Below are 60,948 nucleotides of genomic sequence, written 5' to 3'. Positions count from 1 at the left end.
GCTAAAACATCACTTTTGCTTGATTTCACTGAGGAACATGCCTATCGGTGCTAAAACATTGGTACTGGTACATCATCATAATGCCACTAATCTGTAGATAAGACAGCCTCTGGAGGATGAAGCCATTCGAGCCATTCCGCATCTGGGACACTATACACCTCCCCTGTCGATGACTTTAAAGCTCATAATTGAGTGAATTAAGATACCCCAGAAACACATAGTGCAAATGATACAGACAAATATCGAGACAGAAAAGGCAATCCTGGGCCTTGGGAATCATGAATGGTGTGAAGTAGGATCTAATGTTGAACTACATCCTTGGGCTAGACTGTTCCAGATGGGATTGGTGAGTAGTGGTGCGACCGAGGCAGCCTTAGTGATGGACTTTGGACTAATAAAGTTACGCAACAAACTTATGTATCTTTGTGAGTTTGTTGAATCGATTGACGTGCCACCTGGTGAGCGCGATAACGTCAAATCAATCAGCGTTAAGAAAGAAAGAGCACGTTTCATGGCCACAGGATGTCCCAAAGTGCTTTACAGCCAATTAAGTTTAGAAATGTAGGAAATATGACATACAATTTGTGCTCACAGCAAGCTCCCACAAACAGCAATGTGATAATATCCAGATTACCTGTGGTATTGGTTGTCATTTCGCTGTCATTCTGCCTTTGAAACTGACGGTAATTCAGGATTTAGCGCATCTGCAACATAATGCGTAAATACTAAAGTTGTGGTCTGTCATTCACTGCTCCCCCACAGGATGTGATGTTCCCCCCAGCGCAGAGTTGGCAATCATGGAATTCTCTCGACTCTGGGAAACTGATGAAAACTACTGCTCTTCCGCAGAAATACCGCTGTTAAATTCTCCATTAAAAGTTAGGTATAACTGGGATTTTAACAGCGTGCTGACTGCTTAAGAAAGAAAAAGGTTGGGCAGTGTCAAATTTATCCATTTTAATAAAAAAATAAAATTGTTAAGTAACTTTAAAAAAAAGTTAGTTCACCTTTATTTCAGATTTGTAATTTCCCCATGTACAAGCCACAATCTTTGTTTTGCTCTAACATTTTTTAAGTTAGAATTTGAAGAGCTTAGCCACCTCCTTGTTCACGGCCTGTGAAAATTCTGCATTTAGATTGGATGTTTAAACAGCTTGTTGATATTGCAGCAGCTCGCGCTAGGAGATTCCCACTGTATTCTCTTGATTTGAATTACATGTCAGAAAACCCAAACTTCTTGACACAGAGATCGCCACATTTTTGTGCGAAGCTTACTTCGGGGCTGGGGGTGAAAGTCTTCGCTTCGCCACTGGCCGCAAATTCCGAGCCATTATGGAACAGTTTTTGCAGAGTGACCGAGGCTGCCTCTGAAACTGCATACAATTAGTATTTAAATAAGCTCGTATGATGAAGCTGCTATCCCTTTGGCCCTTCGAAAAGCTGCTCATTGTGGCCCCTCTCCCAGATTCCAGCCCCAGCTCTGTGCTCACTGTGACCTCTCTTCCAGATTCCAGCCCCAGCTCTGGGCTCAGTGGCCTCTCTCCCAGATTCCAGCCCCAGCTCTGTGCTCACTGTGGTCCCTCTCCCAGATTCCAGCCCCAGCTCTGTGCTCACTGTGGCTTCTCTCCCAGATTCCAGCCCAAGCTCTGTGCTCACTGTGACCTCTCTCCCAGATTCCAGCCCCAGCTCTGGGCTCACTGTGGCCCCTCTCCCAGATTCCAGTCCCAGCTCTGGGCTCAGTGGCCTCTCTCCCAGATTCCAGCCCCAGCTCTGTGCTCACTGTGGCCCCTCTCCCAGATTCCAGCCCCAGCTCTGTGCTCACTGTGGCCCCTCTCCCAGATTCCAGCCCCAGCTCTGGGCTCACTGTGGCCCCTCTCCCAGATTCCAGCCCCAGCTCTGGGCTCACTGTGGCCCCTCACCCAGATTCCAGCCCCAGCTCTGTGCTCACTGTGACCTCTCTCCCAGATTCCAGCCCCAGCTCTGGGCTCACTGTGGCCCCTCTCCCAGATTCCAGCCCCAGCTCTGTGCTCACTGTGGCCCCTCACCCAGATTCCAGCCCCAGCTCTGTGCTCACTGTGACCTCTCTCCCAGATTCCAGCCCCAGCTCTGGGCTCACTGTGGCCCCTCTCCCAGATTCCAGCCCCAGCTCTGTGCTCACTGTGACCTCTCTCCCAGATTCCAGTCCCAGCTCTGGGCTCACTCAGCTGCTCTCACCTGGGGACCGCGTCACCATCGGCCCCCGCACACCTGAGCTGGACATCAGGCCCCGCCCCGCCCCCTTGCTGCGCCGCCATTGGTTGGAGGACCCGCCGCCAGCTCGCTCCGCCCATCTCCGCCGGGGCTCTTCCTATTGGTCCGAGCTCCCGTCAGTCAGGCCGAGCCCACGTGGTGCTGGGCGGGCAGTTTGAGGCGGTTTGTTCTGGAACTTTCCTTCAGCAGGATGATGTGATTGACGGATGGGACAAGGATCCCGCAGCCTCTGCTGTTCAGGCCTGAATCATTGGGCCGGTTAGCAGCTTATTGAGGGCCCGCGGCCGGGGAGTGAGAAGCTGCTGCGATCCCGGGGGAACATCTTGTGGCGCCGCCCAGGTCCGTCAGTCTGGTCATTAGCCGCAACACCCGGGCTCGGCCCCGCCCACAACCAGGCTCAGCCCCGCCTCTCGCACACTCCGATTGGTTGGAGGACTAACTGCCCGCTCGATCCCGCCCCCTCTCTTTCTATTGGTCCGGAGCTGCTGTCAATCACCCGGGCAATGTGAGCTGAGCATGCGCGGTGGGGCGGCTGTGTCTGAGGCAGCAGGTGAGAGATGGGCGGGTTAATAAACCCCGGGGGGCCGCGGGCTTCACACACACAGAGTGCGGGCCCAGGCCCAGGCCCCGCCCGTCCAAGAGACAACATTCCGCATTATCCGCTTCACACACACCCGCTGTGGGCCTCAGGCCCCGAACAACAACCTGCGGCTCCGGCTCCGGCTCCGGCTCCGGGAGGTTGGTTGCTAGGCACTGCAGTGATGTCATAAAGCAGGGCCATTCAGCCCAGCGGGTCCTCTCCTTGTCCCTTTAAAGGTGGAGAGCTGGGACATCCTGTCTCAACACACATCCCCCTGTTCATACTGAGAATCCCCGGGGAAGGCCCAAGGCCCAGAGTGTGGAACACAACCAAGGGGGAAAGAGGAGGCGAGACGGTGCAGTGTGGGAGATGAGAGAGGAATCTGCTCATTCCCAGGGGCAGATCGAACAAAGTGCTTTGAGTGGTGGGTCCAGCAATGAAAGTGAAACCAAACAAGAGGGAACAAATAAAAATGCAATCCAAGGGAACGGGAAGCGGGAAGAAACCACAACCAGCCCAAAAGTGGGACTAATCACCCAAAAAGGTCACTCTAGACCGTTAGAAACTGCTCCTAGTGACTGTGTGCCTGCAGGACTCGGCTTCACACCAGTGTTTAACGGCACAGAGTGCTGGCCTCACACCCAGGGGTCAATGTGTTAGAATTCCAGGGGCAGTGAGAACATGCTTGGAAATATCCTGGAGAATATAAGAAATAGGAGTAGGCCATTTGGCCCCTCGAGCCTGCTCCGCCATTCAGTAAGATCATGGCTGATTTGATCTTGGTCTCAACTCCACTTCCCTGCCCGTTCCCCAAGCCCTTGACTCCATTCTCCTTCAAAAATCTGTATCACCACCTTAAATATGTTCAAAGACCCATCCTCCACAGCTCTCTGGGGTAGAGAATTCCAAAGATTCACGACCCTCTAAGAGAAGAAATTCCTCCTAATTTCTGTTTTAATTGGGCGACCCTTTATTCTGAAACTATGCTCCCTAGTTCTGGATTCCCCCATGAGGGGAAACATTCTTTCTCCGTCTACCCTGTCAGGAGCAGTGAAAGCTCACTGGGCCCCAGCATATGCTCATCGCAAAACACCGGGAAAGGGAAAAGTCAGCTCTGAAGCCAGTTTGCTGCTCCTTCTGCCCAGCACTGCCTGCACCCCCGGCACACGGAGGGGGAATTTTAGCCTCAGTATTACAGGTTTCATTTACAGGCTGGTGAGAGAAATAGTTCATACTGACACCGAGCTGTGTGATTGGTTCAGTCTGTATGTGACTGACGGGCTCTTTTAAATTTGAGTGGTCATGTATTCGAATTCCCCGTAACTCTAATGGTGGATATAAAAGAGAGATGTGTTCAAATCAAAGAGTCTCCTTGGAGATTCTCAGAGAAGTAACGGGTCAGCTTAAAACTCTGAAAAAGAGAAAATTTTTTAGAAGTTTCCAATCAGCAGTTTTTGACCGATATTGACTCCCACAGGGACGGAGAATTCTACAATAAGAAAGAACTGGTCACGATTTGAAAGGTATTAAAGGATTCGAGGTGCTCTTACATTTGGGCTCTTTATTTTGTTTACTCGAGGAGTTAGACAACAGACTTCCTGCTGTCAATAAGGAGTTGGATTATTGGACCATGATGTATTTACTTGTTCATATTTTGTTAAATAAATTTGCTGAGTGGATTTAAATTCAAGACGAGGTTTGCAGGCATGATGATTTATTCACACATCGAAAGTGAGAGAAATGCTGTGGGGCACATGCTAAGTCCAGTAGCTGAACGTGATTAACAAACTGTGTTTTGTGTTTAGTGATCCCGGGCATGTTACCGAGCCCGTCCCTGGATACCAAGGCAAGGAGAGGCACTCTGGAAGGTAGGGGGAGCTGGGACTTGTCTATGAGAGTAACGAACAGATTTGAGAACTGAAATAATCTAGAATTAGAAAGGAGAAAAGGCCCAAAATGGAGCAGTCAGTAACAGGACATCAATTAGTCTCCTCTTATCTTGGAACATTAAATATCGACACTGTTTTATTTGAAATATCAAAATATTAAACAGCAGCCCAGTTACAGGGGTTATTAACATCAGCAGAAACAAACCCCAACTGTCAGAATGAACATGGTTCAGCCGGGATGTGATTAACAGCAGCAATAATAGTAGACTCCCACCCCTGCAGTCACTTGTGAACTTGCTGGTGTGTCAGCAGGATGGATGAATGAGTGAATCTCTTCCCACACTCAGAGCAGGTGAATGGGCTCTCCGTGGTGTGAACTTGCTGGTGCGATAGAAGGTTAAATGAACTAATGAATCTCTTTCCACACTCAGAGCAGGTGAACGGTCTCTCCCCAGTGTGAATACGCTGGTGCGTTAGAAGGTTGGATGAACTAGTAAATCCCTTCCCACACTCCAAACAGGTGAATGGCCTCTCCCCAGTGTGAACTCGGTGGTGTTTCAACAGACTGGATGACTGAGCGAATCCCTTCCCACACTCAGAGCAGGTGAACGGCCTCTCCCCAGTGTGAACTCGCTGGTGTGTCAGCAGGTTGGATGACTGAGTGAATCCCTTCCCTCACTCAGAGCAGGTGAACGGTCTATCCCCAATGTGAACTCGCTGGTGCTTTAGCAGGTCGGATGACAAATTGATTCCCTTCCCACACTCACAGGTGAACTGTCTCTCTGTAGTGTGAGCTCCCTGGTTTGTCAGCAGGTGAGATAACTGAGTGAATCCCTTCCCACACTCAGAGCAGGTGAAAGGCCTCTTCCCAGTGTGAATACGTTGGTGCTTTAGAAGGTTGGATGACTGAGCGAATCCCTTCCCACACCCAGAGCAGGTGAATGGCCTTTCCCCAGTGTGAACTTGCTGGTGTGTCAGCAGGTTGGATGACTGAGTGAAATGCTTCCCACAGTCAGAGCAGATGAACGGCCTCTCCCCAGTGTGAACTCGCTGGTGTGTCAGCAGGGTTGATGATGAAGGGAATCCCTTTCCACACATGGAGCAAGTGAATGGGCTCGCCCCAGTGTGAACTTGTTGGTGTGTCAGCAGGTTGGATGACTGAGTGAAAAGCTTCCCACAGTCAGTGCAGATGAACGGCCTCTCCCCAGTGTGAACTCGCTGGAGTGTCAGCAGATGGGATGACCGAGTGAATCCCTTCCCACACATGGAGCAGGTGAACGGTCTCTCCCTGGTGTGACTGCGTCGATGAGTTTCCAGCTCAGACGGGTAACTGAATCCCTTTCCACAGTCCCCACATTTCCACGGTTTCTCCGTGGTGCAGGTGTCTTTGTGACTCTCCATGGTTGGATGATCAGTTGAAGCCTCATCCACACACACAACACGTGTAATGGTTTCTCCGTGCTGTGAATGGTGCGATGTTTTTTCAGGTTGTGTAACTGGTTAAAGCTCCTTCCACAGTCAGTGCACTGGAACACTCACGCGGGTGTGTGTGTCTCGGTGCTTCTCTAGTCACGCCGATTTGTGAAATCTTTTCCTAAAGACAGAACAAGCAAATAATTCTCCTGCCATATTCAAAGGCCGATGATATTCAGGTCCGGAGGAATCAAGTGACTCTGTCAGATCTTGATGTGATGTTTGGTTTATGTTTCCTGTCTGAAAATCTCCCCTTCTAATACTCTGTAAAAGGAGATTACAGAACTCATCACTAAGTACAGAACAGACAATTCTAGTTTCTATGGAACATTCTTTCCTCTCTTGTTTCCCCAAAGCTGCAAATCCCCGTTCCGCACTCTCCCTCCTCCCTGTGCTGAAAGCCAAACACATCGCACGTCTCAAGACAGTTTGTCCTCCGCTCCCAGTTTTCACCACCAACTCTGGCTGGGTGCAGTTTTACACTCACTGGTTCCCCTCCCTCTCCTCCCCTGAAAGTGCTGACTCTGGCAGGTTTCAGTTCGACACTCACTGGTTCCCCTTCCTCTCCTCCCCTGAAGGTGCTGACTCTGGCAGGTTTCAGTTCGACACTCACTGGTTCCCCTTCCTCTCCTCCCCTGAAGGTGCTGACTCTGGCAGGTTTCAGTTCGACACTCACTGGTTCCCCTCCCTCTCCTTCCCTGAAGGTGCTGACTCTGGCTGGGTTCAGTTCTACACTCACTGGTTCCCCTCCCTCTCCTTTCCTGAAGGTGCTGACTCTGGCTGGGTTCAGTTCTACACTCACTGGTTCCCCTTCCTCTCCTCCCCTGAAGGTGCTGACTCTGGCAGGTTTCAGTGCTACACTCACTAGTTCCCCTCCCTCTCCTCCCCTGAAGGTGATGACTCTGGCAGGTTTCAGTTGTACACTCACTGGTAACCTGAAATATAACAGAAAATAATGGAAATACTCAGGCAACATCTGTCGAGATAGAAATTAGAGTTAAGGTATCAGGTCACTTTCTTTTCATCAGAACTGGAAAATAGGAGCAGGGGTCGGCCCTCCGCCCCCTCGAGCCTGCTCCGCCATTCAATAAGATCATGGCTGATCATCAACCTCAACTCCACTTTCCCGCCCCATCTCCCTATCTCTTGATTCCCCGAGACTCCAAAAATCTGTCTATCTCAGTCTTGAATATAAGTTTTAAATAAGTGCAGAGGCAGGGAAAGGGGAGGAAAGACAGGAGTGATTAAATGACAAAAGGGATGATGGAGCAAGGCAAAAGGAGATGGTGATGGGACAAGAAACAAAAGATGGGTCTGGAGGAGGTGTAAATGGTAATAGGAGATCATTACCAACAGCTGCTGTACTAAACAATGGGAGCAGTGGTTATGGTGAAATTGTGGAAATCAATGTTGAGTCCGGAAGATGAAATTCTGTGCCTCGAGCTTTATTAGAACAGTGGAGGAGGCCGAGGACAGCGAGGTCAGAGTGGGAGTGGTCCGGAGAATTTCAGTAACAAGCGATCGGAAACTCAGAGTCATGCTTGCGACTGAACGAAGGTATTCCGCGATGCGATCACCCAATCTGCATTTGGTCTCTCCAATGTCGAGGACACTGCATCACGAGCAGCGAATACAGTATACTAAATTCAAAATAGTACAATAAATCGTTGTTTCACCTGGAAGGAGTGTCTGTGGCCCTGGACGGTGGGAAGGGAGGAGGTGAAAGGGCAGGTGTTGTATTTCCGATTTTAAAGTAGGAAATGAGGCAATTAATTTGTGCACAGAAAGCTCCCACAAACAGCAATGAACAGATAACGTATTTTAGTGATGTTGATTGAGGGATATATATTGGCCAGGACTTTGAGGTAACTCCCCTGCTCTTCTTCAATATAGTGCCATGGGATCTTTTAAATCCACTCTAGTTGCAGTCGGGTCCTCGGTTTAACGTCGCATCACAAGAGACGACACCTCTGACAGTGCAGTGCTGCACTGGAGTGCCAGCCTGGATTTTTGTGCTCAAGTCTCTGGAGTGGGACTTAAGCAGCTCTGAGAACAAGGGGATCTAAATCTGGGCCCATCTGTTACAATTCTATGGGCTGTAAACTGTCTCCCCAGCATTTACCAGCGCCTTCAGGAGAGATGCTGAGAAAGCCCCTGTGTGCAGAGTGAGAACAAAATCAATGAGTCAATGATTTTCTCTCCCGGTCACTGGGACCCTGAAGCCCCGCCCACTCTTTGTTGCTTTACAAATATGGACAAAGAAGTTCCTTTGAACCATCCCGTAATATAACTATATCACATAAGATGTGACATCAGTTATTTTCTGCATAATTTATCTTTTTTGATCCGATTTCATAAAAATCCTCCACACACATTGCATATGACAGGGGACAAGAGAGAGAGAGGGAAACAGTCTCCATTTCTCCTTCATTTACAGACCCTCCCTGGTCTGTCACCAATTCTCCTTCATTTACTGATGCTCCCTGACCAATCACCAATTCTCCTTCATTTACAGACACTCCCTGACCATTCACCATTTCTCCCTCAATGACAGATGCTCCCTGACCAATCACCAATTCACCTTCATTTACAGACCGGTCTGTCACCATTTCTCCTTCATTTACAGATGCTCCCTGACCACTCCATGTTTCTGCTTCATTTGCAGACGCTCCCTGACGAGTCACCGCTTTGTGGACCTTTCTGTTGTGGCTTTCAACAATAAAAACCCTGTGGGGTGGAGCAAACATTGCAACATTTGGTAGTGAAATGGATTAGTGCAGGACAGACAGCAGGGATTATTTGAGGAAATAACACAGTGCAGTGAGAAAGGAAATGCAGAGGATGTTGTGTAGATGGATTGTCAAAGGGTGTTTGATAAGGTGCCGGACAGGAGGCTTGTTGATCAAATCACGGTATTAAAGGGAGTGGGGCAGCGTGGAGAGGATGTTGGGTAAAGGGCAGAAAACAGAGAGTAGTGGTTAATGGAGGTTTTTCAGACTGGAGGGATGTAAACAGTGGTGTCCCCAGGGTCAGTATTGGGACCATTGCTCTGCTCAATATAGAGAAATGATCTGGGCTTGAATATATGGGGCACACGATCAAAATCTCCAGAGGAGACCAAAAAAGGGACGATGGCCAACTGTGAAATGACTGTAAGTAGTTTCAGTATGAATACACAGGTTTGTAAATAGGGTGGGTAGATGTCAGATGAAATGTAACCGAGATAATTGTGAGGTGATATTTCTTTGTCCCAAAATGTGTGAGGAAAAGTACATTAAATGGTAAAAATGTAAAAGCAGTAGAGAAGCAGAAAAGGAAAGGGGTGTTAGATTCTAGCTAATGCCTTGTAACATCGGTGGTATGAGACGTGAATTGGCTAGAATAGACTGGCAAATGATACTTAAAGGATTGGTGGTGGATAGGCAATGGCAAACATTTAAAGATCACATGGATGAACTTCAACAATTGTACATCCCTGTCTGGAGTAAAAATAAAACGGGGAAGGTGGCTCAACCGTGGCTAACAAGGGAAATTAGGGACAGTGTTAAGTCTAAGGAAGAGGCATATGAATTGGCCAGAAAAAGCAGCAAACCTGAGGACTGAGAGAAATTTAGAATCCAGCAGAGGAGGACAAAGTGTTTAATTCGGAGGGGGAAAATAGAGTATAAGAGGAAGCTTGCTGAGAACATAAAAACTGACTGCAAAAGCTTCTATAGATATGTGAAGAGAAAGAGATTAGTGAAGACAAATGTAGGTCCTTGCAGTCAGAATCAGGTGAATTTATAATGGGGAACAAAGAAATGGTGGACCAATTGAACAAATACTTTGGTTCTGTCTTCACGAAGGAAGACTCGAATAACCTTCCGAAAATACTAGGGGACCGAGGATCTAGCGAGAAGGAGGAACTGAAGGAAATTATTATTAGTCAGGAAATTGTGTTAGGGAAATTGATGGGATTGAAGGCTGATAAATCCCCACGGCCTGATAGTCTGCAGCCCAGAGTACTTAAAGAAGTGGCCTTAGAAATAGTGGATGCATTGGTGATCATTTTCTAACAGTCTGTCGACTCTGGATCAGTTCCTATGGACTGGAGGATAGCTAATGTAACACCACTTTTTAAAAAAGGAGGGAGAGAGAAAACGGGGAATTATAGACCGGTTAGCCTGACATCGGTAGTGGGGAAAATGCTGGAATCAATTATTAAAGATGAAATAGCAGCGCATTTGGAAAGGATTGACAGGATCAGTCCAAGTCAGCATGGATTTATGAAAGGAAATCATGCTTGACAAATCTTCTATAATTTTTTGAGGATGTAACTAGTAGAGTGGACAAGAGAGAACCAGTGGATGTGGTGTATTTGGACTTTCAAAAAGCTTTTGACAAGGTCCAACACAAGAGATTGGTGTGCAAAATTAAAGCACATGATATTGGGGGTAATGTATTGACGTGGATAGAGAACTGGTTGGCAGACAGCAAGCAGAGAGTCGGGATAATCGGGTCCTTTTCAGAATGGCAGGCTGTGATTAGTGGGGTACCATAGGGCTCAGTGCTGGAATCCCAGCTATTTACAATATACATCAATGATTTAGATGAAGGAATTGAGTGTAATATCTCCAAGTTTGCAGATGACACTAAGCTGGGTGGCTGTGTGAGCTGTGAGGAGGATGCTAAGAGGCTGCAGGGTGACTTGGACAGGTTAGGTGAGTGGGCAAATGCATGGCAGATGCAGTATAATGTGGATAAATGTGAGGTTATCCACTTCGGTGGCAAAAACATGAAGGCAGATTATTATCTGAATGGCGGGCAGATTAGGGAAAGGGGAGGTGCAACGAGACCTGGGTGTCATGGTACATCAGTCATTGAACGTTGGCATGCAGGTACAGCAGGCGGTGAAGAAGGCAAATGGCATGTTGTCCTTCATAGCTAGAGGATTTGAGTTTAGGAGCAGGGAGGTCTTACTGCAGTTGTACAGAGCCTTGGTGAGGCCACACCTCGAATATTGTGTTCAGTTTTGGTCTCCTAATCTGAGGAAGTACGTTCTTGCTATTGAGGGAGTGCAGCGAAGGTTCACCAGACTGATTCCCGGGATGGCAGGACTGACATATGAGAAGAGACTGGATCGACTGGGCCCGTATTCACTGTAGTTTAGAAGAATGAGAGGGGATCTCATAGAAACATATAAAATTCTGACCGTTAGATGCAGGAAGAAAGTTCCCAATGTTGGGGAAGTCTAGAATCATGGGTCACAGAGTAAGACTAAGGGGTAAGCCATGTAGGACCAAGATGAGGAAAAACTTCTTCACTCAGAGAATTGTGAACCTGTGGAATTCTCTACCGCATAGAGTTGTTGATGTCAGTTCGTTAGATATATTCAAGAAGGAGTTTGATATGGCCCTTATGGCTAAAGGGATCAAGGGGTATGGAGAGAAAGCAGGAAAGGGGTACTGAGGTGAATGATCAGCCATGATCTTATTGCATGGTGGTGCAGGCTCAAAGGGCCGAATGGCCTACTCCTGCACCTATTTTTTATGTTTCTATGTTTCCAGACTCCCACCACCCTTTGGGTAAATAAATTTCCCCTCATGTCTCCTCTATACTTCCATGCAATTACTTTAAATCTGGCCCTCTGGTTGTTGAACCCTCTGCCAAGGAACACAGGTCCTTTCTATCCACTCTATCCAGGCCCCTTATAATCTTATACACCTCAATCAGGTCTCCCCTCAGCCTGCTCTGTCCCAAAGAAAACAGACCTAGACTATCCAATCTTTCCTCATAGCCAAAGTTCTACAGACCAGGCAACAATCTGGTAAATCTCCTCTGCACCCTTTCCTGTAATATGGTGACCAGAACTGCACACAGTACTCCAGCTGCAGCCTAACCAGTGTTTTATGCAGTTCAAGCATACGTCCTTGCCTCTTGTATTCCATGCCTCGACTGATAAAGGTAAGTATTCCATATGCCTTCTTAATCACCTTATCTACCTGGCCTGCTACCTTCAGGGATCTGTGAACCTGCACTCCAAGGTCCATTTGTTCCTCTACACCTTTCAATGCCGTACCAGTTAATGTGTATTCCTTTGTCTTGTTAGACTTCCCCAAATGCATTACCTCGCACTTCTCCGGATTGAATTCCATTTATCACTGTTCTGCAGCTTTCTTAATTATCAACTACACAGCCTATTTTAGTGTCATCTGCAAACTTCCTAATCATATCCCCAACATTCAAGTCTAAGTCATTGATACATACCATAAAAAGCAAGGGACCCTGCACTGAGCCCTGCAGAATCTCACTGGATACAGCCTTCCAGTCATAAAAACGCCCATCAACCATTACCCTTTGCTTCCTTCCTCTGAGCCAATTTTGGATCCAACTTGCCTCTTTACCTTGGATCCCATGGGCTTTTACTTTCGTAACCAGTCTGCCATGTGGGACCTGATCAAAAGATTTGCTAAAATTCACGTGCACGACAATATATGCACTGATCTCATCGACCCTCCTGGTTACCTCCTTGAAAAATTCAATCAAGTTAGTCAGGCACGACCTTCCCTTAACAAATCCATGCTGACTGTCCTTGATTAATCCATGTCTTTCCAAATGAAGATTTATTCTTTCCGTCAGGATTTTTTGCAATACTTTTCCCACCACTGAGGTTAGCTGACTGGCCTGTAATTACTTGGTCTATCCCTTTCTCCCTTTTTAAGCAAAGGTCTTGGTCGGCTGGCGCGGACACGATGGGCCGAAATGGCCTCCTTCCGTGCTGTACATTTTTATGATTCTATGAAAAAGTATCGTTTATTCCTACTCTGTTTTCTGTCCATTAACCAATCATCAATCCATGATAATATATTACCCTTAATCCCATGAGATGTATTTTAGCCATGTTATGTTAAAGGAAGAGAGGTTGTTTCCACTGGTCGGGGAGACTAGAACTAGGGGGCACAGCCTCAAAATACGGGGAAGCCAATTTAAAACCGAGTTGAAAAGGAATTTCTTCTCCCAGAGGGTTGTGAATCTGTGGAATTCTCTGCCCAAGGAAGCAGTTGAGGCTAGCTCATGAATGTATTCAAGTCACAGATAGATAGATTTTTAACCAATAAGGGAATTAAGGGTTACGGGGAGAGGGCGGGTAAGTGGAGCTGAGTCCACGGCCAGATCAGCCATGATCTTATTGAATGGCGGAGCAGGCTCGAGGGGCTAGATGGCCTACTCCTGTTCCTAATTCTTATGTTCTTATGTTATCTCTAAAACCTACAAGGGGTTCAGATACACAAATCTTTAAAAGTAGGAGGACAAGTTGATAAAGTGGTTAAAAAACACATGGGATCCTAGGTTTTATAAATAGGGCTGTGGAGTACAAAAGGGCAAAGGTCATGTAAACCTGTACAAATCATTGGTTGGACTGCAGTTCGAATATTGTGTCAGGTTTTGGGGATCTTACACCAAGAAGGATGTGGAGGCCATGGAGAGGGTGCAGAGAGATTCACTGAGATGATACCAGGGAAGAGAGGCTTTAGTTATCAGGGGAGATTGGAGAAACTGGGGCTCTTTTCATTAGAACAAAGGGTAATTGGAGATCTGAGGGAGGTGTTCAAAGTTTGATCAGGTAAATGAGGAAAAACTATTTCCACCAGTTGGAGAGTCAGTAACTCGAGGACATCAAATTCAAATCATCACCAAAAGGCTCAGACCCAGGGAGGAACTATCGAGCACACTGTACAACAATGTTTCGGACACTCACTGTCCCTTCGGATCTATGTCCGGGGGAGGAACTGATGCGTTTTTTTTATCTTTGTGTTAAATGATGTTCACATCGAGGTGACAGATGTCAGTGCTGGGGAATGGGGTATTCTGAGATCATATTGTCTGCCTGAAGCACTGTGCAGTCAGGTACAGCATGGGTTAAATACAGAGTAAAGCTCCCTCTACACTGTCCCATCAAACACTGCCAACCCATAATGAGCAGAGCTCAGGGAGGTTGGTTGCTAGGCACTGCAGTGATGTCATAAACAGGGCCATTCAGCCCAGCTGGTCCTCTCCTTGTCCCTTTAAAGGTGGAGAGCTGGGACATCCTGTCTCAACACACATCCCGCCCTGTTCATACAGAGAATCCCCGGGGAAGGCCCAGGGCCCAGAGTGTGGAACACAACCAAGGGGGAAAGAGGAGGAGAGAAGAGGAGGTAAATGAAGGAGTTGGGACTGAGGGCCACCAAGCTGAAGTTTTAGAGGAAGAGTGAGTTCAGTAGTTTAAGATCCAGGGAGAGAACAAGGCACATTGCACAAATTGCTACTATTTTACCCTTCTCTTCACTCTACCCCTGAAGGTGCTGACTCTGGCTGGGTTCGGTTCTACACTCACTGAATCCCCTCCCTCTCCTCCCCTAAAGGTGCTGACTCTGGCTGGGTTCAGTTCTGCACTCACTGGTTCCCCTCCCTCTCCTCCCCTGAAGGTGCTGACTCTGGCTGGGTTCAGTTCTACACTCACCAGTTTCTCTCTAATATGTGACCCATGTGCCCAATCTCCATGTGTGAACCTCGACAGTGAGTGTCGACAGGCTATTCCACTATCCTCACCTGAGGCCTCATACGTGCATTTTCCAGCAGGGTCACTGATCCCTCCTCCCAATGGCTCAGTGGGTAAAGGTAACGCCCAGTGTGACTGAGTCACATTAACAGGACAGACCCAGGTTTAATCCCGTCTGCATATCCTCACCACCTAATCCCCTGTAAAAGGAGTTTACAAATGTCATCACTGTAGGAACATAGGAACAGGAAAAGACCATTCGGCCCTTTGAGCCTGTTCCGCCATTCAATTAAATCATGGCTGATCAGTATTTTAATTCCGTCTACCTGTCTTGGTTCCATCGCCCTTAATACCCTTGCCTAAGGAGAATCCATCAATCTCAGTTTTGTAATTTTCAATTATCTCCCAGCCTCAGTTTTATTGGGAACAGAGTTCTGGATTTCCACTATCCTTGAAGAATATAAGAGGATATGAAATAGGAGCAGGAGTGGGCCATGCGATCCCTCGAGCCTGCTCCGCCATTCAATAAGATCAAGTCTGATCTTGTATTTCAGCTCCACTTTCCCGCCCTATCCCCGTATCCCTTGATTTCTTTAGTGTCCAAAAATCTATCGATCTCAGCCCTGAATATACTCAATGACTGAGCATCTGGGGAAGAGAATTCCAAAGATTCACTACCCTCTAAATGAAGAAATTTCTCCTCATCTCGGTCATCTCTGGGCCTTAGCCTGAAACTGTGACCCCCTAGTTCTAGACTCTGAGCCAAGAGAAACAGCCTCTCAGCATTTGTGTGAGGAAGTGCTTCCTGACATCACCCTGAACGGCCTAGCTCTGATTTGAAGGTTATTTCCCCATGTTGTGGACTCCCTCACCACTCCTTGAGTGGTCTGCATAGAGCGGTCTTAAACGGAGTGCACTTAAACAGAATGGTTTATTTGGGAACTTGGAAAGAGTGGGAATTGGGAGAAGAGGGGGAAGGAGTTGCAGTTTTTTGCCCACACTGTTTGTAGTGTTTTGTGTTACAGGTAAATATTTAATGTCATTATCCATTACTAAATGCAGATCAAGTAAGAAGTCAAAGAACTAAACTGTAAACTAAGTTACTTTAAATACAAATGTAATTACATTTAATTAAATAGAACAAGGTGATACAAGGCTGACAGTGCTGGTGGTGTGCCACAATTGCAGCATGTGGGAGTTTGTGAGAGCAAACACCTTTGCAGGAAGTACCTGCATCTTGAGGAGTTTCAGCTCAGAGTTGTTGAGCTGGAGTCTGAGTTGCAGATATTACAGGGTATCCGGGAGGGGGTGAGTTACCTGGACACTTTGAAAAGGAATGTAGTTGTGGCAGGGGACAATATAGTCAGAGGGATAGATACTGTTCTCTGCAGACGCGACCGGGATTTTTGACGGTTGTGTTGCCTGCCTGGTGCCGGGGTTAAAGAATCTCCTCACGGCTGCAGAAGAACTTGGAGTGGGAAGGGGAAGATCAGTTGTCGTGGTCCATGTAGGAGCCAACGACATAGGTAGAACTTGGAATGAGGTTCTGCTGAAAGAGTTTCAGGAGTTGGGGTCCAAATTAAAAAGCATTTTCAGGTTGGCAGGCTGTAACTAGTGGGGTGCCGCAAGGATCAATGCTTGGGGCCTCAGCTATTCACAATATATATCAATGATTGGGATGAGGGGACCAAATGTAATATATCCAAGTTTGCTGATAACACAAGCTAGGTGGGAATGTAGTTGTGAGGAGGCTGCAAAGAGGCTTCAAGGGGATATAGACAGGCTACGTGAGTGGGAAAGAACATGGCAAGTGGAATATAATGTGGAGAAATGTGAGGTTATCCACTTTAGTAGGAAAAATAGAAAAGCGGAGTATTTTTTTAAATTGTGAGAGATTGGGAAATGTTGGTGATCGGGTGTCCTTGCATACAAATCACTGAAAGTTAACATGCAGGTACAGTAAGCAATTAAGAAAGGAAATGATATGTTGGCCTTTATTTCACGGGGATTTGAGCATAAGAGCAAAGATGTCTTGCTGTAATTATATAGAGCCACGGTGAGACCACACCGAGAGTATTGTGTACAGTTTTGGTCTCCTTACCTAAGGAAGGATATACTTGCCACAGAGAGAGTTCAACAAAGGTTCACCAGACTGATTCCTGGGATAGGGGGATTGTCCTCTGAGGAGAGATTGAGTAGACTAGGCCTATATTTTCTAGAGTTTAGATGAGATGCGATCTCATTGAAACATACACAATTCTTACAGGACTTGACAGGGTAGATACAAGGAGGATGTTTCCCCCCTGGCTGGGGAGTCTAGAACCAGAGGTCACAGTCTCAGAATAAGGGGTCGGCCATTTAGGACCGCGATGAGAAGAAATGTCTTCACTCAGAGGGTGGTGAATCTTTGGAATTCTCTATTCTAGAGGTCTGTGGCGGCTCAGTCGTTGAGTATATTCAAGACAGAGATTGATAGATTTTTGAATATTAAAAGGAATCAAGAGATATGGGGACAGTGCAGGAAAGTGGAGTTGAGGCAGAGGATCTTATTGACTGGCGGAGCAGGCTCGAGGGGCTGAATGGCCAACTCCTCCTCTTATTTCTTGTGTCTTATCTCCTTACGGACCTGCCACATAAATACTGTGGCTACAAGAGCAGGTCAGAGGCTGGATAATCTGCAGCGAGTGTCTTAACTCCTGACTCCCCAAAGCCTTTCCACCATCGACAAGGCACAAGTCAGGAGTGTGATGGAATACTCTCCATTTGCCTGTAAGAGTGCAGCTGCAACACTCAGAAGCTCAACATCCAGGACAAAGCAGCCCGCTTCATTGACACCCCATCCACCACCTTAAACATTCACTCCCACCACCACCAGCGCACTGTGGCTGCAGTGTGTACCATCTACAAGATGCACTGCAGCAACTCCCCAAGGCTTCTTCGACAGCAGCTGCCAAACCCACAACCTCTACCAGCTAGAAGGACACAGGCAGCAGGCACATGGGAACATCACCACCTCCACGTTCCCTTCCAAGCCACCAAGACACCATCCTGATGGGAATATATCGCTGTTCCTTTATCGTCGCTGAGTCAAAATCCTGGAACTCCCTCACTAACAGCACTGTGAAAATACCTTCACCACGCGAACTACAGCAGTTCAAGAAGGCGGCTCACCATCACCTTCTCAAGGGAATTGTTTAACAGGGGTTCACACTGACTCACCTGACAGGCCGACTCAGGATCCACCCCTCAAACACTGCGATTGGTTGTAGAACACGCTGCTCCCTGGGCCCTCCGGCCTCCGAGCTCTCTTCCTGTTGGTTCCCAGGGCAATCAATCACCACTCGCCAACATTATGCTGCCAGATGAAGTTGAGGGGCTCAGAGGAAAAAATAAAATGAGGCCGTGAATCTGAGTTAATAAATAAAATTAGAGAAGCATGATTAAATTTATAAACAAAACTATTTAAAGTCAAATCAAATGGATTGTTGCACTTAATATATTCCTTTTGGGCCAAGTGGAAAACTTGTGATGTGTGGGCTGTGCAGAGTGACTGTGCCCGGTTACACAGCGTGTCCCTGGCTCTCCGCTCCAAGTGCACATGTTTCAGCTCACATCCAACTGACTGGATAAACCTCGTCCGTCTAAACTCCATCACAGAAATATCAGCATTTGATGTTTAGTTATGCTAAACCTTTATAAAACACTGGTTAGGCCTCAGCTGACACATTGTGTTCAATTGTGGGCACCACACTTTCAGAAGGATGTCTATGCCTTAGAGAGGGTGCAGAAGAGATTTACTAGAATGGTACCAAGTATGAGGGACTTCAGTTATGTGGAGATACTGGAGAAGCTGCGGTTATTCTCCTTGAAGCAGAAAAGGTATAGAGGAGATTTGATAGAGTGTTCAAAATCATGAAGAGTTTTAATAGACTAAATAAGGCGCAACACTTTCCAGTGGCAGAAGGTTTGGTAACATGAGGACACAGAGTTCAGGTGATTGGCAAAAGAAGCAGAGGCGACATGAGGAAACATTTTATAAGCAGCGAGTTGTTGCAATCTGGAACGCACTGCCTGATAGGGTGGTGGAAGCAGATTCAATAGTAACTTTCAAAAGTGAATTGGATAAATACTAAAGGGACAATATTTGCAGAGTTATGGGGAAAGAGCAGGGGAGTGGAACAAACTGGATAGCTCTACCATAGAGCCAGCACAGGCATGATGGCCGAATGGCCTCCTGCGCTTTTTCATTCAATGAAAATGGCAGATGATCTTCCCAGAATGCTCCGACCACATATCGCCAGCATAACCAAGACTGCCTATTTCCACCTCCATAACATCGGCGGTATCCGCCCTTGCCTCAGCTCATTCTCTGCTGAAACCCTCATTCATTCCTCGGTTACCTCTAGACTTGACTATTCCGACACAGTCCTGGCTGGCCTTCCACATTCAACCCGACATAATCTTGAGCTCAGTCAAAACTCAGCAGCCCGTGTCCTAACTCGCACCAAGTCCCGCTCACCCATCACCCCTGTGCTCGCTGACCGACATTGGATCCCAGTTAAGCAACATCTCGATTTCAAGATTCTCATCCTTGTTTACAATTCCTTCCATAGCTAACCCCTCCCTATCTCTGTTATCTCCTCCAGCCCCACAACCCGCCCCGCCCCCAGCCCCACCATGTCTGCGCTCCTCTAATTCTGCCCTCTTGAGCATCCCTGATTATAATCACTCAACCATTGGTGGCTTGTCTTCTGTTGCCGAGGCCCCAAGCTCTGGAACTCACTGCCTAAACCGCTGTGCCTCTCTACCTCTCTTTCCTCCTTTAAGATGCTCCTTACAACCTACCTCTTTGACCAAGCTTTTGGTCACCTGCCCTAATTTCACCATATGTGGCTCAGTGTCACATTTTTTGAGAAAAGCAATATATTATATAATATAATACAAGATTACAAGATGTCGTTGGCAGGACCACACCGCGCATGGTCAGCACACGACCACACCGAGCATGGTCAGCACACGACCACACCGCACATGGTCAGCACACGAACACACCGCACATGGTCAGCACACGACCACACCGCACATGGTCAGCACACGACCACACCGCACATGGTCAGCACACGAACACACCGCACATGGTCAGCACACGAACACACCGAACATGGTCAGCACACGACCACACCGAGCATGGTCAGCACACGAACACACCGCACGTGGTCAGCACACGAACACACCGCGCGTGGTCAGCACACGAACACACCACGCATGGTCAGCACAAGACCACACTGAGCATGGTCAGCACACGACCACACTGAGCATGGTCAGCACACGACCACACCGCACATGGTCAGCACACGACCACACCGCACATGGTCAGCACACGACCACACTGAGCATGGTCAGCACACGACCACACCGCACATGGTCAGCACACGACCACACCGCACATGGTCAGCACACAACCACATCGCGCATGGTCAGCACACGAACAGAACGCGCATGGTCAGCACACGACCACACCGAGCATGGTCAGCACACGAACACACCGAGCATGGTCAGCACACGACCACACTGAGCATGGTCAGCACACGACCACACCGCACATGGTCAGCACACAACCACATCGCGCATGGTCAGCACACGACCACACCGAGCATGGTCAGCACACGACCACACTGAGCATGGTCAGCACACGACCACACCGCACATGGTCAGCACACAACCACATCGCGCATGGTCAGCACACGAACACACCGAGCATGGTCAGCACACGACCACACCGCACATGGTCAGCACACGACCACACCGCACATGGTCAGCACACGACCACACCACACATGGTCAGCACACGACCACACCACACATGGTCAGCACACGAACAGACCGCACATGGTCAGCACATGACCACACCGCACATGGTCAGCACACGACCACACCGACCATGGTCAGCACACGACCACACCGCGCATGGTCAGCAACGACCACTCCCCCATCCATCCGGCTCGCTCTCGCCTGCGCGCTGGCGGCCTTTACCCGAGGCTCTGTGGCGGGCGGTGATTCTCCCGACCCGGAAGCTCTCCGGGCGGGGGAGTGATGTTTGCTTAACATCCGAATGCAAGCAGGGCCGAGCCGGAAAATCGACCCCCAAGAGTCCCGGGTGGCCCACCCTGGCCACGAGCCGATTCCGTTTGACCACAGCCACGTGATCCGCACAGCGCCACAGTGAGTGGGCGGTGCCTGGAGGACAGAGAGCGCGGCGGATCCTCCAACCAATCCGGGGGCCCAAGGGGCAAGGCTTCAGGGGAACTTCACTCAGCATCAGTGCCGCACCTGCCCTGGGAGTGTTTGATGGGACAGTGTAGAGGGAGCTTTATTCTGCCCATCGTGTCTGCGCCGGCCGACCAAGAGCTATCCAGCATAATCCCACTTTCCAGCTCTTGGTCCGTAGCCCTGTAGGTTACGGCACTTAAGTGCACATCCAAGTATTTTTTAAATGTGTTGAGGGTTTCTGCCTCTACCACCCTTTCAGGCAGTGAGTTCCAGACCCCTACCTCTCTGGGTGAAGAAATTTGCCCTCATATCTCCTCTAAATCTTCAACCAATTACTTTAAATCTGTGTCGCCTGATTGTTGAGCCCCTCCGCCAAGGGAAACATATCCTTCCTATCCACTCTATCCAGGCCCCTCATAATTTTATACACCTCAATCAGGTCTCCCCTCAGCCTCCTCTATTCTGAAAAAAACAGACCCAGCATGTCCAATCTTTTCTCATAGCCAAAATTCTCCAGTCCAGGTAACATTCTTGTCAATCTTCTCTGCACCTGTTCCAGTGCAATCACATCTTTCCTGTAATGTGGTGATCAGAACTGCACACAGTACTCCAGCTGCAGCCTGACCAGTGTTTTATACAGTTCAAGCATAACCTCCTTGCTCTTGTATTCCATGCCTCGACTAATAAAGGCAAGTATTCCACATGCCTTCTTAACAATTTTATCTACCTGGCCTGCTACCTTCAGGGATCTGTGAACTTGCACTCCAAGGGCCCTTTGTTCCTGTACACTTTTCAGTGTCGTACCATTTGATGCGTACTGCCTTGCCTTGTTAGACTTCGCTGAAGTGGGGCTAATGAGCTCTGTTATAATTAAAGCATTAAGAATGGATCTCGGAATTAAAACGAGCTGACATAGGCTTTTGTAGTGGTCAAATTTACAAGGGTGTTTAAAAGGAAATGACATATCAGAATGATTAATTGTTACAAGCTGTGTAACCTGAGGACAATTACAGGATGCCCAATTACAGGAGGCCCAACTGTTGAACCACCGGAAACCCAGAGGGGCAGATAAACAGGGCAAGGGGTCAAAAGTGACACAATGGAAAAACTCCATCTGGTCAAGGCAAGAGAGATAAGATAACATTCCAATGTGCTAATGAACTTTTGGGACACAGTGAGGTTTATGGAAAAATACTGGAGATAGGCGTGGTCAGGATTCTACCTTTTACTTTGAGTGACAAGGGTTTTGACCATTCAAATCAAAGTATGTCTCATATATTGAATGTCTGGCCATTATAGGCTGAGGAACTGTATTAAAAACCCTGTGTTTTCTTTGTTCTGAGGACAGCTCAGCAACCGATTGACTGCAGACTTGTCTCTCCCTTGCAAGAAATTAAAGACTACTTGAATCTTCGAATCCAGACCTGGTGTTGAGTGTTAATTTTAAAAATTCCACTACAATTGGCGCTGCGAGCAGGATCTCAAACAGGCGGCGGACACCAGCTGATGGAAGCCATGTCAAAGGTGTGAGTATGCTTTAATTACAACGCACAGTTAGGACAAGGGCAGAAATCTGTCTGATGTCAACTGCCTGAAAGATCTGAATCTGCAGATCTGGCCGAGACTTCAAGTAGTCAGCGGAAGATCTCAGGTGAAACAATTATGATTGGTTATGTAGAAGTGTGACTGTGTAACGTTGCGATTGATAATTGATAAGATTGCAAGTAATAGTCTCACTCATGAGGAGTAAGTAAGGGACGTACTGCTGACAACCAATAAGGTTGCAAGTATTAGTCTCACTCAGGGCAGGTAAGTAAGGGACGTACCGCTTACCACCGATAAGGTTGCAAGTAATGGTCTCACTCGTGAGGAGTAAGTAAGTAACATAGAAACATAGAAAATAGGTGCAGGAGTAGGCCATTTGGCCCTTTGGGCTTGCACCACCATTCAATATGATCATGGCTGATCATGCAACTTCAGTACCCCATTCCTGATTTCTCTCCATACCCCTTGATCCCTTTAGCCGTAAAGGCCATATCTAACTCCCTTTTGAAAATATCTAATGAACTGGCCTCAACAACTTTCTGTGGTATAGAATTTCACAGGTTTACAATTCTCTGAGTGAAGAAGTTTCTCCTCATTTCGGTCCTAAATGGCTTGCCCCTTATCCTTATACTGTGACCCCTGGTTCTGGACTTCCCCAACATCTGGAACATTCTTACTGCATCTAACCTGTCCAATCCCATCAGAATTGTAATATGTTTCTATGAGATCCCCTCTCATTCTTCTAAATTCCAGTGAATATAAGCCTAGGGATGTACCAATAGGTTACAAGTATTAGTCTCACTCAGGCACGTACCACTGATAACCTATAGCCATGGGAAGTGAGAAACTCGAGTGGGGACCAGGGATCCCTGACACGGTACCTAGCAGACAAAAATTAAAAACTAATTGAAATAATGATTAAACAAAATTGGAAACCAGACGACCCACCCGCTGAACAAAGAAAATGGTTGGAGTCGGAAAAGAAACAAAAGGAGGAGGAAGCCCTCGTTTTAGTCACTCACATGTATTATCAATTAAGTAAATGGCCCAGACTATTGACTGAGAAAGTGACGAAATAAACTGACAGTAGATGTGATGATGACAGCATCCATCAGGACACACAAAAAGGAACAAGAGTTATAACAGACTTCGGGTGTTCTACCCCCGCCAGCAGCCCCCATCAATTAGAAACGTGGGGGGTGGGGGGAGCGGGGGTAGGACACCCGAAGTCTGTTATAACTGTAACAGTCTGACAAATGTGGTGGAAATGTAGAGCGAGAAAGGCTCTTTGTAATGCAAAAAAATGAGGGGTCGAAGTTAGTTGCTATGGCGACCGTTTCAACAACAAAAAAGCAGGAAGCAATTCTAAAAGGAGATGTTCAGTGGGAATCCAAACCATGAATTGTAGGCATTTAACAGCAAAAAGTGCTAAAATCTACAGGGGCAACAGATTATGGTGCAGATTATAAAACTAACATTAAATGGTACGACACTGAAAAGTGTAGAGGAGCAAAGGGACCTTGGAGTGTAGGTCCACCGACCCCTGAAGCTAGCAGGCTAGGTAGATAAGGTGGTTAAGAAGGCATATGGAATACTTGCCTTTATTAGTCACGGCATGGAATACAGGAGCAGAGACGTCATGCTTGAACTGTAGAAAACTAGTTGGGCCACCACATTACAGGAAAAATGTGATTGCATTGAAGAGTGCAGAGGAGATTGACAAGAATGTTGCCTGGACTGGAGAATTTGGCTGTGCAGAAAGATTAGAGATGCTGGGTCTCTTTTCTTTGGAATAGAGGAGGCCTGAGGGGAGAATTTATTGAGGTGTATAAAATTAGGTGGGGCCGAGATAGAGTGATAGGAAGGTCCTGTTTCCCTTGGCGGAGAGGTCAACAAGCAAAGAGCATAGGTTTAAAGTAATTGAAGGGAGGTTTAGAGGAGATATGATAGGGATCAGAAAATGAAAATTGATTTAAGGAATAATGGATAACTAGTTATGACCGAATCAAAAGGAGAAAAGGGAAGATCATGTTTCTTTCTTACTGTTCGTGTTTTTCTTTGATGTTTCAGCAAAGTTTTAAGAAAACATGTTTGGCTGTGGCTCCTCCCCCTTTTCCAAGTGGCATTGGGAAGTTTAATATTGGAGTTGCTGAGATTAATTAACCTATTAAAAACCAGACTTTTATTATGGCCATGATCAAATTCTGGTTGATGTAAATTGTGTGGAGAGTTTTTAGTTCCGGACATAAGGCATTTCACATTAATAATTGGTATGATTTTTTAAAAATTTTGACCAATGTGTAACTGGGGAGAAAACGATGAAATACTATTATGTGCAAAGGTGTTTTACTGAATGTTAATTTTGAGAATAAAAACACGGAGACTTTATAAAAGTAAAATTTTTAACTGGAGAGTTTAAACTGACAAAGACTGCAGGCTGAAGTCGACAATGATTAATGGTGTCTGTGTTTGTCAGCTTTCGAAACAAAGGAAGTTAACTCTTCACAGGCAGCTGTGAACTGTTTTAACTCAGTGGGTAATACCTTTGAAACAGTATGATCCAAAGGGAAGTGGACAGGACACGGGAACTGGAAGAATCTCCTCGGGTCCCAGATTTAGAACTACCTCCTGTCCACAGACATACCTCGCAAACCCTGCCAATCTCACAGAGTAGTAAGAGACATATCGTGAATGGTCGAAGTAGGGAACGGCCGAGGGTATAGGATAGGGGTACATTTACAGCTGCATGGTAATCATACCGCTGTAACCGCCCATTATATCAAGGGGTGTAAGGACGGGACCGCGGTTGTACAATCAGTAGTTTTAAAAAAAGACTCATCCAAAGGCTCCTTCTCCAACGAATAAACAGATTTGTGGGAAAAGCGAATTGTTTGTCATAAACACATCCCAGGGCCAACAAATGGGCTAATGGTAATCTCAACTCAGGTGATATTGTACCATGATGTGCATCACAAAGTGGCACCTGTAATATTGAATCTGACCAAAGTGGGACTACCTGGGTGGTGCAAGCCTAAAACAGCGCAGCTACATAGGAGAATGAGCAAGGGAGTTTGGAAAACAGCCAGTATAACCTGCACTGAATTCAGGGAGAGTGATGGGCTTGATCGTATCTTGTTAAGAATGATGCCGAGACTATTGGGGAGAATCATAACAGGAGGCAGTGAGGCCTGATTAATATGTTGCAACTGGTTTAATGCTAAAAGGGGGTAAACAAGATTATAGAAGGAGAACAAATAGTCTTCAACAAAACGGTTCGAAGTAATGTATGGATCTTGGTAAGTGGAACAAGCCCAAGGAAACCTGCAGCATATTGCAGAGGGAAAGCTCTCTTTCTGGGTAACTGATCAAGACCTAGGGCAATGTCCACTTATCAACTTACTAAGACTCTGTGCCAAGTCAGAAGGTTGGTACAGGTGTACCCGGTGGCACGAGTGTCATTTACAGGAACAGACTGACATCACCCTGTTAGAGATAGTAGGGTATTACTCAAGCATGCCGGAGAAAATTTAGTAGGATACAATGAACACGGAAAATTAACCCGGATGGATGGGATAACATGGAATTGCACCATGAAGGTAATTGCGGGACAGCATTTTCCTGTATGATCTGTATAAAGAGGGAAGGTGAATATTGTGTCAGCACCATACACCGGGAATACCAGTATGGTACCAACCTGACTTGTCCCATTGCGACAGGAACCTTTTGTATTACCCCAGTCCAAACTGTGAGATTTGGGGCGCGGGTTTCATTAAGTAATTATTTGCGAAGGTAATAAATATCATGAGAAAGGAGTTAAAAGTTTAGCTGCCAAAGGGAAGATATAATGAATTTGGATAGTTAATTGGGCCAATTGAGGACCAAGTACAAAGGGCATTAAGCGAAATGGGGACGAGAGAGTCACAACGGTTAGACGCTGAGGTGATACTTATGGAACATATGATCGAGATAGTCCGACAATGAACCATGAGACTGTGTGGTTTTTATGTTATCTATTGTCTATCAACAACCGACACACACTATTGGTATGCGACAAGGGTGGCAGCTGTTAACACATTTGACATAGCCAGTATAGACCAAGATGTTCAAGACTTAGCCCATCGTTTGAGAACCCTTTTGCGAAAGAAAAACGATCGGACTTCGCAGTTGTCAGAAATTGGGGACGCAAAAATGCTGCAAATCGAGGAAATCCGAGAGCCTCATGCCCAAACTGTCAATAAGATAAGTGTGCGACTTAATGATCTAACCCAAGAAACACAAAGAACTTGTATGTGCAATGTACATAGAACATAGAAAATATGTGCAGGAGTAGGCCATGGCTGATCATTCACCTCAGTATCCCTTTCCCGCTTTCTCTTCACACCCCTTGATCCCTTTAGTCGTAAGGGCCACATGTAACACCCCTTTGAATATATCTAATGAACTGGCCTCAACAACTTTCTGTGGGAGAGAATTCCACAGGTTCACAATTCTCTGTGTGAAGAAGTTTCTCCTCATCTCAGTCCTAAATGGCTTACCCCTTATCCTTAGGCTGTGACCCCTGGTTCTGGTCTTCCCCAACGTCGGGAACATTCTTCCTACATCTAACCTGTCCAATCCCGTCAGAATTTTATATGTTTCGATGAGATCCCCTTTCATTTTTCTAAATTCCAGTGAATACAAGCCCAGTTGATCCAGTCTTTCTTGATAGGTCAGTCCCACCATCCCGAGAATCAGTCTGGTGAATCTTCGCTGCACTCCCTCAATAGCAAGAATGTCCTTCCTCAGATTAGGAGACCAAAACTGGACACAATATTAAAAGTGTGGTCTCACCAAGGCCCTGTACAACTGCAGTAAGACCTCCCTGCTCCTGTACTCAAATCCTCTCGCTATGAAGGCCAACATGCCATTTGCCTTCTTCACCGCCTGCTGTACCTGTATGCCAACTTTCAATGACTGATGTTCCATGACACCCAGGTCTTGTTGCAGCTCCCCTTTTCCTAATCTGTCACCATTCAGATAATAGTCTGTCTCTCTGTTTTTGCCACCAAAGTGGATAACGTCACATTTATCTACATTATACTGCATCTGCCATGCATTTGCCCACCCACCGAACCTGTCCAAGTCACCCTGCAGCCTCTTAGCATTCCCCTCACAACTCACACTGCCACCCAGCTTAGTGTCATCTGCAAACTTGGAGATATTACATTCAATTCCTTCGTCTAAATCATTAATGTATATTGTAAATAGCTGGGGTCCCAGCACTGAACCTTGCAGTACCCCACAAGTCACTGCCTGCCATTCTGAAAAGGACCCGTTTATTCCGACTCTTTCTTTTCTGTCTGCCAACCAGTTCTCTATCCACGTCAATACATTACCCCCAATACCATGTGCTTTAATTTTGCACACTAATCTCTTGTGTGGGACCTTGCCAAAAGCCTTTTGAAAGTCCAAATACACCACATCCACTGGGTCTCCCTTATCCACTCTACTAGTTACATCCTCAAAAAATTGTAGAAGATTTGTCAAGCATGATTTCCCTTTCATAAATCCATGATGACTTGGACCTATCCTGTCACTGCTTTCCAAATGCGCTGCTATTACGTCTTTAATAATTGATTCCAATATTTTCCCCACTACCGATGTCAAGCTAACCCCTGTTTTCTCTCTCCCTCCTTTTTAAAAAAGTTGGCTTACATTAGCTACCCTCCAATCCATAGCAACTGATCCTGAGTCTATAGAATGTTGGAAAATGACCACCAATGTGTCCACTATTTCTCGGGCCACTTCCTTAAGTATTCTGGAATGCAGACTATCAGGCCCTGGGGATTTATCGGCCTTCAATCCCATCAATTTCCCAAACACAATTTCTTGACTAGTAAGGATTTCCTTCAGTTCCTCCTTCTCGCTAGACCCTCGGTCCCCTAGTATTTCCGGAAGGTTATTTGTGTCTTCCTTAGTGAAGACAGAACCAAAGTATTTGTTCAATTGATCTGCCATTTCTTTGTTCCCCATTATAATTTCACCTGATTCTGACTGCAAGGAACCTACATTTGTCTTCACTAATCTTTTTCTCTTCCTATATCTATAGAAGCTTTTGCAGTCAATTTTTATGTTCCCTGCAAGCTTACTCTCATACTCTATTTTCCCCCTCCTAATTAAACACTTTGTCCTCCTCTGCTGAATTCTAAATTTCTCCCAGTCCTCAGGTTTGCTGCTTTTTCTGGCTAATTTATATGCCTCTTCCTTGAATTTCACACTATCTCTAATTTCCCTTGTTAGCCACGGGTGAGCCACCTTCCCCATTTTATTTTTACACCAGACAGGGATGTACAATTGTTGAAGTTCATCCATGTGATCTTTAAAAGTCTGCCATTGCCTATCCACCGTCAGCCCTTTAAGTTTCATTCGCCAGTCTATCCTAGCCAATTCACGTCTCATACCATCGAAGTTACCTTTCTTTAAGTTCAGGACCCTAGTCTCTGAATTAACTGTGTCACTCTCTTTCTTAATGAAGAATTCTCCTGTATTATGGTCACTCTTCCCCAAGGGGTCTCGCACAACAAGACTGATAATTAATCCTCTCTCATTACACAACATCCAGTCTAGGATGGCCAGCTCTCTAGTTGGTTCCTCGACATATTGGGCTAGAAAACCATCCCTCCATGCACTCCAGGAAATCCTCCACCGTATTGCTACCAGTTTGGTTAGCCCAATCTATATGTAGATTAAAGTCACCCATGATAACTGCTGTACCTTTATTGCACTGTTTGATGCCATCCCCAACCTCACTACCACTGTTCGGTGGTCTGTACACTTCTCCCACTAGCGTATTCTGCCCTTTGGTGTTCCGCAGCTCCACCCATACAAATTCCGCATCATCCAAGCTAATGTCCTTCCTTACTATTGTGTTAATTTCCTTTTTAACCAGCAACACTACCCCATCTCCTTTTCCTTTCTGTCTATCCTTCCTGAATATTGATTATCCCTGGATGTTGAGTTCCCACCCTTGGTCACCCTGGAGCCATGTCTCCGTAATCCCAATTACATCATATCCGTTAACAGCTATCTGCGCAGTTAATTCATCCACCTTATTACGAATGCTCCTCGCACTGAGACACAGAGCCTTCAGGCTTGTTTTTTTAACACTCTTTGTCCTTTTAGAATTATGTTGTAATGTGGCCGCTTTTGATTTTTGCCTTTGATTTCTCTGCCCTCCACCTTTCCTTATCTCCTTTCTACTTTTTGCTTCCGCCTCCATTTTACTCCCATCTGTCTCCCTGCATAGATTCCCATCCCACTGCCTTATTAGTTTAAACCCTCCCCAACAGTACTAGGAAACAATCCCCCTGGGACATTGGTTCCAGTCCTGCCCAGGTGCAGACCGTCCAGTTTGTACTAGTCCCACCTTCCCCAGAACTGGTTCCAATGTCCCAGGAATTTGAATCCCTCCCTCTTGCACCATTCCTCAAGCCACGTATTCATCTTAACTATCCTGCTATTTCTACTCTGACTAGCATGTGGCCCTGGTAGCAATCCTGAGATTACAACTTTGAAGTCCACCTTTTAATTTAATTCCTAGCTCCCTAAATTCAGCTTGTAGGACCTCATCCCGTTTTTTACCTATATCGTTGGTACCTATATGCACCACGACAACTGGCTGTTCACCCTCTCCCTCCAAAATGCCCGGCAGCCACTCCGATACATCCTTGACCCTTGCACCAGGGAGGCAACATACCATCCTGGAGTCTCGATTGCGGCCGCAGAAACGCCTATCTATTCCCCTTACAATAGAATCCCCTACCACTAAAGCTTGCCCACTCTTTTTCCTGCTCTCCTGTGCAGCAGCGCCATCCATGGTGCCATGAACTTGGCTGCTGCTGCCTTCCCCTGATGAGTCATCTCCCCCAACAGTATCCAAAACGGTATATCTGTTTTGGAGGGAGATGACCGCAGCGGACCCCTGCACTACCTTCCTTCCACTGCTCTGCCTGATCGTCATCCATTCCCTATCTGCCTGAGTAACCTATACCTGCGGTGTGACCAACTGACTAAACGTGCTATTCACGACATCCTCAGCATTGCGGATGCTCTAGAGTGAGTCCATGCGCAGCTCCAGTGCTGCAATGCGGTCTGTCAGGAGCTGCAGCATTTATGAGAATGATTCCAGGGATGTGGGACTTCAGTAACATGGATTAACTGGAGAAGCTGGAGTTGTTCTCCTTAGAGCAGAGAAGATTTCATAGAGGTGTTCAAAATCCTGAGGGGTCTGGACAGAGTAGAGAGAAATTGTTCCCATTGGTGGAAGGATCGAGAACCAGAGCAAGTTGTCAGGATCCAGAATGCACTGCTTTTGAAGGGGTGGTGGAGGCAGAGTCAATCACTGCTTTCAAAAGGGAGTTGGATAAGTACCTGAAGGAGAGAAATCTGTCGGGCTGCAGGGAAAAGGCAGATGAGTGGGACTAGCTGAGGTGCTCTTGCAGAGAGCCGGCAAGGGTTCGATGGGCCAAATGGCCTCCTTCTGTGCTGTAACCATTCTATGATTCTAACGACACCCAGCTCTACCTCACCACCACTTCTCTCAACCCCTCCACAATCTCTAAATTGTCAGAGTGCTTGTACGACATCCAGTACCAGGTGAGCAGAAAATTCCCTGTCACAAAATCCGTTCCCTAGCCACCGACTCCATCTCTTTCTCTAGCATCTGCCTGAGGCTGAACCAGACTCATCACAAACTTGGTTTATATTTGACCCTGAAATGAGCTTCTGAGCACATATCTGCACCTTAACTAAAACCACCCATTTTCACCCCCATAACATTGCCCGTCTGCATTCCTGTCTCAGCTCATCTGCTGCAGAAGCCATCAAGCATGCCTTTGTTACCTCTCGACTTGACTATTCCAACAAACTCCTGCTGGCCTCCCACAATATACCCTACATTATCCTGAGGTCATCCAAAACTCGGCGTCCTAACTTGCACCAAGTCCCGCTTACCCCTGTGCTCGCTGACCTACACTGGCTCAGTTTTGCAACACCTCATTTTCAAAATTCTCATCCTTGTTTACAAATCCCTCCATGGCCTCGCCCCTCCCTATCTCTGTAGTCTCATTCAGCCTCACAAGCCCAACCCTCTCCCCATATATCTGATCTCCTTAAATTCTGCCCTCATGAGGATCCCAAATTATAAACAGTTCGCTATTGGTGGTCCTGCCTTCTGTTTTTAGGCCCCAAACTCTGAAACTCCCTCACTCTGCAGGTAGGGGGATTAGAGCGTAAATTTCTTCACCCAGAATTTAGTGGGAGTCTGGAACTCACTGCCTGAAAGGGTGGTCGAGGCAGAAACCATCATAACATTTAAAAAGTGCTTGGATCTGCACTTGAAGTGCCGTAACCTACAGGGCTACAGACCAAGAGCTGGAAAGTGGGATTAAGATGGATAGCTGTTTGTCGGCCGGCGTGGTCATGATGGGCTGAAATGGTCTCCTTCCATGCTGTAAATTTCTGTGATTCTAAATCTCTCTGCTTCGGTGACAAACTATTCTCTTATAACGCTTCTCTCAAGCACCTTTGGATATTTTACTAGGTTGAAGGCGCTATATAAATCCAGGATGGTGTTGTGAGGTGATGAAGAGCCTGTGCCCTGGTTACGGTGGTGAGGTGATGACGCGCCTGTTGCCAGGGTTACTATTGTGAGCTGATGACGCGCCTATTGCCCAGGTTACTGTGGTGAGGTGATGACGCGCCTGTTGCCAAGGTTACTCCATCTCGCGGGCACTGGGACACTGAAGCCCCGCCCACTCAGTGTTTCTGGCCATGGAGATTGCGCAAGCGCCGTGACCCCGCCCTGTGCAAAATGGAGGCCAGTGACCGCGCTACCCGGGCCTGTCACCGCGGGACAAACCCGGGGCCTGTGGGCTATGATTCTGCGCCTGAGGCCTACAGCGGGGGTGTGTATGTGTGTGTGAAGTTCCCCGGCCCACCTGCGGATCCAGATCCTCCCCCGCGCCCACAATCTCCTACCGCCTCCCTGAATAGTCCGGTCCAGTGACGTCCGTCTTCTCCGCTCGCGCATGCTCAGTGAGAGAGACACGGCCTTAGCTCCGCTCATTGGGGCGCCTCAAACCCCGCCCCTCACACACTCCGATTGGTTGGAGGACCATTACCCGCTTGGTTCTCCTGTACCGCCCCTGCTCTTCCTATTGGTCCGCAGCTGCCGTTATTCTCTCGGGCAGTGTGAGCTGAGCATGTGCAGAGCGAGCACTGGAGACACACGGACGCTGAGACGAGCTCAGGCTGGAGCGGGACTCTGCACCGGGTGAGAATCAGCGGGGCGCAGGGGAGTCATCGATCGGCAAGTGGGCGGGGAGGCTTCATAAACAACTGGTGTAGGCCGCCAGCCCCGAGTAATAACCCGGAACTCCCGCGTTTGCAACGACGGGTTTTTCTCCCAGGAACAGGCCCCGATTATCCGCCATCTTGGCACAGGAACACTGGGCGGGGCTTCAGTGTGTCATAAGAACCGGGTCATAAGAACCTAGTCATAAGAATTAGGAACAGGAGAAGGCCATCGAGCCCCTCGAGCCTGCTCCGCCACTCAAAAAGATCATGGCTGATCTGGCCCTGGACTCAGCTCCACTTACCCGCCTGCTCCCCGTAACCCTTAATTCCCTTATTGGTTAAAAATCTATCTATCTGTGACTTGAATACATTCAATGAGCTAGCCTCAACTGCTTCCTTGGGCAGAGAATTCCACAGATTCACAACCCTCTGGGAGAAGAAATTCCTTCTCAACTTGGTTTTAAATTGGCTCCCCCGTATTTTGAGGCTGTGCCCCCTAGTTCTAGTCTCCCCGACCAGTGGAAACAACCTCTCTGCCTCTATCTTGTCTATCCCTTTCATTATTTTAAATGTTTCTATTAGATCACCCCTCATCCTTCTGAACTCCAACGAGTAAAGACCCAGTCTACTCAATCTATCATCATAAGTTAACCCCCTCATCTCCGGAATCAGCCTAGTGAATCGTCTCTGTACCCCCTCCAAAGCCAGTATATCCTTCCTTGAGTAAGGTGACTAAAACTGCACGCAGTACTCCAGGTGCAGCCTCACAAATACTCTGTACAGTTGCAGCAGGACCTCCCTGCTTTTGTACTCCATCCCTCTCGCAATGAAGGCCAACATTCCATTCGCCTTCCTGATTACCTGCTGCAAACTAACTTTTTGGAGGTTTCTGTAGTGTAGTGGTTATCATGTTTGCTTTACACGCAAAAGGTCCCTGGTTCAATCCTGGGCAGAAATATTATTCCTAAAAGAGTTTCATGCACAAACACCCCCAGGTCCCAATCTCCGGGAGTGAAAGTCATTGCCTCATTTATTTTATTCTCACTCTCCACACATCGGACTTTTCACCTTCTCTTCTGAAAGTGATGGTAAGTGCCTAACTTACAGTTTACATCACACAATTCTAACAGAAGAGCCCTCTTTCTACAGTCCCAGGCTTGGAATCCCCATGTACAGTCCCAGGGTTAGAATCCCCATGTACAGTCCCGAGGTTAGAATCCCCATGTACAGTCCCAGGGTTAGAATCCCCATGTACAGTCCCAGGGTTAGAATCCCCATGTACAGTCCCAGGGTTAGAATCCCCATGTACAGTCCCAGGGTTAGAATCCCCATGTACAGTCCCAGGGTTAGACTCCCCATGTACTGTCCCGAGGTTAGAATCCCAATGTACTGTCCCGAGGTTAGAATCCCCATGTACAGTCCCAGGGTTAGAATCCCCATGTACAGTCCCAGGGTTAGAATCCCCATGTACAGTCCCAAGGTTAGACTCCCCATGTACAGTCCCAGTGTTGGAATCCCCACGTACTTCCAGGGTTAGAATCCCAATGTACTGTCCCGAGGTTAGAATCCCCATGTACAGTCCCATGGTTAGAATCCCCATGTACAGTCCCAGGGTTAGAATCCCCATGTACAGTCCCAGGGTTAGACTCCCCATGTACAGTCCCAGGGTTGGAATCCCCACGTACAGTCCCAGGTTTGGAACCCGGCGCACGGAAGTGAAATTTCAGCCTCAGTATTACAAGTTTCATTGGTTAGAGGCTGGAGGGTGGAATAATTCGCCGAGGGGTCCTTTTAAATTTGTGTGGTTGGGTATTCAAATTCCCCTTAACTCTAATCCTGGATTTAAAGGAGGGGAGAGCTGTGCTCTTTGGAGATTTTCTGAGAGAAGGATCTGGTCAGCTTGAAACTCTGAGTGTAAAAATCGGTTCGAAATGTACAATTAGGTTTTGACCAATATCGACTCCCACAGGGAGGGGGAATTCTGCAATAAGGAAGGAACCGGGTAAGATTTGAAAAATTTTAACACAGGATTCGAGGGACTCTTGCATTTGGCATCTTTATTTTGTATACTTGAGGATTTAGATAACAGACTCTCTCCTGTGAATATAGAGCTGTATTATTGGGCTGTGATCTGTTTACATGTTCATCTTCTGTTAAATAAATTTGCTGAGTGAATTTAAATGTAAAACCAGGTGTGCAGGTGTGATGCTCTATTCACATCAATGGTGAGAGAGATGCTGTGGGCACACGCTAAGTCCCCAACTGAAAGTAATTAACAGACTGGGTTTTGGATTAAATCATCCCCGGCATTTGAAGGAACATTGTATAGAAACTAGAGTTATCTGTTCTGAACTTCTATCCTGTACTTACAGTGATGACTTTTGTAAACTCCTTTTACAAGGTATTAGAAGGGGAGCATTTATAGATGGGAAACTCAAACGAAACAGTACATCAAGAGCTGCCAGAGTCACTCAATTCATCAGGACCTAAATATCATCGGCCTTTGTGGATGGAGAAATGTCTATCTGTTCTGTCTATGGGAACAGATTTCAAACATCAGTGTGACTGGAAAAGCACCGAGACACACACACCCGAGTGAGAGTGTTCCAGTGCACTGAATGTGGAAAGAGCTTTAACCAGTTACACCGCCTGAAAAAACATCGCACCATTCACAATGGGGAGAAACCGTACACGTGTTCTGTGTGTGGGCGAGGCTTCAACTGATCTTCCAACCTGGAGAGACACAAAGACACCCGCACCATGGAGAAACCGTGGAAATGTGGGGACTGTGGGAAGGGATTCAATTAGCTGTCCCGGCTGGAGATTCATCGGTGCAGTCACACCGGGGAGAGGCCGTTCACCTGCTCCATGTGTGGCAGGGGTTTTACTCAGTCAGATACCGTGTTGACACATCAGCAAGTTCACACTGGGGAGAAGCTGTTCACATGCTCCATGTGTGATAAGGGATTCGCTTGGTTATCCAACCTGCTGACACACAAACGAGTTCACACTGGGATGAGGCCATTCACCTGCTCCGTCTGTGGGAAGGGATACGCTCGGTTAGCCATTTTACAGAAACACCAGCGAATTCACATTGGAGAGAGGCCGTTCAGCTGTTCTGTCTGTGGGAAGGGATTCGCTGTGTCATCCAACTTGCTGGCACACAATAAGCAAATTCACACGAAGGAGAGGCCGTTCCCTTGCTCTGTGTGTGGGAAGGGATTCGCTGTGTCATCCGACTACCTGAAACACCAGCGAGTTCAAATTGACTGCAGGGGTTGGATTCTGCTGTTAATCACATCCGGAACTGAACCATGTTCATTCTGGCAGTTGCCATTTGTTTTTGCTGATGTTAATAACCCTGTAACTGGGCTATAGTTTGATATTCTGTAAATATCAACTACATCAGCTTTCTTTTAGACATCCTGTGCCTCGTCCTTGATATCTCAATGATAAGACGAGCTGATTGACGACTTGTTATGAACTGGGTGGAATCTATCTTAGAACGGACTTCGCACAACTTTTTAAAAGATGGATCTACAAGATGTCCAAGTCTGACATTCGATTTCACCTGATGGGAAATATTCTGATAATCTGTTACTGTCACGGGGCAAAGCAGCATTGTTACTGTATCATCAGTTTAATTAAACTCAATGGGCAATCCGATCTCCAAAGGGAAATGTCTCCTTAAAGCTCATGGTGTCGGCAGTTCTGCAGCTCATTTCTCACTGTGTTTGTTCTTTATTTATTCATTCTCGGGATGTGGGCGAACCAGCCTGCATTTATTGTCCATCCTTAATTGCCCCTTTAGAAGGTGGTGGTGAGCCGCTGCCTTCTTGAACCGTGCTGCAGTCTATGTGGTGAAGGTGCTCCCACAGTGCTGAGGTCAGGATGCTGCGTGACTTGGAGGGGAACTTGGAGGTGCCAGTATTTCCATACACCTGCTGTCCTTGTTCTTCTACACGGAGGAGGTTGTGGGTTTGGAAGGTGCTGTCAAAGAAGCCTTGCTGACTTGCTGCCGTAGATGGTGCACACTACAGCCATAGTGGCCTCATGTTTTTATCCAAGGCAGGCCTCAGCCCAGTCATTTGTTCCCAATGTTGATGCACTGGTTGAAGAGGTGCCGGGTATCAGGAGCAGTATCGAGGGATGGGTGGGACAGTAAGCTGTGAGGAGAACACAAAGCATCTGCAAAGGGATATGGACAGGTTAAGAGAGTGGGCAATGAGGTGACAGATGGAGCATAATGTGGGGAAATGTGAGGTTATTCACTTTATTAGGAAGGTCAGAAAAACTGAATTTTTTAAATTGTGAGAAAATGTTAAATGTTGGGTGTTCAGAGAGGCTTGGGTGTCCTCGAACAGGAAACACACAAAGTTAGCATGCAGGTACAGCAATCAATTAGGCAGGTGAATGGCATGTTGGCCTTTATTGCAAGGGGGTTGGAGTACAAGAGTAAGGAAGTCTTACTACAATTGTACAGGGCTTTGGTGAGACCACAGAGGCGGTCCAACGAAGGTTCACTAGATTGATCCTTGGGATGAGAGGGTTGTTGTATGAGGAGAGATTGAGTAGATTATAATCTCTGGAGTTTAGAAGAATGAGAGGGGATCTCATTGAAAAATATAAGATTCTGAGGGGCATTGACAGGGTAGATGCTGAGAGATTGCTTCCCCCAGCTGGAGAGTCTAGAAATAGGGGGCATCGTCTCAGGATCAGGGGTGGGCCATTTCAGACTAAGTTGAGGAATGTCTTCACTCAGAGGGTTGTGAATCTTTGGACCGTGGATGCTGAGTCGTTGAGTATATTCAAGGCTAAGATAGATAGATTTATGGACTCTCGGGGAATCACGGGACTATGGGGAACAGGGGGGAAAGTGGAGTGGTGGTCGATGATTGACAATGATCTTATCAAGTGACGGAGCAGGCCCAAAGTGCTGTATGGCCTACTCCTGCTTCAAATTCTTATGCTCTTATGTTCTTAAATAGTTTCCAGAGGCTGAAGGGTCTGTAACCAGAGGACATAGATTTAACTAGCACAAGAATCAGAGGCAAAATGAGGAAATAAATACGCAATGAGCTGTTATGATCTGGAATACACGGCCTGAAAGGGGGCCAGGAGCAGATTCAGTAATAAGTTTCAAAAGGGAATTGGAAAATTGCAGAGATATTGGGAAAGAGCAGGGGGAGTGGGACTAATTGGGATATTGGGAAGGAGCAGGGGGAGTGGGACTAATTGGGATATAGGGAAGGAGCAGGGGGAGTGGGACTAATTGGGATATAGGGAAGGAGCAGGGGGAGTGGGACTAATTGGGAAGGACCAGGGGAAGTGGGACTAATTGGAAAGGAGCAGGGGTAGTGGGACTAATTGGGATATAGGGAAGGAGCAGGAGGAGTGGGACTGATTGGGATATAGGGAAGGAGCAGGGGGAGTGGGACTGATTGGTTAGATCTTTCAAATGAGTGCCGGCACAGGCACCAGTGGGCTGGATGTACACAATCTGAAATGTATCATTCTTCGACTCTCTGATTCTATAACTACATCATGTCTCTGTTTGTATTACACTAGACCCTGTCTCTGTTTGTATTACACTAGACCCTGTCTCTGTTTATATTACACTAGACCCTGTCTCTGTTTATATTACACTAGACCCTGTCTCTGTTTATATTACACAAGACCCTGTCTCTGTTTATATTACACAAGGCCCTGTCTCTGTTTATATTACACTAGACCATGTCTCTGTTTATATTACACAAGGCCCTGTCTCTGCTTATATTACACTAGACTATATCTCTGTTTACATCACACTGGGCCCTGTGTCAGTTGTTACTGCACTAGACCCTGTCTCTGTTTATATTACACAAGACCCTGATTCTGTTTACTTGACACAATTTCCTTTCTCACTTTATATTACAATAGAACCTGTCTCCACTAGTACTGCACTCGACCTTGCGTCTGTAAGATAGAGACAGATGATAGAGCAATAGATAAATATCGTAAAGATATATATTTGCATGTGTGGGAGGATGCAATCTTTTTTTTTACTGAGAAGCAGATTTATTCTTGTTAATAGCTATCAGCAGCTGTGGGCAATGTCTAATTTATCTAGTATTGTGTGGGTAATCTTTGTGTTGAGAGGATAGGGTGAAGCTTGTAACAATCTCCCAGAGAAGGACTGGGATTGAGGGACAGGACTGAAGGGGAGCAATTCACTGCACTTTGCACTACTTAGTGGCACTTTGTGTGTTAAAGGTTACTAATTCACACTTGTGTTGTCCTATGCCTACTGCTGACAGATTTTAATGCTAAGGATTGTTTTTTCTGCAGTATTTTCCATTGAGCTTTGTCTGGCCCACTGATTGTGTCAGACAGAGCCTGGAACCGTGACCACACAGCACCATCGGATGGGCAGCCGCAGGGTCCTAATGTCCTAATAACTCTCATCTGGTTAATAGGAACAACTGAAAAAAAACACACACCTCGCTCTATATATGTGTGATATGTGGTTGTACAAAATAATGTTTGCAAGTGCATTCTGCAAAAATAAATGATTAACCTCACCAGCTATCTTTCACCATTTTATATCCTTTTATTCAAAATGTAATTGCAGAGTGCTTAATATCATTACCATTTATTGATAACCCATTGTCTTGTGTGCTCTTGTTCAGAAAATGATGTCACACTGACCATTCTGTTACCAAGGTGACCATGTCTGTCCACAGTATTCAGTGGGAAGGGGATTAAATCACACCGAGGATAATGAGCAGCCTGTCACCAGTCTCTGAGCTTTATTGTCCAGTGATCACATCAGCATCACCCAGAAGCTCCTGATATACACGTGGAGTGTGTGATGATTGGTGAAAGTGATGGTAAAAATAAAACTACCTGTGCCTGACATGAAGTTAATAAACCTGTAATTCTCTGACCGAGTATTTCCCTCATTTGAAAAGAATGAAACACTTGTTACTCTCCAGAGAATTGTGCACTATTTCTGTTTCCACAGTCTTCTTTCTTTTGATTGTTACCTTCACCGTTTCCTCATCAACCTCTTCCAACATTTGTGGGAATGGTCTAATGCAGTAATAATTGGGGCCGGGACAAGGAAGAAACGAGTTTTTGTGATAATAATAGAAACAATATTTGCGCAATGATAACTGAAAGATGTCATAGTACTGTGTGTGGTCTAACCAAGGTTCGATACAGGTTTAGCATAACTTCCCTACTTTTCAATTCTATTATTTTTTTCCTATGTATCAAAAGAAAATTGAAATTTAGATGCTTCATCAACCACCCCCCATCTTTTAATCAAAAGCAGCAGTCATCAAATGCTCCCATGACTGTGCCAGTAGCTTGACGTTGCTCCCAGGTGGTGTCCCAGAGCAGCCACCCTCTTGCTCAGGTAAAATTGTTTTGCCGCATTTCCTATACTACAACAGTGAATGCAGTTCAAATGTACTTTGATGTTGTTGTACTTCATTGGCTGTAAAGCACTTTGGGACATCCTGAGGTCACGTAAGGTGCTACATAAGGACAAGTCTTTGTTCCTTTTTTGGAACTTTTCTCCTTCATTTAACAGTCAGTAACGTTATCAATTAGTCTCCTCTTATATTGGAGATATCAAGGAATCGACACAATGTGTGCTTGAACCAAAGCTGATTTATTTTCAGATATCCAGAAAATTAAAATCCAGCCCAGTTGCAGGGGAAACACAACCCAACTGTCAGAATGAACACGGTTCAATCCTGATGTGATTATCAGCAGAATCCAAACCCTGCAGTCGCTTGTGAACTCGCTGGTGTTTCAGCAGGGTGGATGACTGAGTGAATCTCTTCCCACACACGGAGCAGGCGAATGGCCTCTCCCCAGTGTGAACTCGTTGGTGTTTCCTCAGATAACTTCTGCTTTTAAAGCTCTTCCCACAGTCAGAACATTTAAATGCTCTCCTATTGGTATGAACAACTTGGTGTGCAGTGAGGCTGGATGAACAAGTGAATCCCTTCCCACACTCAGCAGTTAAACGGCCTCTCCCCAGTGTGGATATGCTGGTGAGCCAGAAGATGAGGTGAATTTGTGAATCCCTTCCCACACACGGAGCAGGTGAATGGCTTCTCGTCAGTGTGAAAATGCAGGTGTCTCAGATGGTGACATGATTTCATGAATCGTTTCCCACACACACAGCATATGAACGGTCTCTCTCCAGAGTGAACTCGCTTGTGATCAGTGAGGTGAGATGAACAAGTGAATCTCTTCGCACAAACGGAGCTGGTGAACGGCCTCTCCCCAGTGTGAACCCGCTGGTGTTCAATGAGGTTGGATGAACAAGTGAATCCCTTCCCACACACAGAGCAGGTGAACGGCCTCTCCGGTGTGACTGCGTCAATGAGTTTCCAGCAGGGACGGGGAATTAAATCCCTTTCCACAGTCCTCACATTTCCACGGTTTCTCCGTGGTGCGGGTGTCCTTGTGTCTCTCCAGGTTGGACGATCTGTTGAAGCCTCGTCCACACAGAACACGTGTACAATTTCTTCCTGCTGTGAATGGTGCGATGTAACTGGTTAAAGCTCTTTCCACAGTCAGTGCATTGGAGCACTCACTTGGGTGTGTGTGTCTCGATGCTTTTCCATTCACACTGATGTTTGAAATCTTTTCCCACAGACAGAACAGACAAACATTACTCTTTCCACATTCAAAGGCTGATGATATTCATGTTGCGTGGATCGAGTGACTGTCAGATCTTGGTGATGTTTGGTTCGAGTTTCCCTTCTGAAAATCCTCCCCTTCTAATCCCCTGTAAAATAAGTTTACAAAAGCCATCACTGTAAGGACAGGATAGACATTCAGAACAGTCAATTCTAGTTTCTATGGTATGCACATTCATAGAAACAAGAAACATAGAAAATAGGTGCAGGAGTAGGCCATTCGGCCCTTCTCGCCTACACCGCCATTCAATGAGTTCATGGCTGAAAAATGCAACTTCAGTACCCCATTCCTGCTTTCTCGCCATACCCCTTGATCCCCCTAGTAGTAAGGACTTCATCTAACTCCTTTTTGAATATATTTAGTGAATTGGCCTCAACAACTTTCTGTGGTAGAGAATTCCACAGGTTCACCACTCTCTGGGTGAAGAAGTTTCTCCTCATCTCGGTCCTAAATGGCTTACCCCTTATCCTTAGACTGTGACCCCTGGTTCTGGACTTCCCCAACATTGGGAACATTCTTCCTGCATCTAACCTGTCTAAACCCATCAGAATTTTAAACGTTTCTATGAGGTCCCCGCTCATTCTTCTGAACTCCAGTGAATACAAGCCCAGTTGATCCAGTCTTTCTTGATAGGTCAGTCCCACCATCCCGGGAATCAGTCTGGTGAACCTTCGCTGCACTCCCTCAATAGCAAGAATGTCCTTCCTCAAGTTAGGAGACCAAAACTGTACACAATACTCCAGGTGTGGCCTCACCAAGGCCCTGTACAACTGTAGCAACACCTCCCTGCCCCTGTACTCAAATCCCCTTGCTATGAAGGCCAACATGCCATTTGCTTTCTTAACCGCCTGCTGTACCTGCATGCCAACCTTCAATGACTGATGTACCATGACACCCAAGTCTCGTTGCACCTCTCCTTTTCCTAATTTGTCACCATTCAGATAATAGTCTGTCTCTCTGTTTTTACCAACAAACCTCACATTTATCCACATTATCCTTCATCTGCCATGCATTTGCCCACTCACCTAACCTATCCAAGTCACTCTGCAGCCTCATAGCATCCTCCTCGCAGCTCACACTGCCACCCAACTTAGTGTCATCCGCAAATTTGGAGATACTACATTTAATCCCCTCGTCTAAATCATTAATGTACAGTGTAAACAGCTGGGGCCCCTCTCTGGTATCCCCACAACTGTAAATCCCAGTCCCACACACTATCCCTACTCCTCGTGCTGAAATCCAAATCCATTACATCAACTCCAACATTTTTTCCTTCTTGCTGAAGATGCTGACTCTGGCTGGGTTCAGTTCTACACTCAATGGTTTCCCCCTCCCTCTCCTGCCCTGAGGGTGCTGACTCTGGCTGGGTTCAGTTCTACACTCAATGGTTTCCCCCTCCCTCTCCTGCCCTGAGGGTGCTGACTCTGGCTGGGTTCAGTTCTACACTCACTGGTTCCCCTCCCTCTCTTCCCCTGAAATGCTGATTCTGGCTGGTTTCTAGTTAGGCCACAGCTAGAGTATGTGTACAATGTGTACCAGCCAGAGTCCGCACCTTCAGGGGAGAAAGGGTGCTCAGAATTCCCCGGCACTGACATCCATCACCTCGGTGAGAATAATATTTAACCCAAAGATAAGAGAAACCCATCAGATTCTCCCCTGAACACAGATCCGGAGGGACAGTGAGTGTCCCGAACATTGTTATACAGTGTGCTCAATAGTTCCTCCCTGGGTCTGAGCCTTTTGGTGATGATTTGAACTAAACCCAGAAAGAGTCAACACCTTCAGAAGAGGGAGAAAAGTCAACTTAAAAGAAAAATGTTGGGATGTCTGCACAGGGTGGAGGGATTTACAGATTTGGGGGAACAAGAGAGGATAGAATGTTCCATAGAAACTAGAATGATCTTTTCTGAATTTATATCTTGTATTTAGTGATGAGTTTTGTAAACTCCTTTTACAGGGTATTAGAAGAGGAGGATTTGCAGACGAGAAACTCAAACCCAACATCACGTCAAGATCTCACAGAATCATTCAATACATCTGGATCTGAATATCATCGATGTTTGAATGTAGAAGGAGAAATCTTTTAACCAGTTACACAGCCTGAAATACATCGCACCATTCACAGCGGGGAGAAACTGTACACGTGTTCTGTGTGCAGGTGAAGCTTCAACTGATTATCTAACCTGGAGAGACACAAGAACACCCGCATCATGGAGATACCGTGGAAATGTGGGGACTGTGGGATAGGATTTAATTACCCATCCCTGCTGGAAACTCATCGACGCAGTCACACCGGGGAGAGGCTGTTCACCTGCCCTGTGTGTGAGAAGGGATTTACTCAGTTATCTGGCCTACTGGCACACCAGCGAGTTCACACTGGGGAGAGGCCGTTCACCTGCCCTGTGTGTGAGAAGGGATTTACTCAGTTATCTGGCCTACTGGCACACCAGCGAGTTCACACTGGGGAGAGGCCGTTCACCTGCCCTGTGTGTGAGAAGGGATTCACTTAGTTATCTGGCCTACTGGCACACTAGCGAGTTCACTCTGGGGAGAGGCCGTTCACCCGCTCTGTGTGTGGGAAGGGATTTGCTCAGTTATCTGGGCTACTGGCACACCAGCGAGTTCACTCTGGGGAGAGGCCATTCACCTGCTCTGTGAGTGGGAAGGTATTCACTCAGTCATCCAATCCGCTGAAACACCAGCGAGTTCACAAGTGACTGCAAGGGTTGGAATATGCTGTTATTGCTGCTGTTAATCACATCCCGACTGGACCATGTTCATTCTGACAGTTGGGGTTTGTTTCTGCTGATGTTAAAACACTATAACTGGGCTGGACTTTAATATTCTGGATATATTGCTGATTGTGTTGTCCGGGCTGCAGTGTCCATTTAAGATCCGCTATCTGTGATCTTTCCCCTTAATTTAGGGACTCTCATCAGAAATTAGTTTAAAATAAAATTATGAACTTTTACTTCAATCCTAAATTGATCTTTGGTACAAAATCTAGAATTCACTGTCTGAAAGATTTCACTGATTAACTTCTCCAATTAGAAAGTGTTGGTTAATCCTTGCTGACAATTCTTACTGACTTGCACATTACACACAGTGGCCCCTCCATTATCCACCAGAAAGAAGGGGAATGGGAATTGTTGGGGAATCGGTGTCCCCAAATGTTGCCCCTCCGTCTGGTACAGCAACCCCCTCGGCACGGGAATGGAGATGTCCAGACCAAGTAACGGGCTGAGTTTAAACTTTCTGGGCCTGTGGGGTTGGTTTATATCAGACAGGAGGAGATTGGTGTCAGTGACTGTGGGGTGGGTTTATATCAGACAGGAGGAGATTGGTGTTAGTGACTGTGGGGTGGGTTTATATCAGACAGGAGGAGATTGGTGTCAGTGACTATGGGGTTGGTTTATATCAATCAGGAGGAGATTGGTGTCAGTGACTGTGGGGTTGGTTTATATCAATCAGGAGGAGATTGGTGTTAGTGATTGGGCTTGGTTTCTATCAGACAGGATAAACTAATCACATTTGGAGAAGAGATATAATTTTTATATCTAATGTTATTCTTATATTTTAGAAGGGAGACACAACAAGTGCAGTAAACCACAGACCAGCTTAATGCAGTCAGCATGGATTTCAAAAGGGAAGGTCATGCTTGACCAACGTTAGTGAATTCTTTGAAGAAGGAACAGAAACGGTAACCAAGGGTAATGTAATATACTTGGATTTTCAAAAGGCTTTCGATAAGATACCACACAGTGGATTCATGACTAAAGTCAGAGCATATGCCCCTGGTTGTTGACCCCTCTGCTAAGGGAAATAGGTCCTTCCTAGCCATTCTATCTAGGCCCCTCATAATTTTATACACCACAGTTAAATCTCCCCTCAGCCGCCTCTGTTCCACAGAAAACAACCCCAGCCTATCCAATCTTTCCTCATAGCTAAAATTCCCTAGTCCTAGCAACATCCTCGTAAATCTCCTCTGTACCCTGTCTAGTGCAATCCTGTAATGTGGTGACCAGAACTGCATGCAGTACTCTAGCTGTGGTCTAACTAGTGCTTTATACAGTTCAAGCATAACCTCCCCGCTCTTATATTCTGCGGCTAATAAAGGCAAGTATTCCGTATGCCGCCTTAATCACCTTATCTACCTGGCCTGCTACCTTCAGGGATCTGTGCACTCCAAGGTCCCTTTGTTCCTCTACACTTCTCAGAGTCCTACCATTTAATGTGTGTTCCCTTGCCTTGTCAGCCATCCCCAAATGCATTACCTCAAACTTCTCCAGATTGAATTCCATTTGCCACTTTTCTGCCCACCTGACAGGTCCATTGATATCTTCCTGCAGGCTACAGCTTTCTTCTTCATCATTAACCACATGGCAATTTTTGTATCGTCTGCAAACTTTTTAATCATGCACCCCTACATTCAAGTCTAAATCATTGATGTATACCACAAACAGCAAGAGACCCAGTACTGAGCCCTGTGGAACCCCACTGGAAACAGTCTTACAGTCACAAAAACACCAGTTGACCATTACCCTTTGCTTCCTGTCCATGAGCCAATTTTGGATCCAACTTGCCACCTTCCCTTGGATCCCAGGGCGTTTACTTTTCTGACCAGTCTGCCATGTGGGAACTTGTCGACGGCCTTGGCCAAGGGCAGGGGAGTGGGACTTGCTGAGGTGCTCTTGCAGAGAGCTGGCACAGGCTCAACAGGCCGCATAGCCCTCTTCCGTGCTGTAACCATTCTATGATTCAATGGGAAGATCCTTGTAGACTACATCAAATGCGCTCATCGACCTTCCTTGTTACCTCCTCAAAACATTCAATCAAGTTAGACACGACCTTCCCATAACAAATCCATGCGTACTGTTCTTGCTTAATCGATGCCTTTCTAAATGACAATTAATACTGTCCCTCAGAAATTCTTCCATCAATTTTCTCACCACTGAGGTTAGGCTGACTGGCCTGTAATTACTCGGTCTATCCGTTGCTCCCTTTTTAAATAACAGTACAACGTTAGCAGTCCTCGGCACCACACCAGTAGCCAGAGAGGATTGAAAATGATGGTTAGAACCTCTGCTATTTCCTCCCTTGCTTCTCATAACTGCCTGGGATACACTTCATCTGGGCCTGGGGATTTATCCACTTTCAAAAGATGTTACCTTAATACTATCTCTCTCACTATATTTATCTCACCTAATATTTAACACTCCTCCTCCTTAACTAAATGTCTGCATCGATCCTCTCTTTTTTTGTAAAGACAGACACAATATATTCATTAAGAACCATTCCCACATCTTCCGTCTTCACACACAACCTTCCTTGTTGGTCTCCTACTCATTCTTTAGTTATCCTCTTCCTCTTAATGTATTTATAAAACATCTTTGGGTTTTCCGTGATTTTACTTGCCAATATTTTTTCATGCTCTCCTAATTTCCTTTTTAGTTTCACCCCTGCACTTTCTATACTCGTCTCGGGTTTCTGCAGTATTGCACTCTCGGTATCTGACATAAGCTTCCCTTTTTTGTCTTATCAAAACCTTTATGCCCCTTGATATCCAGGGGACTCTAGATTTGGGAGTCCCACCCTTTTTCTTGTGGGAACATATTTGATCTGAACCCTCAGGATCTCCTCCTTGAATGCCTCCCACTGCTCTGACATTTCAAGTAGTTGTTTCCAGTCCACTTTTGCTAAATCACATCTCAGCCTATTAAAATTGGCCTCTCCCCCAATCGAGAACTTTTACTCCTTGTCTACTTTTGTCCTTTTCCATAACTACCCTAAATCTAACTGAATTATGATCACTACCACCAAAATACTCTCCCACTGATACCCCTTCCACCTGCCCAGCTTCATTCCCTGAAACTAAATCCCTCACTTGTTGGGCTTGCTAGGTACTGGCTAAAACAGTTCTCCTGAATGCATTTTAAGAATTCTGCTCCCGCTATACCTTTCACACTGATTCCATCCCAGTTAATGTTAGGGTAGTTGAAATGCCCTACTCCTATTGCCCTATTATTTTTGCACTTCTCAGAAATATGCCTACATATTTGCTCGTCTATCTCCCTCTGTCTATTTGGGGGTCCCAGCAGTGTAACTTTCCCTTTACATGATGTTTGGTTTGCACTTCCTAGCTATAAATGCTCCACTTCTAAAACCCTGTAGTGAGTTTAGAAAGGGGTAACAAGGAGAATGTTGCCTTGTGTCCCCCTTTCCCAGCCCAGGGGCAGTGAAGCTGATTTTCAGGCCCCAGCTGCTGCACAGGTTGGTTGAAAGTATAAAAATAGTAATGGCGGCTGCAATACACACAAGCCCCCACGTTCCAGCCGCCATGCTAAGTTGTCGCTGACAACACAAATGTGCCATTATCGATAGAACTTTCTCGGTGCCGCGCATGCTCACTTTCACATGGTTCATCTCCGACTCTTCCCTTCCCTTCCTCGACTTCTCTGTCTCCATTTCTAGGGACAGGCTATCGACAAACATCCACTATAAGCCCACTGACTCCCACAGCTACCTGGACTATACTTCTCCCACCCCACTTCCTGTAAGGACTCCATTCCATTCTCCCAGTTTCTCTTGTCTCTGTTCTGATGACGCCATCTTCCTTACTAGTGTTTCTGATATGTTTTCCTTTTTCCTCAACCGGGATTCCCTAGACCGTGGCCGTGCTATTTCCTGCACCTCTGCTCTCACCCCTTCCCCTCCCTCTCAGAACCACGACAGGGTTCCCCTTGTCCTCACCTTTCACCCCACCAGCCTCAATAGATCATCCTCTGCCATGTCTGCCACCTCCAGCGTGATCCCACCACTAATCATATCGTCCCCTCCCCTCTCAGCATTCTGAAGGGACCGCTCCCTCCACAACACCCTGGTCCACTCCACAATCACCCCAAACATCCCCTCCCCTTCCCACGGCACCTTCCCGTGCAAGCACAGCAGATGCAACACCTGCCCTTTTCTCTCCTCCTTTCTCACTATCCAGGGGCCCAAACACTCCTTCCAGGTGAAACAGCGATTTTCTTGTGCTTTTTGCAATTTCGTATACTGTATTCATGATCACGATGCATAGGATTATATAGGATATACGGCACAGAAACAGGCCATTCGACCCCAGCAGACCATGCCGCTGTTTATGCTCCACTCCCGTCTTTCCTTATCTAAATCTATCAGCATAACCCTCTATTCCCTTCTCCCTCATATGCTTGTCTAGCCTCCCCTTAAATGCATCTATACTATTCGCTTCAACCACTCCCTGTGGTAGCGAGTTCCACATTCTCACCACTCTCTGGGTAAAGGATTTTCTGAATTCCCTATTGGATTTCCTGGTGACTATTTTATATTAATAACCTCTAGTTATGCTCTTCCCCACAAGTGGAAACATTCTCTCTCTATCCACCCTATCAAAAATGTTCATAATTTTAAAGATCTTTATTATGTCATCCCTCAGCCTTCTTTTTTCAAGAGAAAAGAGACCCAGCCTGTTCATCCTTTCCTGATGTGTATACTCTCGCATTTTTGGTATCATCCTTGTAAATCTTCTCTGCACCCTCTGCAGTGCCTCTATATCCTTTCTACAATATGGCGACCAGAACTGTACGCAGTACTGTGTGTGGTCTAAGCAAGGTTCAATACAGGTTTAGCATAATTTCCCTATTTTTCAATTCTATATCTCCAGAAATAAACCCGAGTGCTTTGTTTGCATTTAAATGGCCTTGCTAACCTGGGTCACAACTTTTTGTAATTTGTGTACTTGTACTCCGAGATCCCTTTGTTCCCCTACCCCGCCCTTCTCACACCCTTCATAAAATAAATGAATTCCCTCTTCTTCCTACTAAAATATAATACAGGTACAACGTCTGAAATCCAGCAACCTCGGGACTGAATCCCTGCCGGTTTTTGCCTTTTGCCAGATTTCAGACCTCGCTGTTGGCGCTTCTCACTGGCCGCCGATTCATGCCGCCCGCGGCCCCCGGCACTGTGTTTTTTACCGGTTTCCTCGTCCCTCGCCGCCCGATGTTGCCATCTTGGCCGCCTCAAAAATGGCCGGTTTTCGGATAATTACGGTTTTCAGAATTCCGGATTCAGGACATTGCACCTGTACCTCACAATTATCCGTGCTAAACTTTATTTGCCAAATATATGCCCATTCTGCAAGTTTAGTAATGTCCTCCTGTAATTTCTTGCAGTCCTCCTATCTCCCCCAATTTGGTGTCATCCACAGATTTGGAAATTGTGTTTTTGGTTTCAAATATAATTTGTTATTATAAATTGTGAACAGCAGTGGTCCCAGCATTGATCCTTGTGGGACACCACTACCCCATTCTGCCACTGTGAATAGCTATCCTTTACCCCTATTCTCTGCTTTCTGTCTTGAAGCCAGATTTCTATCCATTCTGCTGCTTGTCCCCTGACTCTGCATTCTCTGACCTTGTTCATCAGTCTATTATGGTGTACATTATCGAAGGTCTTTTGAAAATCTAGATAAATTACATCAACTACATTATCATTGTCTACTCTCTTACCTCTTCAAAAAATTCAATGTTGATCAAGCAAGACTTTCCCTTTTGAAATCCATGCTGACTATTCATAATATATTTTGAGAAACATAGACATAGAAAACATAGAAAAATAGGTGCAGTAGGCCATTCGGCCCTTCGAGCCTGCACCACCATTCAATAAGATCATGGCTGATCATTCACCTCAGTACCCCTTTCCTGCTTTCTTTCCATAACCCATGATCCCTTTAGTCATAAGGGCCATATCTAACTCCCTCTTGAATATATCTAATGAACTGGCATCAACAACTCTCTGCGGTAGAGAATTCCACAGGTTAACAACTCTCTGAGTGAAGAAGTTTCTCCTCATCTCAGACCTAAATGGCTTATCCCTTATCCTTAGACTGTGTCCCCTGGTTCTGGACTTCCCCAACATTGGGAACATTCTTCCTGCATCTAACCTGTCCAGTCCTGTCAGAATTTTACATGTTTCTATGAGATCCCCTCTCATCCTTCTGAACTCCAGTGAATACAGGCCCAGATGATCCAGTCTCTCATCATATGTCAGTCCAGCCATCCCGGGAATTAGTCTGGTGAACCTTCGCTGCACTCCCTCAATAACAAGAACGTCCTTCCTCAGGTTAGGAGACCAAAACTGAACACAATATTCCAGGTGAGGCCTCACCAAGGCCCTGTACAACTGCAGTAAGACCTCCCTGCTCCTATACTCAAATCCCCTAGCTATGAAGGCCAACATACCATTTGCCTTCTGCACCGCCTACTGTACCTGCATGGCAACTTTCAATGACTGATGTTCTTCTATTTTTTCCTTTAGCAGGGATTCCATTATTTTTCCTACCTCCGATGTTAAACTGCCTGGTCTATAATTATCTGGACATGTTCTGTCCCCTTTCTTAAATATAGCTATTACATTAGCTATCCGCCAGTCATCTGGCACTACACCTTTTTCTAACGAATTACTAAACATGTACAGTAATGCCTTTTCTATCTTTTCCCTAGATTATTTTAAAATGCGTGGGTGCAATCCATCCGGACCAGGGGTTTTATCCTCTTTGAGCATGATTAGTTTATTTAATATATCCCCTTTTTTAATTTAAATGCACTTATCTAATTTCTAATCTCATCATCCAATGTCATGTCCACCTGTTCTATCTCCCTGGTAAATACTGAAGCGAAATAATTATTTAATATTGCTGCCGACTCTCCACCGTTACCGATGGTATTATCCTGTCTATCCCTTAATGGCTCTATTCCCATCCCAGCCTTCCTTATTTTATTGATGTGCCTGTAAAATATTTTACTATTTTGTTATTTAGCTGGTTCTGATTTGTCCCCATTTTTGAAAATGGGAACTACGTGCGCTATCTTCCAATTTTAGGCAACAATCCCTGACTCTGTTGAGCTGTTGAGGATACGGGCAAGGCGCTAACTCCTGGAGGCTCCACTCCATGAGCCTACAACCTTCAGCGGGGTCAGTGGTGGAGTTCTGCAGTGGGAGTGATCCCAGAGTAACTGTCGGGATCACACACCAGTGGAAGTTCCGGGTTGTGTATTTTTAGTTATCCTGGTGTCTAACTTGCATACATCACTAAAACAGGGAATTCCTGAAAACACACTGCAGGTCCTTTATTTGGAGATAAAATGTCTTGTTGTATAATTGTACTAGCAGTTAACAGGCTCCTGTGAACTTCTCCGTCTGCTATTTTAATGCAGACTTTAACCAATTTATTTTAAACGGATTTGTTTTAAATGTGTTAATGCCTGCCTTAAAATGGTAGACTCAGGACTGTCCCACAAACACATTAAATCTTCCTAGAATAATTACCACAGTCATCTTTATACTGGAAACATAAACCTGCCGTTCCACTTTCAGTCAGGACCAAATCACAGTTTTACACCAATCTCTGATTGGACAGCACGTTCCCAGCATTCACCGTTGTTCTTCCCGACTCTAAACACTATTGTAAAGGAGCCTTCTGTTCCATGCCCAGGAACTCTGAACCATGGACGAGACGGCTGGAACACTTTTCTTACACACCTCAAGATTACCTCGCACGGCGACTTTGCTGTCAGTGAAGAGAGCTGAGAAAGACCAAAGTGCCATTTGCTCCTCTCAGTGTGGCTCTGAAGGACTGTGTCCAGGCTGAAGTTCTGTTCCCGCCGTACAATCCTCCCCCCAGATTGTTCTCTCTGAGCTCCAGCCATGTGATGCTAAACACTCAGGTGGGAAAGTCAAAAATCTACAGCAAAGCTGATTTATTTGACTTCTATCCAGAATATCCTGGCCACCTACTCATCATCTTCTTCTTTTGTATAGCAGTAGCAAAGCAAATCAAATGTCAATATCTAAGTTGGATATCCAGGCCAAAGCTTCCTGTGTATCAGTGTGGGATATCTTGTAGGCTGCCTGCGAATGTCCTCTGATGGCAGTGGGAAGGATAGAGAGAAGCAAATTTGCAGGGAAATTACAGAGAGGTGCAAGAACTATAGAATAGTGATAACAGGGACTTCAATTATCTTAATATAGACTGGGATAGTAATAATGTAAAGGGCAGAGAGGGGGAAGAATTTCAAAAGCATGTTCAGGTGAACTTTCTTGATCAGTATGTTTCCGGCCCAATGAGGAAGGAGGTATTGCTGGATCTGGTCCTGGAGAATGAGGTGGGTCAAGTGGAGCATGTTTCACTTGGGGACCATTTAGGGAACAGTGATCGTAGTATCCTAATGTTTTGGTTAGCTATGAAAAAGAACAGAGAGCAATCTATAGTCAAAATACTTAATTGGAGGAAAGCCAATTTCAGTGGGATGAGAATGGATCTGGCCCAGGTAAATTAGAATCAAAGCTTGGCAGGCAAAACTGCAATTGAACAATGGAGATGGTTCGGACAAGTGTGGATTAATTAAGGAAAGCCAACATGGATTTGTTAAAGGCAAATCGTGTTGAAATAATTTGATTGAGATTTTTGATGAGGTGACAGAGACAGCTGATCAGGGCAAAGTGGTTGATGATCTGTACATGGACTTCCAATTTGTTTGTTAAAGTTCCACATTATAGGCTTGCCAGCAAAGTTGAAGCCCATGGAATAAAAGGGACAGTGGCAGCATGGATACAAAACTGGTTAAGTGACAGGAAAGCGAGAGTAGTGGTGAATGGTATACAGTGGTGTTCCCCATAGGTCGGTACGAGAACCACTGCTTTTCCTGATGTATATTAATGATTTGGACTTGGATGTAGAGTGCGGTATTTCAAAATTTGCAGATGACTCAAAACTTGGAAGTCTAGTGAACAGTGAGGAGGATGGTGATAGACTTCAAGAGATCATAGACAGGCTGGTGCAATTGGTGGACACTTGGCAGATGAAGATTAACACACAAAAGTGCAAAATGATACATTTTGGGGGGAAGAATGAGGAGAGGCAATATAAATGAAAGGGTATATTTTGAGAGAGGGTGGGTGCAGGATCAGGGAGACCTGCTGGTATATGTGCACAAATTATTGAAGTTGACAGGGCAAGATGAGAAAGCAGTTTACAAAGTATAGGGGATCCTGGGCTTTATAATTTGAGGCGTAGAGTATAAAAGCAAGGACGTTATGATGAACTTTTATAAAACACTGGTTCAGCCACAATTGGAATATTGTGTCTAATTCTGGGCACCACACTTTAGGAAGGATGTGAAAGCTTTAGAGAGGGTTCAGAAAAGATTTACAAGAATGGTTCCAGGGAAGAGTGACTTCAGTCACGTGGCTAGACTGGAGAAGTTGTGGCTGCTCTCCTTAGAGCAGAGAAGATTGAGAGGAGAATTGATAGAGGTGTTCGAAATCATGAGGGGTCTGGACAGAGTGGATAAAGAGAAACTGTTCCCATTGGCCGAAGAATCGAGAACCAGAGGACACAGAGTTAAGGTGATTGGGCAGAGGAACCAAAGGCAACATGAGGAAAAACTTTTTAATGCAGCGATTGGCTAGGATCTGGCCTGAAAGAGTGGTGGAGGAAGATTCAATCGTGGCTTTCAATTGGATAAGTACCTGAAAGAAATATATGTGCAGGGCCATGGGGAAAGGGCGAGGGAGTGGGATGAGCTGAAATGCTCCTGCACAGGTACAGGCTCGATGGGCTAAATGGCCTCCTTCTGTGCTGTAAGAATTCTATGATTAAACTCCAGCCCAGTTACAGGAGTTATTAACATCAGAAGAAACAAAGCCTAACTATCAGAATGAACAGCAGCAATAACAGCAGAATCCAACCCCTGCAGTCACTTGTGAACTTTCTGGTGTGTCAGCAGGTGGGATGACCGAGTGAATACCTTCTCACACTCAGAGCAGTTGAATGGCCTCTCCCCAGTGTCAGTGCGCTGGTGTACAGTGAGTCCAGATGATCGCCTGAACCCAGTCCCGCAGTGAGAGCACCTGAATGGACTCTTGTCAGTGTGAACACGTTGATGACAGCTCAGTTCCCTGGAAGTTTTATAACACTTCCCACAGTCCGAGCATTTAAAAGGTCTATCCTCAGTGTGAACTCGCTGATGATTTTCCAGCTCAGATGGGTAATTGAATCACTTCCCACAGACCCCACATTTACACGGTTTCTCCCCGGTGTGACTGCATTTGTGTTTCGCCAGGCCAGAGGATCGACTGAAGCCCCGTCCACACAACAAACATGTACACGGTTTCTCCCCGCTGTCAACGCTGCTTTTTGATTCCATGTTCAAAGACTAGTGATAGTTAGGTCATGATGACACGAGTGACTGTCAGATCTTGATGTGATGTTTGGGTTGAGCTTCGCGTCTGCAAATCCTCCACTTCTAATGCCCTGGGAAATGAATATAAAACAGGAAAAAGGGAGTATGAGAGAGAAAAAATGATGGCAGGTTGTGAAATTGAGCTGAGTGAATCTGGTCATTTATGGGGTCGCACTATAAAAAAGTGACCACCATTGGCGGAAGGGTCGAGAACCAGAGGACATAGATTCAAGGTGCTTGGCAAAAGAACCAAAGGTGACATAAGAAAAAAAATTTTTACGCAGCGAGTGGTTAGGATCTGGAATGCACGGCCTGAAAGGGTGGTGGAGGCAGACTCAACTGTGGCTTTCAAAAGGGAATTGAATAATTATCTAAAATAAAACTATTTGCAGGGCTACGGGGAAAGGATTGGGGAGTGGAACTTGCTGAAGTGCTCTTGCAAAGAGTCAGCATAGGCTCGACGGGCTGAATGGTCTCCTTCCGCGCTGTAACCATTCTATGATTCTAACATCTCCAAGATCCCCTCCAAGTCACGCATCATCCTGAATCAGACATATATTGCCATTCCAGGTACTCCCTATCTAACTGTGGGAGCAAATGCGGACTGCAGCAATCAACGGGAAACTGGGGAGTGGCAATATATTGCCAGTGACTGCCACATCCAAAGAATGAATTTAAACAAATCTGTATATGTAAAAAGGACGTAAAGCCTCTGCAGAAATACTTAATCCTAAAACTCTTTTATATTGTGCACAGTGTCTGTTTAACAATCTAATCTCCCCCAGAACCCATCACCCCGGACAGTCCCACATGGGCAATTGTTGGTCCCACTAGGCCCAGGGCCCAGAGCCCACCTCCCCGGACAGCCCCACATGGGGAATTGTTGGCTCCACTGGGCCCAGAGCCCACCTCCCCGGACAGCCCCACATGGGCAATTGTTGGTCCCACTAGGCCCAGAGCCCACCTCCCGGACAGCCCCACATGGGGAATTGTTGGCCCCACTAGGCCCAGAGCCCACCTCCCCGGACAGCCCCACATGGGGAATTGTTGGCCCCACTAGGCCCAGAGCCCACCTCCCCGGACAGCCCCACATGGGCAATTGTTGGTCCCACTAGGCCCAGAGCCCACCTCTCCGGACAGCCCCACATGGGCAATTGTTGGTCTCACTGGGCCCAGAAGTACCTGGGGTGAAACCCAGCAGCTTCTACTCCATCCCCACTCCCGCTCAAACTGCTGCAACAAACAGAGCCCCACAGGAGGCCCGGCAGCGCCTCCTACCTGCACCGAGTGCCCATCCCTGGACAGAGCGGCCTGCAATTGCTGGGCCTGCTGTATAAATACAAGGTGTTGTTGTCCTTGTGCGGGGGAGCCTCTCACTGCCCCCGGGCGGGTGGGCTCTGACTCGGGCCTGAGATCCGCACTTGGTGTTGCTGAGGCCGCGCTCAGTTTCCAGGAGCCGCACCGTGCATGCTCCACGCAGGGAGACGGTCTCCGGGCAGCAGCCCTTCACGCGCCTGCACGTTATGCCCCCACTGATGGAGATAGGGCCTATTCAACCACGCGGAGCCCTCTGCGTAAGGACATCCGCCATAATCGCTTTTTGCTCTAGCAACACTGAAAGAAGTTAATTTGGAGCGGAGACATATTGTGTAATCGGGCGCAAACGCTCCTGCACAGCCCAGACATCACTTGTTTCCCACTTGGCATGAGATGAATATATTAATTGTAACAATTGATTTGATTTTAAATAATTTAGATTACATATTGAACCATGATTCTCTAATTGTATTTCCCAACTCAGATTCAACTCCTCGTTTATTATCTTCCTCTCAACTAGACAGGTGTTGAAAAGATCATTCAGTTCCCTTTTTCCATGTCACTGTTAGTTAAAGATACAGAGGTTGATTGATTGTGGAAAACAGTGACTGGGCCCCCCCCCCATCCCCCCCATCCCCCCCCCCATGCAGCACCTTCAGTATTGACCCACAAGCTCAGAATTACTACTTGGCAAGGTACTGGAGGACAAACAGTGACTGGGACTAAACGCCAGCATCACGCAACAAGTTCAGAAGTGAAATGGAGAAAAATCCGAGAATGTGATGAATCTGGATTTTAAACAGCTAGGATGTGACAAGGAGGGTGTTATGCTCATAATAAATGGTCAGACCGAGTACTGTGTGTAATGAGCAAGTGTGACCGTAGCTCCTTTACTGTAGTTCCAGAATGCAGGCACCTCGTGGGTGGCCTGTTTATATACTGTGCTCCCAAGGGATGCTGGGATCCCTTGGGACTCCCAACAGGTAGGCCCTCTGGTGGACAGGTATGATGCAGGTTACAAGGTGTTAAATACATAACATCACTTCCCCGTAAAGTCAACAATATACACTTATTAACAAGGTGAGACGATCTGGGGCTTTGCGTTCCCTTGTCAATCGTCTCGGTACAAATACTGGTGTGGTTGGGTTGGTCAGTTCTTCGTTGGGCTGTTGGGCAGCCAGCCTTGCCGGGCTGCTGGGGATGATGAGTTCTGTTTCGTGGTCAACTTGATGTCAGTTACCACGTGTGTGTGTGTGTTGGAAGGTCAAAGTTGGTGGTGTCCTCTTCAGGTTGTACGTAGCTGTTGGTGAACTGCAGCTTAATTTGGTCCAAGTGTTTTCTGTGCATTTGTCCATTGGTCAGTTTGACCTGAAACACCCGACTCCCCACTTTGGCTGTGACTATGCCAGCAAGTCATTTGGGCCCATGTCCATAATTGAGCATAAACACAGGATCATTGATCTCAATATCGCATGACAAGTTTGCGCAGTCATGGTACACACTTTGTTGAGGCCGCTTGTCCTCCACGTGATCATGTAGATCAGGGTGGACCAGTGAGAGCCTTGTTTTAAGCACCCTTTTCATGAGCAGCTCGGCGGGGGAATCCCTGTGAGTGAGTGGGGTTTGGTGCGGTAGCTGAGCAGTACTCGGGACAACTGGGTCTGCAGGGAGCCTTCCGACACGCGTTTCAAACTTTGCTTGATGGGCTGAACTGCCCGTTCTGCCTGGCCATTGGATGAGAGCTTGAACGGCGCAGATGTGACATGTTTGATCCTATTGCAGGTCATGAACTCTTTGAATTCGGCAATGGTGAAGCACGGCCCATTGTCGCTGACTAGGACATTGGGCAGGAAATGCGTGGCAAACATAGCTCGTAGACTTTCAATGGTGGCCGTGGACGTGCTTACACAAATTATTGCACGTTCATTCCACTTTGAGTAAGCATCTACGACAACCAAAAACATTTTGCCTCAGAATGGGCCCGCATAGTCTACATCGATCCTCGACCACGGTTTGGATGTCCAGGACCATAAACTTAGCAGTGCATTTTTCAACTGAGAGCAAGTGTTGCTCTGGTGCACACATGACTCTAAATCTGAGTCGATGCCTGGCCACTAACATGGGATCTGGCTATGACTTTCATCATCACGATGCCTGGGTGGGTGCTGTGCAGTTCACAAATAAATGTGTCTCTGCCTTTCTTGGCCAAAACCACACGATTGCCTCACAAGAGACAGTCCGCCTGCAGGGACAGCTCATCTTTGCATCTGTGGAATGGCTTAATCGCTTCCTGCATCTGCACTGGGACACTGGACCAGCTCCCATGGAGGACACAGTTTTTTTTTACCAGGGACAGTAAAGGATCCTGGCTGGTCCAGGTCCTAATCTGGCGGGCCATAACAGGGGATTTCTCGTTCTCAAATGCCTCCATGACCATAAGCAAGTCCACTGGCTGTGCCATTTCCACCCTGGTGGTGGGCAATGGTAGCTAACTGAAAGCATCTGCGCAGTTCTCTGTGCCCGGTCTGTGGCGAATTACATAGTTGTATGCCGACAACGTGAGCGCCCATCTTTGGATGTGGACAAAGGCATTGGTATTAATCCCTTTGCTCTCCGAGAACAGTGATATGAAAGGCTTGTGGTCAGTTTTAAGCTCGAACTTGAGGCCAAACAAGTACTGGTGCATTTTTTCTACCCCATAAATGCACGCCAGAGCCTCTTTTACAACCATGCTGTAGGCCCTTTTGGCCTTGGACAAACTCCTGGATGCATACGCAACCGGTTGCAAAATTCCCGATTCATTAGCCTGTTGTAACACACACCTGACCCCATATGATGATGCATCACAAGCTAACACTAGTCGTTTACATGGGTTATACAGGACAAGCAGTTTGTTAGAACACAGTAAATTTCTGTCTTTTTTAAAGACAGCCTCTTGTGAATTCCCCCATACCCAGTCATCTCCCTTGTGCAATAGAGCATGCAGGGGATCTAGCAGGGTGCTTAACTCAGGTAGGAAATTACCGAAGTAGTTAAGGAGTCCCAGGAACGACCGCAGCTCCGTCACGTTCCGTGGTCGTAGCGTGTTCTTGATGGCCTCCGTCTGAGCATCGGTGGGTCTGATGCCATCAGCTACAATCCTCCTTCCTAAGAATTCAACGTCCTGTGCCAGGAAAACACACTTTGAGCATTTCAACCTGAGCCCAACGCAATCCAACTGACTCAGAACCTCCTCCAGATTCTTCAAGTGCTCCATGGTGTCCCGACCTGTACCAATATATCGTCCTGGAAGACCACTGTGCAAGGAACTGACTTTAGCAGGCTTTCCATGTTTTGCTGGAAGATCGCTGCAGCCGACTGAATCCTGAAGGGGCACCGGTTGTAAATAAACAGACCTTTGTGTGTGCTGATGCAGGTGAGGCCCTTCGAAGACTCCTCCAGCTCCTGCATCATGTCCAGCTTGGTGAATGTCTTTCCTCCAGCTAGGGTCACAAATAGGTCGACTGCCTTGGGTAGCGGGTACTGGTCCTGCAGCGATAAACGGTTAATCATTATTTTATAACCCCACAAATTCTAACCGTACTATCCTCGAGTACCGGAACAATCAGACTGGCCCAGTTGTTGAATTCCACCGGTGTGATGATATCTTCATGTTGCAGCCTGCCCAGCTCGATTTCCACTTTTTCACGCATCATGTACGGTACCACCCGAGCACTGTGATGGATGGGTTGGGTACCGGGAACCAAATGGATCCGCACTTCCGCCCCTGACAAACTTCCAATGCCTGGCTCAAATAACAAAAGGAATTTGCTTAGAAACTGGGTACATGCAGTGTCGTCAACTGCCGAGAGCGCTCGGATGTCGTCCCAGTTCCAGCGGATTTTTCCCAGCCAGCTTCTGCCAAACAACGTGGGGCCATCCCCTGGCACAATCCACAGCATGAGTTCGTGTACTGCTCCATCATAGGAGACTATGACTTCAGCACTACCATTTATAGGGATTAGTTCCTTTGTATAAGTCCTTAGTTTGGTGTGAATGGGGCTGAGCTTTGGCCTGTGTGCCTTCTTCCCCGACAGCCTGTCGAAGGCCGTTTTACTAATTATGGACTGGCTTGCCTCCGTGTCCAGCTCCATAGACACTGGAATACCGTTCAGTTCAACTTTCAACATTATTGGTGGGCATTTCGTCATGAACATGTGTACCCCCGTACACCTCTGCCTCCTCCGTACGAGTTTCCAATTCCGTCTGATCCACTGAGGACTGATCTTCCCCTGCAACGTGGTAGTTTGCAGGGTTTGCAGCTCACCTGCACATTCGTTGGAGGTGTCCCATTGTTCTGCAACCATTGCACGCATAGTTCTTAAAGCGGCATTGATGGGGCCAATGATCACCCCCGCAGCGCCAACAGGGTGTTAACTGCCTCGCATTAATAGATGATGGCGGACTCTGGGTCAATTGAGGTCGGGCCACAGCAGCCGGCGTGTACATTCTGCCCTGTACATTTCCGCTCAAAATCGACATTACTTTATGCACAGTACTGGCCGATACTTCTTCTGCAAAAGCTGCTTGGTGTTGTCGCTGGTGGACATAGAAACATAGAAAATAGGTGCAGGAGTAGGTCATTCGGCCATTCTAGCCTGCACCGCCATTCAATGAGTTCATGGCTGAACATGCAACTTCAGTACCCCATTCCTGCTTTCTCACCATACCCCTTGATTCCCCTAGTAGTGAGGACTCCATCTAACTCCTTTTTGAAGATATTTAGTGAATTGGCCTCAACAACTTTCTGTGGTAGAGAATTCC

At 46.5% G+C, this 60,948-nt stretch overlaps 1 protein-coding gene, 1 long non-coding RNA gene and 1 other non-coding gene across 6 annotated transcripts; 2 read left to right on the top strand and 1 right to left on the bottom strand.

Annotated features, from left to right (window-relative positions):
* Positions 1 to 2,376: 2,376 nt before the first annotated feature.
* LOC139273805 (uncharacterized) lies at positions 2,377 to 39,785 on the top strand. 2 transcript variants are annotated; one of them, XR_011595371.1, is made up of 4 exons: positions 2,377 to 2,589; positions 4,636 to 4,698; positions 22,332 to 22,507; positions 39,191 to 39,785. It is a non-coding gene; the product is annotated as an uncharacterized lncRNA (long non-coding RNA). The 2 variants fall into 2 exon arrangements; XR_011595370.1 differs by lacking the exon at positions 2,377 to 2,589 and adding an exon at positions 2,730 to 2,800.
* LOC139273768 (zinc finger protein 239-like) lies at positions 4,838 to 32,595 on the bottom strand. 3 transcript variants are annotated; one of them, XM_070890838.1, is made up of 4 exons: positions 32,506 to 32,595; positions 17,933 to 18,121; positions 8,774 to 8,919; positions 4,838 to 6,456 (listed from the first exon to the last, which is right to left on the bottom strand). In XM_070890838.1, exon 4 carries the CDS (start codon positions 6,118 to 6,120, stop codon positions 5,395 to 5,397), a length of 726 nt encoding a protein of 241 aa, XP_070746939.1. In that variant the 5' UTR covers positions 6,121 to 6,456; positions 8,774 to 8,919; positions 17,933 to 18,121; positions 32,506 to 32,595; the 3' UTR covers positions 4,838 to 5,394. The 3 variants fall into 3 exon arrangements, with proteins under 3 accessions (XP_070746939.1, XP_070746938.1, XP_070746940.1); XM_070890837.1 differs by lacking the exon at positions 8,774 to 8,919; XM_070890839.1 differs by lacking the exons at positions 8,774 to 8,919; positions 17,933 to 18,121; positions 32,506 to 32,595 and adding an exon at positions 14,764 to 14,803.
* On the top strand, positions 33,749 to 33,821 carry trnav-uac (transfer RNA valine (anticodon UAC)). Its single transcript has one exon. It is a non-coding gene; the product is annotated as a tRNA-Val (tRNA).
* Positions 39,786 to 60,948: the final 21,163 nt, after the last annotated feature.

This window comes from Pristiophorus japonicus, chromosome 9 (assembly GCF_044704955.1).
Source record: "Pristiophorus japonicus isolate sPriJap1 chromosome 9, sPriJap1.hap1, whole genome shotgun sequence".
Taxonomy (NCBI): Eukaryota; Metazoa; Chordata; class Chondrichthyes; family Pristiophoridae; genus Pristiophorus; species Pristiophorus japonicus.
The sequence above is the reverse complement of the archived record's forward strand: the minus strand, read 5'-3'. Positions and strand labels throughout refer to the sequence as shown.

What these genes read in the sequence shown, in the direction of transcription:
- LOC139273768 (XM_070890838.1), bottom strand. Translation starts at nt 6,120, where the DNA reads ATGGAGAGTCACAAAGACACCTGCACCACGGAGAAACCGTGGAAATGT.